This window comes from Enoplosus armatus, chromosome 20 (assembly GCF_043641665.1).
Source record: "Enoplosus armatus isolate fEnoArm2 chromosome 20, fEnoArm2.hap1, whole genome shotgun sequence".
NCBI classification, from domain to species: Eukaryota; Metazoa; Chordata; class Actinopteri; order Centrarchiformes; family Enoplosidae; genus Enoplosus; species Enoplosus armatus.
The window spans coordinates 3,253,648-3,325,736 of NC_092199.1; the positions used below are offsets into that span (position 1 = coordinate 3,253,648).

Genomic DNA, 72,089 nt, shown 5'->3' on the forward strand with positions numbered 1-72,089 from the left:
AAACTTTTTTTCTCAATGATCTCAAAATCATTTCCCTTTGCTAAAAATTACATGTCAGCGCCGACTGGGCAGACATCCATGCCTCTGCAAAAAAAAAAAAAAAAAAAAAACCCTTTTGAGTAAATTACAGTATATTGTTCATCCAGTATCTAAACCAAAGGAGGGAGGCAGTTCTCGGGTGCACCGACAAGAGTACAAGTTCATAAATCAGGCTTCTTAAAAACCTCAACTGTCCAACGGAGGGAAAATATGGAGAGAAGGAAGGGAGGATGTGAAAGCCAATCAGAACCTACTCTGCGCTCTGGTCTCCACATGTCGTCACATGTCCCCCTTTTTCTTTTTTCTTGTTTTTTTTTTTTTTTTTTTTTTTTTTTTACAGTGATAAAAGAAAGATTTTCTTCAGACAAAAGCCTCTAAGATGGACCTGATGAATGCATGACGTGTTAGATAAAAAGATTTCCCAATAATCACTTTGCTCATGAAACCAGAATTAATATTAAGCATGCTAAAGCTTGACTCGGGTTCGATGCATACATTTATAAATGAAACAGCCATAAATCATCTTCCGCTCGTATAATGTGAGCGCTTGTTGTTTTCACCACGACACTCCTTAGATTGAATAATGTATGACTGTGTTGCATCACACTTGTGGAAATCATGAGCAATTTACAGGTCGATCGTGCCCGAATGCAGGAACAAAGTCGTCATTCATAAGAGCTGCTAGCTTGCAACGAAGAGGAATTTGCTCGCATAAACAATGCTCAAATCTTTACCACCTGGAGTTTCTGTGTAACTGAATAGTGCATACATATACATGTGTAGGGTGGTTAGTTAGTGGAATGAGCATGCTTGTTCACACACATGCTGCATACCTCCAGTCCCAGCCCAATGGTAATATTTCAGAAATGCAGGGCTATAAAATCAGGCTGTAGCATATATCTTCCAGGCTTCCCGGCTGACTGGTGCAGTAGAGTCAGTCACTGAGGATTTCATCAGCTCAGTAGTTTACAAAAGACAGGACTGTGGCACCTCCAACACCTGCCTGATGTTTTCAGTTCAGTTCAGTAGTTACAAAGTGATGGTTTCCTGGGGCTGCCGACATGTTCACTGTCACTTACGACTAAGTGACGGTGTAGAGGTTGGTTTAGTTTAACAAAAAACAAAAAAAACAAAAGGTAAACCAGCCAGACCGGCCAGAGAAGTGAGGTGTTAATTAGAAGATGCTTTTTTTTTTTTATTCAAAAGCAAAGAGAGTCTGAAAGTTTTTTTTTTTTTTTACTGCATTAATCTCACAGGTAAAAAGTGTTACTGTACATGCCACAAACATTGTGTTGGCATGGAGGGGGGAAATAAATAAAGACAAGGGGGGTGGGAGGGGCCCAATGCTGCAGGGAGAGGAACCAGGGGAGAGTGGCACAACTTCTTCCCATGAGAGCGGACAAGATCACAGGTCAACACAGGACACTTCCTGGTCAGATATTATGGACATGGGTGTAGTGGTTTGGAAGACAGATTCTAGACCAGGGTTTTTACAAAGTACCCATTACTGATGTGCCATTACCCATTAGGGCCTGAGTGTGTGTGTGCTGATGAAGATGTTTGTGTGGGAAGCAGAGTGTGTGTCTAGGGAAGCAGGAAAGTCGTGCAGGAGGAGGGGAGTTGAAGGGGGGGTGGGCAGCACTTGTAGTCCAGCAGTCAGTTTGTCTGAAAGCACAGGCCTCTCTCACTTGCATGTGTGAACGTCGTAGACACGCACACACTCCTGACAGCTGACGTAGCAGCACCAGTGGAAGATGCAGTGACACTTCTCTTTGCGCTTCTCAGTCCGGGTGTTGTGGCCGCGGCCACAGCACAGCAGGTCGCAGCCCTCGATGCCGTGTGACGACACGTTGCAGGCCCGGTCGCGCGTCCCAAAGGAGCCGGTCTCCGGGTTGGGCTCGCAGAAGTTGGGTGAGCCCTCGTAGTAGACCAGGTCGCGCTCGGTGGGGTGCTTGAAGAAATTGTACTTGACTCGCAGCGTCTCCACCCAGCCTCGTGACTCGCGGTGCTTCTCCACCACCATCTCTGAGGCGCTGTCGTACTTGTCCTTCAGGTAGTCGCCCAGCATGCGGAAGTCCGGCTGCGCCCACCAACACGTCTTCACCTCGCAGCTTCCTGACAGGCCGTGACATTTACAGCGCAGGTGCATGTGGTCGAGGATGGTCTGAGGAACACAGGAGACACATTCAGGTTCACTTTGTAGGAATGTTTAAAGCCAATATCAGTTTTAAACTTGCTTTAGTATGTTCCTGCTTAAAAAACGAAAATATTATCTGCTAACCATTTGCACATTTCATGTCCTAAGAACCAGATCCAATACTCCAAAATACGACTTAATATAAACTTAAAAGTGGTTATTTATCATTTTTCCTGATGCCTCAAAGCAATACTCCACTAAAAATGCACCTTGTGAGTGTAAAGAGTCACTGCCTGTAGGCTTTGGAAGGTGGCTTCATCAGCAACACAACACATTAGAATGGCGATCCAGAGTCAAAAAGTGTCAAAATGTCTATTAAAACTTCATAAATGCAGTGGATCCACATGTTCAGTATGTGTTTTTGAGCTTTGGAGCTGTTGCCACCGGAATCCACTTTATTGCTGAGAATTCAAGCTGACTGCGCCCCCGCCATCCTCTGGGAAGAAGCAAGCTACAAACCTTTCAGAGCCACCTTTCAAGGTCTACAGGGGGTGAGAATGTGATGCGGAAAAGGTAGATTTTGGGTGGGGTATTCCTTTAAAGTGTAATTAACTGAAATGAGCTGGTCCTAATTTGATGCCTTATGGGGCAGAAAAGTTAGTCACCAACAAGAAAGATCTACTGGAATCTTATGGTCAGAAATGTACAGGAAATTCAGTAATACAGACTAACAAAACCACTAAAGACTCGCAGAGCAGGCCAAGAAAAACAATATGCCACTGGCTGCAATTGATTTAAGTGTCATGCAGCTGTGAAGTACAGAGGCTCTGCGCTGCTGCTAATTCCCTCTGAAGTCACTGGCTCACATCATGACTGTGCTGCCGCGGGGCATATTTTACCTTTGTGTTTTGATTTTGTTGTGCTTTAATTCAAACAGCTATATTTAGCTGCAGAATTCCCCCAGCTGGGGCGGAAGGCAGGTGGCTGGGGCACCTCTGGGTGAGGAAGGGGAGAGGAAGGGGGGGTTTTGAGGTAGGGATGGATGGACTAGTGACATCACACTGTGAGCTTGTCATGCCAACATCAAGTCCCAGAGGCCCTCGGGGCTAAATAATGGAGCGTGAGAGGGCCAGGTGGAGAGGAGAGGAGGCTCCTGACAGTCCTGCTCTTCAGTTAGCTCCTGTGGTCTCCCTGGCTGCTCCTGTGTGCTCAGATCAAAGGGCTGTCTTGTTGCCGTGTGGTCCCTCCATTTGCCCCTCAGCGAGCAGCCGGGGAGCCTATTTTCTCCGAGCGGTGACAGCAGCCAGTGATGTTTTAAGTCTGAGCTGATTTCCTTCTCTCTCCCCCCCCGCCCCCCCCCTCAACTCACTCGGGCTATTTGACTGGCAGGGAATTTTTCATTGGGATGCAAGGCATGAAAGGCGAGGTGTGGGGGCGCGGTGGGAGGGAGGGTGTTGCTTAGATGAGTAATTAACCAGTCATTCAAAGTCAAGTGCTCATTTTCAGGTGGAAACTCAGAAACTGTGCCGACAAGTCAAATACTAAATCCCCAGCCGTCACATGAACAATTAGTAATCCCAAACAGAAAGGTTTCCTGGATAAATCCTGCCCTTTTGCAAGACAGTCAGGTCATTGTCCATTGTTTACTGCATCTCCGTTTCACTTTCCGCTTGTGCTACAATGTATAGCACAATGTGTGCTGAGGTTTTCTAACTAACGTGATGTATTACAATGCTGTGGAGCAATAGAAGCTGCTCATGTCTTACAGATATTCAGTACATCTTGTAACTATTAAACCGCTGCTGTCTGATCTTGTGGTAATCAATTTGTACACTGTCTGGACAAACGTGTGTGGACTACCCCGTATTTTTCATGGTTTGTGATAGACCCCTTAGTTCCAGTGAAGAGAAATCTTAATGCTACAGCAGACATTAGTGTTCTTCCAATTTGCAGCAACAGTTTGGGGACGTGGTGTAGAAGAACTTGACCCACCCAGCCTCAGCGGCCGACCTCACTAATGCTCTTGTGGTTTTGCAATGGGAGCCAAACTCTTCCCAGAAGAGTGGAGGCTGTTGTAGCAGCAGATTAATGCCCATGAGTTAGGAATGAGAAGTTCAACAATCACATAAGGGTGTTATGTTCACGTCCCTGCATATTTCCCTAATATGTGTCTAATTATTTTTACCGTGCGTCCTGCCTCGTTGTTGTGTCTGTTCATCGCTGAGCGAGCATCTGGGCGATTCTCTCTGGCGTCCGCAAACTCCCTGGATACCAGCACCCCGAACTCTGCATCCTCACTGCAGCCGCCCCACTTCCAGCCCTCCCCAGGAGGCCCCTTGTGGTGGGAATCGCAGCCGCACATGGTGGATGTGCCCTCAGCGCAGGAGCGCGTCACTGCAAACGCCACTCCCGCTGAAGCTATAGCGTGGACGAACGCCGACTCTCTGGTTGCTGAGAGAGACAGGTGAAGACAGACAGAAAGAGAGAGAGTGTCAATCTTGTGTGAAACATGGACAAGGCAATCTTTACCACTGCCAACATCCAGACAGAGTTAGTGAAAGGGATACCTCCAGGCATTAACCTTTTAACACAACATTTCATCTTTCAGACGGCACATTTATGTTCCGGTATTTGCCACTGTGAAAAACAAGAAGCCTATAGAGAAAAACTTTCACCCTCTCTTATTTTAGAAGTAAACATGCTTCACCGTATTTACCATATGATCATCATCATCATCAGCGATAAGGAAGCACATACAACAGGACACATGAAGGCGCCTAAAAGCAGAGTCCCTGCAGTGACATCAGCCCATTGTGGTTGTGTCAGGAGAGCCTAACGCTCAGCGGGATCTCAGTGACCTCCTGTCATCCCTGAGGTGTGCTGCTTTGCATCTGGATAGTGTTTCAGGAATGTTGTCACCCCCCCTTCCTACCCGTCCCTGTTCAGAGCCCAAGGCCTTCTGGTGAAACCTAGCAGTGTGTCGGCCTGTTTCTTTTTTTACACCGAAAGGATGGAGTTACGCCTCCTTTGAAGGCAACAGCTTATTATGTAACCAGACACCATTGTTTCACAATCACAGCACACTTACCGTGGCTCACCCATTACACTCCACTAGCTCCGTAACAGACATAAAAACACACACACAGACAGGCGAGGTGTCTTTGACTCTTCAGGAGCGTTTAGGGGCCGGAGTTTCTGATGTACACAATTGCGTGATCTGAGTTTTGAAATTTGTATGAACACGACCAGAGAATTAAACCCGTATTTTGCAGACCACAGTGGCTACTACAGCCAGAAATTCCTCAGCAATTCCTCTGCCAATGAGACCCAATCAGACCACTTTACGAGCCACAGACAAAGTTTATTGATGTTTGGCTGGAAGCTAGTCATATGTTCCCACCCTGAATGTGTCTGCAAGCCCAGTTACAAGACAAACACACCTTTTTATGTTAATATGATGCCACAAGGGTCAATATTTGTGCTGTTTTATAAATATTACTAAAGCTACATTTCTGAGTGTATGCATGCTAATAATTTACAGGGTAAAAGGTCAGATACTGAAATACTGTAAATTTATATAATCAGTAATATTTGAAAAATAACGGTGCGAACTGTTGAAATACTAACTAGACTGTGTCTAGAAATCCTGTATTTTCACCATTCATTCCTAGTATAAGGATACAGTTTTGTCTAAATCCCCAGTGAATCCTTGCGTGATTGGATGACACACAGTCCTCAGGTTCAGCATCCCTGCTCGCCCTGGCAAGCCTAGCTGGGCCCTCCACAACAGGGGCCTGTGAGCCCTGGGCCCCTGGAGCTCTGGCTGTTAGCCAAGGCTAGCGCTGCTCCTGCTACCTGCTGGGCCCATCAATCCGCCTTTGTTTCCCTTGTGTCACACTGTATTATCCACACAAAGGGCCCAGCGACTCGCGCCCCCACAGCCCCGCTCTGCCCGGAGCTGGCATTCCCCCCCCCCCCCCCCCCCCCCCCGCCATCTCTCTCCAGCCACCCCTCTGCCAACACCCTGAGCTGAAATCCCATACACCACCACCCACCACAGGACCTCAACCCCCCACTTCCTCCAGGCATCCACCAACAGCACCACCATGGCCAACACGCAGCTTAAGGTGGCTGGGGCTGGTGGTTGGTAGCTCTCCCTTCCCTAGCTCTAACTTTTCCATTCATCACTCCCAAAGTGAGACACTCTTCTTCCTTCCCTCCTTCCTTCCTTCCTTCCTTCCTTCCTTCCCTCCTTCCTTTGCTTCCCTATCCCGAAGTGCACACCAGGGCTAGGTTGGGAGAGATCCCCTTTCAGCCTGTTTTCATGACAGAGTCAAAAGGGCGTGTGAATGGGGCGTCCGTGGGAGCTGGACTGTGTGAGGCGCGCACTGGTCTTCATGCACAGTAGGGGTTGAGCGGAGCCCCCCGGCCCTTTTCTATTGCCTGTAATCTCATTTGGCCTCCCCTCTCCCTTTTATTTGACTGAGAAGCTTGGACTGCTCACGTTGCCCATTTCTGCCCAGATTCCTTCCCCTCTGACATACAGGCTAATTCATTTCCAATCAGCAGCCTCATTCACAACACACAAACTTCTACCTTTATAATTACCGACTGCAAGGCCTCGAGCGGGACACCTGTGCCTATTGTTTCCCACTGTCAGGTTGAGTGGGATTGTTTAAAGGACACAGTTAGAGTGTAGATATCTTACAATTAGTATTCTGCGTGTGAAGCGCCTGATGGATGTCTCCAGTATATCAGCTGTACTTGTCAGGTTTCGCTGATAGATTTACCGCGCTGACCCGCTTTCATGTAAGAGAGTGTAAGCACGGTTTGGAAAACCGAAAAATCAGTCACTGACTCTGAGGACAAATGCAATACTGAAGGTAAAGATGGATGGAAGTTGAATAATGTGTCAGTGCTTGTACCTGCACTCATTTCTCACAGCAGCCAGGAAAGGTGTATATTATTGTAATTGCTGTAGTTAGTCTTTTGTCAGCAGAAGCCCAGAGAACAGGCAGTGCTAAGCCTTAGGGTGGAAACTGTTAAATGCTATGTTTTGTAACAGCTTGCAATAGCCTCAGCTATATAACCTACTTTTTACAGTTGGGTGTTGTTTTGGCTCATTTAAATCCTAATTTATTTTCATTTGTACATCGTTACAAAATACAGCAATAAAGATTCTTGGCAGGTTTTTATCCAAACAAGCACTTAATAGTTTACCTTTATCTAGCACAGGGCCGAAGATGGCCAGGTTGTCCTTGATGGTAGTACAGTTCCATCTGCGGCCCCTAAACTGGTGCTGGCACTCCTGGATCCCCAGCTTGACACCTTCTGCAACGCTAGGCATGATCTCTATGTAGTTGCGACAGAAACGCAGCTGCTTGGGCACCAGGCCGGGGATAGAGCCACACAGGATGGGTTGGGAGCCCAGAGACGAGTACTGCTGCCCAAGGGCCAGGGACCTGTGACACACAGAGGGGGACAGCATCATTAAGAGAGATCTGCTGGACATTAAAACATCTCTGCATCTGTGTTAAGGGTTAGGGTTACAGAGGACTAAGGATAAAAAGAGTTGTATCACCACAACCCAACATCAACACCTAACAGGCCATCGCTGCAAAAAAAATGGGATTTAGATCACATTGAACATAACATTTTTTAATCACATTTCTTATTCTTTGATTTTTAGGGTTTATATTGAACCTCAATACTTTTTTGGAACTGGTCGGAGTGACGATAGCTCAAAAAATGTCTCTTTAAAGGCACTGAAAGCTAACTTCGTTGTATGTCTGGTCAGATTAGTAATCATTTTATCGCCTTACACTTATTCTTTGGCCATATAGTTCCTGATTTATCTCAACATTTTGCCAATTTTGGACAATCTTAATTAGGGCAAAGTCTTGTACTGCTGCTTGTGTTCAGACAACATTTAACATATGAGAACTTTGGCTTCTTTTGTTACATGAACAAAAAGGTTTTGTAGAAAAACTTCAAAGGTATTGAAATAGTATGGTATTAGTATTGTATCTGCTCTGGTAAAGAACATTTTGAAATTTGAAAATGATACCCAGCCCTCGTGCTTTTACAGTTTTACAGGATGTTGGAAGTGAAACTGCTTGCCTCACAGTACAAATCTGTGCCCTCCCTGAACTCAACCCCACAACAGCAGTGATGGTGACCTGCCAGGGCGGCCTCTGAGAAAGGCAACCTGCTCTACGAGGGGAGGCCGCTTCTGTATTCATTAATCTCAGGTTTAACTCTAAGCATAGCTATGTGGCAGTACAGTGATTCATACTTGAGTGTTTTATTGACTTATCTTCTTAATGTAGTTTATACTAAGAGCTCCTGTTTATTTTGTCTCTTTTTTTCCACCATGAGGGGGGAGGCTAATAGGCCCACTTCAGGGCAGGGATACAAGCTATTAGCACTGACTTTTCAAAGTGTTCCCACTTGTTAGCATACACAGATCTGCTGATTTAACAGATAACACACAAGAACCTGTCTGCTTAGTTTGGGAAAAGCCCCCTTACACAATTTCAAATATATGAAAACACCTGCCTCTGCAGTTCCATCATTAATTTGTGGTTTTTCTTTGTAGCTGATTTTTTTAAAAGAATGACAGCGTATACAGCTGAGCTTGCTGGTGATGGATGAAAGCAGCATATCTGAAGCAATGTGCCTCATCAGAAGGCCCGTGCAGATGTGCCTAAGCAGGGATTAATCACCACAACGAGACAGCCAAGATCAGCTAGTGATGCCAGAAACCATTATAGTTTCATTCAGGTAATTAATTTTAATTGCTTTCTATTTCTCTTGAAATAAAAGAGAGAGAGAAAGAGAGAGAGAGAGAGAGAGAGAGAGAGAGAACATGTTTGCCATGCCCATGTTTTAACATGCTTTTTGTGATAACAAGCTCCAACAAAACTGTATAGTTTTACCCAGAAGCTCATGCAATTACTGCAGGATGTCAGACTCAGATTTCTTGTTTATTTATTTCTCAGTATTTCACCTGGAGGAACATACATGTTGCTGTACGGGTCTGCATTCTTAAGAGACGGATGCATTACAATAGATGTGTGTGATTTTTACAAGAGCAGACCTTTACCAGTGTCGAGCAGACTCTCCAGCACTTGGCTCAGTCTGGGCGGACAACGTGGCGCTGGAGGCCCTGAGAGGATCATGGAGGAACAATTGACGCTGATCAGATCAGAGCGCCCCTCATGATGACCTCAGGACCCCCGCAGGGCGCAACCCAATCATAGCAGCCACTGACTCTGACAGATGAGTGCAGTGCAGTGCCCCACCCCAACACAAAAGTCAAGCCATTGAAGTCACAGGGAAAAAATCCCCCCCTAGATAGGTTCACAGCTCATGTGCGCTTTTGCTTTCTACATATAGCTAAACCCTGCCCCCACCTCCCAACACCCTTCTCCCCTCCCATACATTGTTTTTCATCTCAGGTGAGCATTGTTACAGCAGGCTCCCAGGTATCAAGGTTTGCCAGTGGAGCTCGAGAGGCTGAGTTATTTTGCTTTTGTCTCAGCTTTACAGCTGGTCTGATGGATTATAAGATGATCACGCACAGTAATCAGCCACTTGTGTTGTTGGCAAGAGCTTCCTGACTGACACTGATACACAACAAACAAATCTTAAGTTTCAGAATGAAACCCTGTCTGATCAGAGTTCCAGTTATATAAACTATTCAAAACTTTCAAACACTACTATGCACAAGGAAAAATAATTCTCTTTTCTTTCATATCCAACTTAAATTCTGTTTTGCCCAATTTGATGTTCCCATGCAGAATTAGTAATTTGATAGTGCTCATCAATCTCTGTTCATGTTCTTGTCTTGAGTTTACCCAAGCGAAGGCAGCCACATTAGCTCATCTGCTAGTCCCAATTCCACCGACATCACTGAGTTCAAGTGTTGCTGACTTCACTCCGTCTGGTGACTGAGTGACTAAGGACCTTAATTACACTGTCTGCTAGCGTGGTTACTGCCCATTAATCTCTCAGTCATGGGATGGACCAGGGTGGATGATGCCCTGCACAGAGCTTGTATCTGAACTCTGGTGTCACATGCCCCCCAAGATCATCAGTCAATTAACTCAAAGGAAAAGCTCTCCTGTCCAAGTGAGATATCTCTGTATTAAGACCACTGTGCCAACCTCTGATACAACTGCTTGTCCACCACTCTGACATACTGGCTTAGCCAGTGAATTTGGGGTTTCTGATGGAATCAATTTGCTAACCACATGGGACTTAGTGGTGGACATAGCATGTTTAGACTACAGGCTGTGTATCTGCCAGCCTATTTGTCTTTGTTTGCAAAGGATGTGCCTCACTTGATCCGTATGGACAGATGAGATGAAAGGGATATCTTTTTGGCTAGGTGCTAATGAGAGTCTTAACCCTGAGGGGTTATGAGGCGTATCGTGCAAACAGACACACACGCAGACTCATGCATGCAGACCACATGTGTGCCATGCTGATCCTGCCTGCTTTGCCTCACTTCTCGGAAGCCACGAGCAACGTGTCTCAACCGAGTGAGGGAGCAGCAGACGCTGAGACCTCCACAGAGGCAGAATGCCGGGGGAATCTGCTGCAGGGTACGAGACAAGCAGCAGAGCAGCAGCGAATGGCAGGGCTTGGCAGGGGCATGCCCAGGCAGGTCCGTATGGGGCCTCTACTGGCCTGGGGGGTTTACGGCTTGGTTGGGGGTTTTCTCAGTATCTAAACTGGGCTGATGTGAAAGTATGACGGAAACCACATAAATGAAGCAGAGGAAACAAAGGGATTCCACCACACACCTCGCTGAAGAGTGGAAATTCACGCAATCAAGATTGTAACACTGTCAACAAAAACATTTGACTCAACCACTCCCAACGCAATAAAATCACTACTACAACCTCTGCTGCTTGGTTAGAAAAGTAAAGTGGCTGGGGTTACTCTATTGCATCTCTCAGTTTTTATTTTGTCTCAGCTTGAGACAAAAGGTGAGTCGAGGACTCTTGTACTGTCAAAAATATGTTGCAGCTGCTATTGTGGGAGGTCTGCATTACAGGGGTCAGCATGTAGCGCATGTCTGTGCACAGATGAGCTTTCTTTGTGTGACAGCCTCCTATGTCCAGAGGCACAAAAAGTACCAGGTGACCCTCTGAACTTGTTGAGCAGAACATGACATCTGACCTCACTGCCTTTGCCCTGATGGCCTACAAAAACGGTTTGAAGTTCATGACCAGGGTCCATATGCAGGTTTCTAAGTACAGGGGTGCTGATCTCCAGCTTGTTTACCTCATTAATCAAATAGAAGGTCATTATGATCAGGTGCCTGCTCATACGCTCAGATTCTACAGTGATGTGTACATGTAATCAAACACAACAGTTCTCAAAGTTATTCGGGGGAAAGTATGCACTGTTTTGGGTCCTGGCCCAAACCTTGGTGTATTACATTTTGGATACTGAAAAAGTAGCTTAAATTGAGCAAGCATAACTTGACAAAGGCTTGGGACCTCCACACCTGTGATGGTCACAAGAGCTTTTAAATTACTTCAGGGAATAATTAAATGCTTTTTATTTTCATAACTTTAAAAGTTTAGATGTAGTCAAGCTGCAACTTACTTACTCTTCTCCTCTTATCACCAAAATTTGAAATTTAAATGACTAGGTTCATCTATCTATAATAATATCATTCCTTTGATTGTATATTCTCACATACAGTGAATATTCATATTCTGGTGTTGCACAAAACAAGCGAGAAGACAATATGTCACTTCCGGCTGCCATCTTTGGTTCGCTTCTCTGTCACGCAGCAAACGGGAGTATTTTTTTGTTCTAATTGGATAAAGTTAGAAGAATCTTTGAAGGATCTGGAAATGTCTTCAAAACGGCGGTAAGTGCTCTCAAACCACCTGCTGTTTTTCTTTTATTTGACGTGTATGTATTCAGCAATCAGACAAACAAAAACAGAGCTAGCTTAAACGTTAACCTTAGCTGTTAACGCTAGCTGTTATGTGACGTCTTAAGTGTGAAAGATGATTTACAGCTAATAAATAATGTCTACTATACCTTTAATAATTCGGCCTTTTCCGTGTAGTTAGAGAAGGCCTGCTTTAGTTTAACAAGGTCTATTTTTTTTTTACTTTATAGCAAGTATCAACCTAAAAACACTGGCACCGGCTCATAAACTACAGTAAACGCTGCGCACTGACGTCGCTTCCGCTTCTCGCGCGCATCACTGCTAGCTAACAAAACTAAAGCAGCAGTTTCAGCCAGTGCTAGACACAGTATCCAGCCCCATTGCTTAAGTAGGCTACAAGTAGTAATACTGCAAAGTAGAAAGTACTTATTAGCGATATGTACTTATTGTACTTTACTAGTAAAAGCACTGTAGAGGCAGATTGGCCTCATAAAGTACAATATTCATGTAGTGGAGCAGAAGAAATTGCAAATACTGATGTACAAATACCTCAAAACTGGACTTAAGTACTTGAGTATATGATATGTATTATGTTAGTTTCCACCACTGGTTTAAGCTGATTTTATCTACCTTGAGCACCTGCTCCGAAAGGCAGACATTGAAGTATGTTTTGCGTTCAGGTTGTTTGGAGGTTTTTCGTAGTTTGTAGTTCAGAACAAACTGGAATGTTGAAGCAGCAACTAAAGTATGAAAGTGAGGCAGAAAGGAAAAGCGAGGGATTAGAGAGCCTGTCACAATCCATCCCTCCATGCATTATTCCTTAGGCACTGTTCAAAGACTCATGGAAACCTGCGTGCATGTGTGAAGGCAGAGTGAACTGCATGGTTGTGTTGTTACTTGTAAGGTCCTACTTCCAACAAGGTTATCACTAAGATGATGGCAAGAGGTGGGATGCCTTGATCGCATTGCCTGTCCTCTGCAAACACTGTAACTGCGTTAATTGGCTTGCACCCTTGTTGCAGGACATGCTGAAAAGTGCTGACACATGATGATATAATTTTCCGCTCTGTTTCATCACAAGCTGGGACACTCTCCAGACTATTGCTTTCAGGTCAAGAGGAGACTTAGCGTTGATGATGTATTCAACTACACCTCATTTGTGCAGAGCCACAATTAGGGTAGCAGTTTCTAAGTTAGTAAAATACCAGGATTTGTTCAGCTCTGAAGCTCTAATGAATCTCTCATCAACATGAACTTTATTATATTTTCTGTTGCTTGTACTTGTTCAAAGCTACAGCTAAATAGAGTCATTCAGGAATTTGGCCTTATTTAGCGTTTACAAGCAGTTTTGATGGCTTCAGATTTGATAAAATGCAACTGTGTTCCAATGTATTTTCCATGGTGGTTATTGACGATGGGTGCCAGTCGTTCTTATCCGTGTCTGAACAAGTTAACTTATTTCATTAAAGAGAAATTGTTAGCTTATGCTGGGTTTGTGCCCGAAGCGCTGAGTCCCAAGTATGTTCTGTCACTTCCTCTGTGAGAGCAAGGCTCCTGAAAAGGCTTCTGCAGTAACAGACTGCGAGAATATTGTTTGCATTAAACTCTAATCTACCTCTAATTTACCTCTATATGTTGACGCCGCAGCTCAACTTGTCAGATTTGCCTGGAGGACATTGTGTTGCTAAATGAGGCCCTAGCAGAGCAGTCAGAGACGTGCAGCTGAAAACATTGCCATCAGAATTTCATTTATAAATCCCACAACAGAGTCTGCAGAGAGATAAAGACACTCGAAAGAGAGGAAGTGGGCCAAGGAAAGTTGCCGGCTTTGCCCGAGGATGGGACTTTTCCTGGTGGAGGCTGGAATGCAAAGCTCCTGTCTGTGTTTTGTTGTCTTCTCTTTTTCTTTGGCACACTTTTGATTTGTAGTCCAACAGCTCCTGGCTGATCAGATAAAAAATGACAGGACCCCTGAAAAATGTTCCAACCTGTTCTTTCTTTCTACCTCCTTTGCCTCCCCTCCTTTCCCCTCTCTGCAGACTGTTGCAGAGAGTGTGGAGTTGGGACAAGGAGCCCCTGCAGTCACATGTATGGAGACGTGAAGAGGGAAACTGAACAGGGTGTAAACTTGTGAACCTGCCTGTCAGGAAGTGAATGAGAGCAGCGGTAGCTCTGCATAGAAGTGCACTGGAGAGTACAAGGCACTGACAAATGCATGTCAGACTGGGAGCTTGGTGTGTTGGTCTGTCTATAGGTGGACACAACAGAGTCTGAGCTGTCTTGAAAGGACAGAGCTTGTTTGAATGAGAGTCTTGAGGGACTGTGTGAATGAACCACAACTCAAACAGTGCATTGTTCCCTGCCTCTGCTCATTAGGGGCAGCTTGTTGGCACTGCTGCTTGAATTGTCAGCAGTAATGCATCCTATGCAAATCATAACTCGTAATGGATTGTCTGGAATCTGCCATTGTATGCCTGGAATTTCTTTGTGGAAATTTCAAACACCACACAGTGTCTTTAAAAGTAATTAAAAACCTAATTGCTGTTGACTTTCTCATGCTTGGTTGATTTGGAAAAAAACTCTGAAAAAAACTGGAATGTGAAACTACATTGTGGGGGATAAACCGGGTGAACAAAGCTTGCCAATCCGCAGATATTTCACTCTGAGTGCCGCCGATATCCCACACTGAGCCTAACCCCAATGCCACTTATCTGCAGGTCCTCATCTGTATGAAACCAACATCATCATGCATGTTTTTGCCTCTCCCTTTTACCTTTGTATGCCTCAGTAGGGCTGGGTGTTGTACGTCAACGTTCCTAAAGCTGGCATCCAACATCTGCCCAGACTCCCACTCTTGTTCACGTATTATTATTATTATTACATGATCATTCCTGATTTTTTTTACTATTTTATTTAGAAAAAGTTCTTCTTTTGCTAGATAAAAAAGGGTTTTGAACAAAAAAATGTCTATATTTCTCAATTTTCAGCAACAAAAAAAGGTATCATTTTGGTACCAGACAGTACAGAAACTCAGCTCTCATATCGCCAATAGTATTGAAAAACTACCCAGCCCTAACCTGAAGAGGATAATCGTGTCTCTCAATTTTGGAGACATGACACCTTCTATTCAAAATTATTGATAGCACCTTTTTTTTTTTTTTTTTTTAACAATATGTAAACTGCATCTCTTGTAATTTAGAGACATTGAACGATTTTCCCTCTCTGCCTTTCCACACTGCATCTATTAGTTGTTTGGTTGTTGACCTGGTTGTTGACCTGGTCAGTGACCCGAGGGCTTCGACTGAATATAGGCTGTGCAGGTGTGATCGGCACATCTTTGTCACTGACCTCTGTGTGTCAAAGAAATTGCTTTCTGCCAATAATTAACCTCTGCAACAAGCCATACAGGTGAGATCAGCCAGGTAATGAAGACTTTAAATATTGTGTGGTTGTGCCTCCACACGTGTCCCCTAATGATCTCTTTGCCCCTGGCCGCTGCCGTTTTCCCTTTGAGGAACTGTCCTGGCCTGTATTTTAGTGCAGCTAATAGCTGTCCACTGGGGGACTTTGTCATTTCGTACAAGAGCTCATTGCATGTCCTTTGATGGTGGGTGAAGATTAGGACTCGCCTTCGCTGCTTTGAAATGCCACTCTCCTTTGAACCTCTCACCTAGCTTTGGTTTGACTGGATAATGTCGTCCCACGCGCTTCTTTGGAAACAGTCCCATAAAGTAACGTGTTGGATCAGCACATGAAGGCTACTCTCATTGACAGTCAGTACAACAACATTCATTAAGATCAGTATACGTGTTTTTGAGGAATTTACTTCCATATTCCCTGTATCCCCGTGGATGTCACTCTCTGCGGAGACATTTCTCTTGGGCTTTAGCCCAAAATTGCCTTTGACCCTGGCCCTATGGCAGCTCTCAGCCATTCATAATGGAGCCCTAAAGTTTCTTATGAATGACATTCTTCTCGACTTTCCTGCTCTTTTCTCTACCTTCCACTGCCCTGTTGAGAATAATACCCAAACATCCTTGATCTTTTCACACAAGGCGGCAGACGGAGGATTTTCCCGCAGTAAGAATCATTTAAGTGATCCCTTTGCCAACGGTAGGGGTTTTGGGGTTGAAGATTGGATTGAAGATTGGAGGTGGGGGGTGTCACAGTCAGATAATGACATTCCTGAGACCCAGAGATGGACTCTAGAGCCCCATTTAAGCCGCTCAGGTTGAACTGGAAAGGTCTGTGTATAGACTGGGCAGTTTGGTAAACCTAGATAGCTTTGCGTGAGATCTTTCGAGAGGTATGCCGCTGACATTATTGAGGCCCCAGTGGTTCCCAAAACTTCCACAAGTAGTGCTTCAAGCAGCAAACACAGTCTTAGTCAGGAAGCTGTGTTTAGGCTTATATAAGCTCCGAAGTTTAATCACAACATGTTAAAATTTATTCACTGAAAGCTTTGAAAATGCATAGCCTAATTATAGAATAGTATTTATGTGTGTAATACCTTTTAAGATCTTTTTTTAAAAGAGCTATTAACAAATGGTATTTCTTGTTTTTTTCCTCTGATCATACAGAGTCATTTAACTCCTATGTCTGCATTTGTAGCAGTGACTGAATATTAACCAGTTGTGACTGCTTTATATTGCTTATGTTTCCCTGTCAGACTGCCATTAATGTTTCACCTGAGTGGAGGTTAAACAAAGCCCAGCCAGGTGCACTGATTCAAAGAGATATTGGTTGATCAGGACTGCACTGATTGCTCATTAAAGCTGATGATGATTTTAGCATTGGTGAAGTGTATGCTGACCCTTATCATAAAACAGACTAACACTTTAAAACAGATTTATTGTTTGGAACAATTACATGCAGCAGTTAACACTTGCACATTCTATTTATCTGTCTTTCTGTCTCAGTTTCCTCTATCGATTTCATAAAAACAACAATGTAAATCTTAAGTAATCTTAATTTTTTGGGGGGGGGGGGGGAGCGGAATCCAAATTACAATTAATAACCAAATAAATTTACATCAAGTATGGATGCCTCATGCAGATTTAACAGTAGTGATGATCACAGAGGATTAAGAGAATAACAGTTATTGGATTTAAACATGTCGTGGCCGTGCGGTGTGATATGACAGAGTTAAACCGATAATCACTGCTGATGCTCGATGGCAGGTATTGGAGTAAATTCAGAGGTAATTCCTCGCTGAAAGTGACTGTCATCGTTCACTTACAACCACCGCTGTTTATGCAAGGAACACAAACGCACTGTCTGGCTGACAGAGTGGCTTAAGCCGTTCTGAAAATAGTTGATGAGCTGAACCACACAGGCTTAATGACAGTACTGTCCATGACTCTCATTAACAATCATCTTTAATAAGAACAGAACATTATATCGTAGTCCCCCGGCTTCAAGCTCTTATATTTAGATTTTCCTCGATTATTAAACGTAGGTTAAAAGGTGAAACCAAAACACAGCAATAAGTCCAAGAACAGATATTTTTTCATTTTCAAACCACACAGATCTGGACGGCGTTGTCAGATAATTGGACAGAGCCACTGTGGGACCTGTGGATCATGTGTGGTCACAACATAGCTTTAAGCTGTCACAAATTCTCTCAAACTTTGATTTTTTCCCATTTTGTGCAAAACTACTGTTTCCCCAACATTCTTGCATTTCAAGAAGGCAATTTACTGCTCAGTCTCGCCTTTCCAAACCCACCTCATTAGTTTGCTATGCCTTTTTTCTTTCTACTACACCTCATCTTCGTCCATGCATATGTGCATATCACTGGAGTTATTTATGCTCTGTTTTGTTTTCAACACCCCATCTTGTAAAAGCAAGGCTGCCAGGCATAAAGCAGTCAAAACTCCTCTTCCCACCAACCCGTCCCACCTTGGCTGGAGAATTTATGGCCAAGTCATCGCCCCTGAGACAGAAGCTGAGAGGAGCCTGCCTGGGCCCTTGCTGAAACTCGGCACCCTCCTGTTTGACGCACCAACTCATTTTGTCTCCTTTTGGACATGTTCGACACCGCGGGGTGATGCCACTGACAGCGCTGTTTGGCACCCATTCCTCAGCACCTGCCCATTCACCTGGAGCTACGGCTCTGCTTTTCATCTTTCCACCCTCCCAGTAACCCCTCGCCCTGCCTACACTTCAAAATTTGTTACCCAAATCAAAGGTGGTGCGCATTGTTAAGGTTCGAACATTATACCAGTGTCATGTAAGCTCCTTGAACAGAACAGCTGCAGGTAATTCACAGAGAGAGAGAGAGAGAATCCCAGGCTCTTCTTTGTCACTGTTGTCTGATGGTTCTTGCTGAAGCCAGGAGTGGGTGTAAAGTCCTCTTTGCCATTAACACTTCAGCCCTGTGGCCTGTGTGCTTGGCAGCTGCCTGCTCTGTAAATGAAACCAGAAGATGCTCGCGGTTTGGACAGCACTATGGTGGGACCACATGCTAGTTGGGCTACTAAAAGTGCAGTAGCTCTGACAAGTATTGTGTTGTGAGCCAAAAGAGCTTTGTCATACGCCTACGCAAATATCTCCAAAATAGAAGCTTTATGTTACAAAAGAAGACCAGGAGCCATGAGGTCAGCTGCATGTAGCTGAATTTGTAATGAGATAAACCTCTAAATTTCAGTTGCTGGTGCCAAAAGCGATCTGGGATAATTTAACAAAGAATAAAACCCTGCGGCACCTAAACATATTGTCTCCTGACAAATCCGTTGTGGAGGGGGTGAATTGTGGTACAATTGAAAAGCAAAATGATATGCTTAACTGTTTTTCAAAAGATTCATTTAATTACAGCTGATACCCCATGGCAGACCGCAAATTTGTAATATTTATAAAATTGTGTACAACTTTGTCAGTGGCAAAGGTTTTGTGTTCAGTGCATGTCATGCATCTACCAGAAAAGCCCAAAACAATTCAGATTAAATTCACGGCATGTTTGGGGGCCGGCGGCCTGAATGTATAACAGTGACACACAATAGCAAACAAAACAAAATGACGCGGATCTTATAAGTCAGGATTGTTGTGCTTCCTGAGGTGCTCCTAAAATTATAAGGTTGTATTTCAAGAAATAAATTGATTGTGGTTGAGAAACAGGAGCCTTTTTTGAGGCTTTGTTGAGTTTTCATGAGCAACATCAGTGTTGTCATTGTCCTTGAGCGATATCCACAATTTATGTGATAATGAATGATCTCACTGACTTACACTGTTGTGTGGAAATGCCTCGCAAGTCCTTACAGTGCTGTTGACAATTCATATCAACATGGCAACCACGCGTATTTTGTCTTACATTCAAAATAGCACTCTACATTTTTAATCATTTCATGGTTCCCAAACTAAAAATTTATCTTCTTCACATCACAACATACTCCAATGTGATAAATGGACCTGAGTGTAGAGGGGAAAAGAACGGCGAGCCTTTTCCGTTACACTAGTATTTGAGGTTAAGATTCTTTGGACTGGGCCGGAGAACATTTTTCCACGCAGTCATCTGAAAGTGCACATTCTGCCCTCTCAGAAATGATCATTTGACCAAAAAGACTCTCTCTCTTTATGCGGCTATAGGGTCTGATGCTGAAACTGTGGATTTGTACTCACCACCAGATGGGATAGCCTCCAAGCACCCGTGAGCTGGACAACCACACACACATCAAATATCCAATCAGATACAAATCCATGAGGTAAGCCTTGTAGTGTGTGAGAGGGTAAATGGATCAATACATAGAACTTCCAGCAGGCAGTGAAGAAGAGTTTCCAGGAAGAGGAGCTTTAGGGCAGCTTGATTGTTGAATGAGGGGAAGATTAAAATGATATTGAAAAAAATCTTCCTCCTGTTTTCCCCCCTTCTTTGAGTCGGGCCAGGAAAGTGTGTCTGTCTCCTAGTAGTTAAGAGAATAAGTGTCTCTTACACACATGCACACACGCTCCTACCCGTCCTCTCCTTCCCTCCCTCTCTCTGAGGTTCTTCCCTAAGGTAGATATCTTTTTCTCTCTCTCTCTACTTTTTTCTCCCTCAGGATGCCTCATCCACAGGCCCAATATTAAAGGGGGGGGGGGGGCTGAGAGGCGGGGGGAATGAGGTTTGGAGATGTCAGCTGGCAAGCCAATCACAGAAGATGGCCTTAGGTTACGAAAAAAAAATTATTATTCGTTCCCATCTGTCAATCACACGCCACCCCCTGGTAATGTGGAAAAGAAAGGAAAGAGTGAAAAGAGGGAGGGAGGGAAATGAGAGAGGGAGGTATAGGGAGGGACACATGAAAAAAGGTAGAGTCGAGTTGTTACTCAACTTGTTTCATCCGTGATCATTGAAAAAAAAAAATGTATTCCCCAAAGTGGCTGGAGGGAGGTGAAGGGACCGGCGTCTGCGCAGAAGACTGCAGGGTTCACGCATGCTGACGTACATGTTGACACTTTGATTTTTAGGGGTTGTGCCCTGACTAATTGATCCGGATATAGGTGCATACAGTGTGCGCACACACACACACACACACACACGCGCATAATCTCTGTCCCATTCACGGGGACATATACAGTGAATTTTCTAAATTGTTGTCCGCCCACCCCAACAGGGGAGGTGATAAAAGGGGACACAATAAAGCCATAAAGTGTGGTGGTGGCTGGGCCAGGCATGCAGGGGTTATATGCTTCAGCGGCCCAAAGGCGACACATTTTACATCAATACTATTGTCATTCTGATGGGCTGTGGGACGAGCAGCCGTGGGACAGGGGGGGGAGGAGGAGGAGAAGGAGGAGGAGGAGGAGGAGGAGGAGGAGGGAGAGAGAGAGAGAGACTAGAGAGAGGTAGACAGAGAGTGAAGGAGGAGGGTGGGACACTTGTGATGGACTTAGCCTGAAGTAACCATGCATTTGATTCACACACAAGGAAACTGATCGGGCCGAATACAAACAAGATAGCCGGCAGAGATCAAACAAAGTCAGTTGTAGTGATGACAATCCAGTCAAGAGTTTTGTCTCAGAGGATTATCAGTCGGTCATCACCGAAAGAATGACCACCAAAGACGTGACCACTGCAGGAGACATTTTGAAAGCAGTAATGAAGGGCTTCATCAGTTTCTTACATACAACTTTTTAACAAAAGTGAGGCTCTGAAGTTTCTTTAACGTCAAGATTATTTTAATCTGCTGAGCGGTTTGCTGCTAGATTTTTGCCCCATGCCCTTTAGAGACTGATGCTGTCAGTGGTAACGTGTTATTATAGAAGTCTGTGTTAAGATTGTTCTTGAATTTCAGGACATTTCACTCTTTTGCGACATGATTCATAGTCCTCAACCGTAAGTGTAAGTAAGCACAAAAGGGTTTGTTTTTTTTACATTCTTCCTAGGTGAACTAGATTTTTGAAATGTGAGTTGACACTTATTAAAAATAAATGTACAAGTCATTAGACCAGATGGGTTTACATGATAGATTTCACAACAGATTGAGAGTGTGGAGCCATATGGAATCCAGCCTTTTGGAGATCTGTTTCCAAGTAAGAAAGGTCGTAATAGGTTCGATGACGCAGTAAGAGATGTTTTATTGATTTCATCCTGATTTAATATTGTAGCAGCAAAAAAAATAATGGACTTTGAAGGTGAAAAGTCGCCCATACAGACTTACATAAATATACATTTCATATCTGTGCTATTTGTTAGTAATAGATTAGACCATGTTGCAAAATATCACACTTTCACTGTTAAATACAACGTTCATCATGGACATGCTACTGCAGCTCAAATACGGCTGCTCTGAAGAGGTTTTAAATATACTGGTATTTATTCTTGAGCAAAGGATCTGCGTTGTCTCTCCCTCTGATGTGTGTTGCCAGTGGGCCGTGGTTTCTCTGCTGAGGACCTCCGGGGCATGAGTGAGCTCGGTGGACCGAGGGGGCTGGAAGGTCGCTCAGCAGGGGCTGGGAGTGCGCACTCTGCAGAGAGGAGGCTGAGTGCCCACCGCAGAGAGAGAGCCCAGTGACCACAGTCTGGAGGTCAGTAGTGGAGTGCCCCCCTTCACCCGCCCCTTCTGTTTTATTCCTCCATAACAAAGAAGATAGGGAAACAGGCAGTGACTGAGCAGCACTCGACCTACCGCCCTGTTTGGGGGGGGGGTTCCTCTGAGTCTCTAAATGTGACAATAATTGATAGATATCTTTGTGAAACTTGTATGAAGCCTGCTCTCCAGCCAGTCGTGGTGGGGAGTCTTCTACATTCTACCAATAAAGATGACTTTTCAATGCCTCAAGTCAAGATGCGGTATGTCACAGCGGTGCTGACAATGAGGCAGGTCTGTTTTCGATCATGAACATTGTCGTGTGTTACGGCACCGTCAGAAATGTGCCTAGCTCAGCTCTGGGATTTGGATGACAGTTGCTCTGTCGGAGCGATAGACGGTGTGTAGGGCCAGGGATGGATGTGGGGAATGTGACAGTGGTTTATGAGTGCAGGCAAAGGAATCAGTCTGTGGTCTGCATCTGAACAACATTGAAACCACGTTTCCCAGGTTGAGGCCACAAGTGCAACGCAAACCGTCTGGAAAGGCAACAGCGATTAAGGTCAGAAACATTGGAGCCCGATCGTGTTGTGAACTGTGACTCAACACCACTTGTGTTGGTGTTTTTGTACGAACCTCTGCAAGGGAAGGCCTCGGTCTGCGTGTCTGCATCAGTAGGTGCACGGGAGGGGGAGGCGCACACAGAGATCCCCTACCGGGCCGGTTTCTACGGTGACCTGAGAAAGGCCGTAACCAGGTCCGGCTCTTTCTCAGGCCTAATCAGCGCATTACCACAAAGAAGGACATGTGTTCGCGCCCCCCCGCCCCCCCCCTCCCCACCTCTCTACCCACCCTACTCAATCCGACCAGCATGGCTGGACACAGGCAGCCAATAAAACCAGGATTAGGAGGGTATCTACACACACAGGGCTGTAGCGAAAAAGTTTCTGAACACGCCCAATCCCGCCCTGCTCCCTTCACAAACTTCTTTTCAGCATTCTTCTCCGTCTCTCATTCCTTCCATCTTTCACTTTATTTCACTTGCTCCCATGTTTATATCCTTCCTTTGCCTCTTCCTTTCAGAGCCCTCACCCTGTAAGCTCTTTGCACAATGGGGCATCCAGAAATTACTCATTTTGCTGGAGCAGTTCAGCAAATTCCCAATGCCTCTTGCCCACCTCCCCTTTATACTCCGGATTCTGTGCTTCTTGCTGTTATGATAATGAAATGTGCTCCATCACAATGACAAAGCTGTGCATGTGTTTGGCTGAATTTATGTGAATTCACGCTCCTTTACATAATGTGCAAAATGGAAATCATTCAAATTTCATGACCACAAACCAGATTTTCTTTTGCTTCTATCTGTGAAATAATCGCCTGATTAATTAATACCAGATAATAATAATAAGAAAGTCCCGGTGTGCAGTGTGTCCTGTCTGTACAGGAAGTGGACCGTGTTTATTGTCGTGATTTGTCTGGAGGATTTTGGAAGTCATGTGCCTCTCGGTGGCTGAGAGACCGCTGCCTCACCTCAGCGTCCGTGCTAATGTGTCCTGGAAATGGGAGAGTGTTAAAGATAATATCAATGCCTTTGTCTGGACTTTTTAAGACGGGGGACAAAGACGACAAGAACTCTTCCCCCAAATAAACCTTTTTCATTAGAGCAGCAAACACTTCATCCATCGGCCGTGTGAGGGAAGCTCTATTGGTGTGTGTGTGTGTGTGTGTGTGTGTGTGTGTGTGTGTGTGTGTGTGTGTGTGTGTGTGTGTGTGTGTGTGTGTGTGTGTGTGTGTGTGTGTGTGTGTGAGCCGCTCAGCGAGGTCTCACAGGGAAGAGCCTAAACCCTCAGCGGTCTTCAGCCGGACACTGAGGCGGCCTAATTAAAGGGCACTTAAGCCCCACAATGTGCGGCGGTGCAGGTTGGAGTTGGTGGGGGTCCCCGCCGGGAGGGACAGAATTCATGGCACTCGTAAACAAGGGAGTCCAGGACAGAGGGACAGAGGAGGGCTATGTGCCAGAGACTTTGTTCACACAAGATGAAGAGTCAACAGCCTCCCCATCCCTCACCCCTCCTTAGCCATCCCCCCTAATAACCACCTTCTTCAGAGGAGCTGCAAACACAATGCCGTCCCACTCCCCTCCTCTTGCTCTCAATCACTGTTGGGACAATGAGGGGAACCCCCCCCCACCCCACCACCACCATCCTTCTGCCCCTCCCCGACCCCCAAACAGACACTTCTTTTATTGAAATTCTTTGGTGTTCTAATCCTCAGCTTCCTCCAGGGGCAATAATGGACTCCCTGCGTCAGCCTTTTCCAGCGAGGCTATCATCCAAGCCTGCCTGGGTCACAAGTCCACCTCTCCTATTGGAGAGAGCTGCTCCGGCAGTGTCATTCCTGTCACATCCTGCTCATCTACAGGCCGTACAAGCCCCAGTGCCACCGGCCTGAAGAACACATTCGTATTAATAGCCATGCTTATTTCTATATTTTCAAGTAACACTTTCTACAGTGCTTCCCAGCAACAGCAGTTAATGGGAACCAAAAATAAATCAGATGCCTTACTCTTCAGATTTACAGAACAAGTTGGGAATATTTCTATTGACATTTCTTCTTTTTTTTTTATCATATTCATCAGCTTTGTTGAATTTCAACTAATCCCACTTTTGGCTTCACTGCATGTTAGTTCATCTGTACACCACTCATGGAGTTCACTAAGCATATTCATGTTGCCTAACAGTTGGCGGGAAGTGTGGAAAGTATGAAATTCTGGTTGAAATAAATTGTCAGCAAATTTCAGAAGTGAAATGACATGAAGTGAATGCTGATTACAGATTATACTGTATATTTTGAGTGTTAAGTAGACAGATATTGCCTCGTCTAATCCTTTGTAATGGAGAGCATGTAACCCTCATTGACATGAATGGGGTTGACAAAATATTCGAAATACCTCTCAATATGAAACAACACCACCACAAACTGCAGCCTCCAAAGTGACCATGAAGTTGAATCAAAACCTCCTGAAAACATTTTCAACAAAAAGCTGCACAGTTTAACTTTCATGAAGGAAGGAGATATTGAATACGTGTTGGATTAGACTGCATTGACTTTAGCCAGGTGCACTTAATAACTGTGTACTGTACATATATAAGGACGTAAGCATACAAAAGTATTAAGCAAGTTATTCAGACCACGACCATACCATTTCATTTTGATGCTGAATTCTTATTATATATGCAAAGACACACTGTCACATGGTAAACGTTGACCTTACGCTATGCAGTTGTGCAGATATATGCAATTATAAAGAAGATGTACAAGATTGAAGCCGTCTGTGTTATTTCTTTGCTGGTAACAAGTTACAGTCACAGGTTGATTAGTGGTTACAGCAGAGAGAATGAGCTGGGCTTAATAGTTATTATACCTTGACTGCACCACTGTGCTTGTGTTAAAGCTGCGCCACTGGAAGGTGCATCACGGTTCAGACTCCAGCATGGCAGCAACCAGTTCAAAGTGTGTTGATGGTGACATCTGCTGGTCGCACATAACCAGAAACTCTTGATCGTCGAGTGCATTTATGAAACGTCTTGTGAGCATGAAGCCGTGAGCCTGTAATGTAACAAAACAACTGGAGCTGCAGCTAAATTACTACACTGACAGCAACATTACTGCATCACAATCTCTGGTACACAAAGGGATGCAACACCAAATTCCTTTGCAAAAAAACAATAAACAACTTAGTTTCTTCCAAATATTTATTTTAAAGCCGGCTGTTTTTATGACTAATGCAAGCTGCATTAGCCCAAGAGTTAAGTGTATGATTTCTCCCCAACAATCTTTAAATGCCAAAATAATATAAAGATTATACAAGTTTCAATCACTAGTAAACTGTTAGCTCCAATGAAGGGAAGATGGAGAATTCAATAAAGTGCTAACAGCACAAGATGATGTAAAAGTAATGCGCATTATAATAATCCTAAAAGTTTGAAATGTTTTTGGAATAATTAGTTATTATTAGTTCATCAAATTGAAACAAACATGCAGACAGAGCATAAAGGTACTGCGTTCAAATCTCAGTCCTGGTCCTTTCTGTGTTGGATTTGCACGTTTTCTCCAAAATACATGCATGTTAGGTACAGTATTATGGTTGTAAAGTCATAGTTGATGATTACATACAAATGTATGAATTGTCAGTTAAGCCTTAGGGGGGGAAAAAAAACATTATTTGCAAATGATATATAAAGTATGTGCACTAAGTTCACAGCCACTGAGGCCAGAGCAAAATACAACATGAAATGCATCTCATCATTAAAAGCTTTTATTACTGGCGTGAGTCCTATTAACGGGATCACGTTACGTCTGAAAGGCTTAGCTAATGTGTAGAGAAATGTAGTCTACAGAGGAACGCACCTGAACTATCTATTAAATATGTGGTTGTGAAGAAATGGATACGACTGCAGAAGCTTTCAAGCTTTGATTTTATCATCGTCAGTCGTTGTCAGACCCACGGCTGCTCGGCTGAGTGTAAATTTCAGATGTGTGTTGTGCAATAAAACATAAAAGCAACACCCAACACTACAGATCTCATATAAACGAATCATTTAAAAACAGCTTATATGTTATCAATCATCATATGTATACCGCTTAAACGTATTTATAGTTTAAGACAAACTTCAATTTTAAAATAATGACTTTTGTTTTCATAGCGTCCTGATTTTATTTAATTAGGATCTATGTATTCGTCTCAACACCATCATTTACACAACAGTCCCTTGAAGTGTAAGGACTGGAAAAGGTCTCCCTTCAAAATCTACCTTGAGCCTCTGAGTGTCAAATATATCCCGATGACGACTTGGTGATCTGACATTGCATCATTCGCCCCCCCCCTCCTGAGGTCTGTTTTTATCAATGTCGTGTATTTGGCCATTGTTCGAGTGCCAGCAATGATCTCACAGCACTGTCATCCATAGTTCGCATTTGAACAGAGCTCTAGGTTTACATGGCTAACACAGCTAACAGCACCCAAGGCTATGAGCACATGAGAGAGTCCGCTGTCGGTCGGCCAACAGGGGTACCCTTAGAAACAGCGGGTGTCACGTAACATCGCATGCAAGAAGAACACAGTTGACCCCTTTGGCCTCGGGCTACTGTGGGCCTAAATTAGTATTTGGGTTTATCTTGGGACCTAGAACATGACACTGTTGATCTTTGATTTTGGGACCAGAGTGTCAGCCCCGTCAGTCACTTTTTCGTTGCCTCTAGCAGGGTCTCCTCTCACCTTGGGTACATAAGTAGTCAAGGGCCTCCTTTTGTACTTGGGTATCAAGTGCTAACCAGAGAGGCGTCCGAGCCGGTGGCTGTTTTAATTAAACAGAAATTACTAACTTAATTTATATCTGAAGGACCGTGATACACACACCTAGCTGCCTGTTTAATGGCTATGTCGGTCTGTCATTCTGACTGGGACTTTGGCCCAGACTGAAATATTCCAACAATTATTGGATAGATTTCCATTACATTTGCATAAACATTCATGGCCCCCAGAGGATGAATCACGCTGACTTTGATGATCCCCTGACGTTTGCTGTAGCGCTAACATACAGTAAGGTGACATTTCTGAAATGTCTCAACAATGTCTCAACATGCCCCGCTCGGAATGAATTTTAAAAAACCTTACTGATCCTTACTTTATTTTAATCAAATACTTTATGACGAAATACGTGCAGAGCTAATTCCCATCATTCCCATCAGTCCATCAGCCTCAGCTGTATGTGGCTGTAAAATACGATGGTGAGCCTGGTAAACATTATACCTTAATGTTAAACATCAGCACGTTTGCATTGTCATTGTGATCATGTGAACATGTTGTCGTTAGCATTTAAGTCAAAGCACTGCTGTGCCTAAAGTCCATCCAGAGCTACTAGCATGGCTGTTTTTATTTAAGTTTATTTTGTTAGATTATTTACACTACAAAACGTTTGCATTCTTTTAATATTATATCAATTTGCAAGTAAAAGAATTCATTTTAAAAACGTCTGAACTACTTTTTTTTATACTTTATTTCAAGAGTGTACAAGACAAACTTCCAGTTGCTTATAAAAGAAAACAAATTACATATAATTTTTTTTTATAAAATACACTCTAAAGTATCGCCTAAATTATTGTTTTGTTACGAATTGATTATTATTTAAATAATTTTAAATAATTGTTTAAATTTTTCCGTTATCAAATAAGTGTCAATCATGCCCGTTTCCTCGGCTCCCTCCTCCGCTGTGACGTCGAAAGGGGGCGTAGTCCACGGTCCACCCCCACGCATTACACGGCGATAGGTCGGCCTCGGCCACGTGACGCACAGCAGCCAATCACAGCAGAGTGCGAAGAGTAAAAAAACTCACCCGAAGTAAAGCGAACAGCGATGACGTTGATCGCGAGCCGTGCTGTGTTGTCACCAGCTGTCGTCTGGAAGACGAAGGAAAAGTGGATTTGTGTCGGCCGATTGTGCGCCTTCGAGCGGACCGCAGCACCACGTTTGGAGCCGGAAGATGGTACCGGATGACTGATCGATCCGCTGGAGCCCCGCCGGTCTCCCAGCGATAGCATCAATCACACATCTGAAGGCATCGGTAAGACTCAAACTGTGATAACGGACTAATACAGGTCGGAGTTGAAGCCATTTTTCTCTGCAGTGAGTGAAATGATTTATCTACTCGGTTGTAACTGACATATATTAGTAATACGTGTGACCCCAGTAGTGCTAGCTAGTCCACTTGTAGATCTTTGTAGCCACGTTACGGATATTTCTGTAGCCAGTTACATTTTAGGCTCTGACAACTTACAGAACAGCATGCTGGAGTGACCAAGCGCCTGTGACTCTGTTTACTCCCGTCAGTCAGTTAGTGTTAGCAGGGCTCCTCAGGTCAAAGGTTACTCCTTATAAATAGCCGACTTGTGTCTTAATTTAGCCTCCGTTACACCGTTAGTTCCGTTAATACCGTGGCCACGGAAAATACTGGTTTCTGATTGGCTGGCAGGTGTCCGTTAAAGTCATCATCGGTTGTGTTTTATTGCGCAATATCTGCAGCTGAGTATATGTGGTCGGTGCGTTGGGGTTGAATTAAAAAAAAGCACGTATAACAAGTGGGACTGGGTCACGTGGTTCAAATCAATATCACTACTGTTAATCAGTGAGTGATACATCATGATATGCAAAGTCATGCATAGGAAATAAGTAAAGTGATGGTGAATGCAGTTAACTGCCATTCACTGTTATTAATTATGTCACAAAAAAGCTCAATGCTCTGTCATTTTCACTGAAATATTGTAAAAACCATTTATATGGACCCCAGGAGGAGTGGCTGTTGTTATATATTAGCTAACAGGGGTCTAATTAAGCAGCAAATAAAATGGTGCCACTGAAAGTTGGTAAATGATAATACTAAATTGTTGCCCAGCCCGACATAGAAGTGATGATTTTAATTGTACTACTTGAGTTGAGAGCGAGTAAGTCGTATAATTAAATTTACTGTTCAGGGACAGTTCAGGTAATTAAAGTCTTAATAGATTATGACTTGACAGATAACCTTTTGCAGATGCAGTCTGTGAATAATGAGGTGTAGACTTCTTTCTGCTTCTTTCTGTCACACCAGCTGGGTTCAAACTAAGATCATTTAGCCTCTGTACTTCGTACAGTACGTAGAGTGCTTTTGAAGTGGCACCACCGCCATCATGAATGTGGGCACGGCGCACAGCGAGGTGAACCCCAACACCCGAGTGATGAACAGCAGAGGGATGTGGCTGTCTTACATCCTGGGCATCGGCCTCCTGCACGTCATCCTGCTCAGCATTCCCTTCGCCAGCGTCCCCGTGGTCTGGACCCTCACCAACCTCATTCACAATCTGGTCAGTGGAGCAGACACACACACACACACACACATATATATATATATATATATATATATATAGTGCCGCCTGGTAAAAGGCGTTGGCATGTGGTGAATGAAAGTAATGAGTCAGCGGGTAACAAATCATTGCACGAAGGGGTTGTAAGAAGACAGGAAACTTGCTGCTTCACTGCTCTTAGTCATGTTCTTTGTTAATAAATTGGTGCCAGTAATGTTTCAACCAGCATTTATAATCACAAACTTTAACGCTGTCTGTCTGGTCCTCGGTTTCTGTACAGTATTAACTGCAATTTGATTTTGTTTCAGGAGTGTATTTAATAGTTGGTGTATTTCATCATGCAGTTTTAAAGCACCCCTAACACTGGGAATCCTGAGTCCACTTGTTGCTTGTAGGTTTTTAGGGTCTATACAGTAAATCATGACTCCATGAGTTTTTGTTTGAGACAAACTCTTTCATCCACCAGTGCAACATTTATTGTTATTTCTATGTTACAACAGTGCTTTTCTGTTTGTCTCTGACGATGTGTCCCTGGGCTGTTGCAGTGCATGTACCTCCTACTCCACACGGTCAAAGGGACGCCCTTTGAGACCCCAGATCAGGGCAAGGCTCGCCTCCTCACACACTGGGAGCAGATGGACTACGGTGTGCAGTTCACTGCTTCACGCAAGTTCCTCACCATCACACCCATTGTCCTGTAAGTGCCCCCCCCCCCCCAATCTATTGCTCGACCAATAGTTGTGTAACGGGGAGGGAACAGCTGATCATATTGATGGATCTATACTTGAGAAGAAGAAGACCGTGTAGACGGACCAACCAGAATAACACTCTAGCGCTCTGAAAAGGACATGATCCCGCACCAGTTTGTGTGTTTCTATGGAAATGGGTGAATGCTTTTTCCCCCCGTGCCAGCCAGGTGTCTTACTGTAATCAGTGTGCTACCTCTCCTGATTTTACCTTCAGATTTCAGACTGAACTGGTACAAAGTGGTACTTTTTGTTAATCTCTGTAAACAGATATTTGCATATAAATGCAGAATCTGTAGGCAAGGGACAAGATTTTGGTTTTTAGTCCCAGTCGTATTGACCAATCACGCTTGAGCAGGCTTTGGTTGCATGCAGGTAAACCGTCCCGGCCGAAATAAATGCGATCTCGGAATCCATCGTCTATCGTACCGTGTATACCTCCTATTTTTGAGTTTGCACTCACAAAGAGCTTTAATTGATTAGCGCCCCTGCTGCTTCCCTATTAGCCAAGCTCACAAATTGTGAAGGGGCTTAGTACTTGCAGCAGTACCTCTTGCTGCTTTCATGTCCTTTTCTGTCCTTATTAACCAGCAGAGTTCAGCTTACAGGAAGTACTCTGGTTCCCTGGGGTTGCTTTGCCAGCTCAGCCTGAACATTGTAGTGAGAGCAGTTTTGCAGGTGTACGCTTTTACACACTAGTTTCAGAGGCCTCTTAGTCATTTTGTTTTGCAACCAGTGCCTGCAGGAAGAGACAAGTGGTCAGTCTTCAGGCTCTAGATGGAAAAGCTACACATCTGTGAAGGTCTCTTGAGACATGTCCTCACGTGTTCAGCAGAGAACAGGATGTGCTATTCCTCATTCTAAGCTCACAAACGTCTCTTATTGGTGAGTGCAGTTACATCTAAAAAGGCTGTTTGTCTCACCAGGAATACCAAACCTGTGCGTCCTCTGCCAGCGTGTAGCCAGCAACACAGTCAGGGTTCATATAGGAAGTGCCAGGAACTCACTTTAGAGGCATATCTGAATGTTTGCTGTCTGGCCAGGTGAGCTCTATAGATCGTAGATTAGCTTTGCAGCATCACATGTGCACATTTTGGTTAATCACAGATGTTGCAATCCTGTCGATCGGCGTGTTGAAGCAGCCTCACACGTTCAAGTGTTGGCACTGTGTTTATGAGTTAGGAAACATCTTGCTGTAATTATCAGAAGAAAAATAAGCGAAAGGTTATTGCATGCTTAAAGTGATGTTTTGACAGTTTGAAGTTTAATCCAAGTTTTTCTTTCCTTGTTGTGTTCCTCAGGCGTGCTAATAAAACGACTCGTCTTTGACACTCTGGCTGTCGTCGCAGACTTCAGAGAAATGCCGACATGAATAAAGTTTATCTAGACTTCATTTGTTACTCATTTCCTCCCCTGTAATCATTACTTCTTCTTCTCTCGTTTATCCCTGATTCAGGTATATACTAACCAGCTTCTACACCAAATACGATCGGGCCCATTTTGTGGTCAACACTGTTTCCTTGCTCACTGTACTCATCCCAAAGCTGCCCCAGCTGCACGGTGTGAGGATCTTTGGGATTAATAAGTACTGACAAGGCGGAAGAGGACACCTCCTTCCTGAAGTCCCCATGGACTGCCCAGAGCACACAGAGTATCGGGCCTCTGATTTGGCTGCAGATCCACGAGGATCCGCGGCTCTCGACTCTGCTGAGCAGCACTCTAAATGAAGCCTACTGGGGATACTGCCATGGTACCAAACCCCAGGAAAGACACACAATACACTTTACAGATAGCACAAAGGGAAAGTGGACTGGAGTGATTGTTTGAGTCAGAGACACTTAAAAAAGGTTTGTAAAAAGGGAGTATTATGTCCATTTTTGTAGAAATGACGATTTTCTGATGTGACAGGTGTCGGGGGGGGGCAGAGGACAATGTAGTGGCACAAATATGTGCCATCTCGCACCCACTGGCACTCTGAGGCAGTAATCAAAGTTATTTTGTATGTAATGATACACTGCTGTATTTATTCAGCTTCACTCCCTCAAGAAGCTTCCTCTTCCTTGAGGTTAAAAGAGCTTAAAGAAGAGAAACAATACTTTAATGAAATGGTGAAGGACCTGTGAACTGCTGCAGAGGCGAGACACGAGAAACCACAAGGTTTTATATTTAGCCCTGGCTGTGGAAAGTTAAGCAACTCTTATTTTTATCTGACCATTTCCATATTTGGACTCCTCTTGTCCTGGTTTGCGTCACAGAAAGCCTCCTGTCTACAGGATGGTCTGGCCTATGTGCAAGAGCTGATCCAACATAGTCCTGCAATAGGAGAGAGTGGAGAGATAAGTATGTCTGTCCTTACTTTATTCATAGTTACACTACATACTGGGGACACATGCTTGTCACTAGCACTCAGGACCCATTTCATCAGCATCAGCATGAGCATGTCTGCATCTCAGTCTGGAGTTACCAGTTTATTAGGTACGCCTGTGCAATCGAATGCAATCCAATACGGTAGCCTTGCAGTAAATCCTGAAATACTCAAAGGTGTTTCTCATGTTTTGTTTACATGTAGGAAGAATATTAGAACAACAAAAATATGAAAAAGAGGAACAATTTAAAGCTGCATTTATTGATATATTTTCGCCAACAAACAATCAGTCTTTAACACTAACATATTATTACCGTATAATGTTTTTATAATAGTTTGTTTACCCTGGCATTCATTCAGAGTCTGATGAAAGTCCAATATTCACCCTGCTCTTAATGCTGCGTTCGGTCTCCACCCGTTTCTAAGAAAAATATCTGGCTCTTTAGCTGCTAAAGGCTCAACGTCTTCCCAGCTAAACTCCTCCTTATCTGCTGTTTGGTGCTGAGCAGGTTGCAGGTGGTTTTTGGAGCTTCTTGCTGAAAACAGCTGCTTGCTGTTTGTGAACCGTGAAACCAAAACGCTGCGCTAAAAGAGGCTAAAAAAGCTCCGTCGAGTGATGACTTCCTGTGAGTTGGTCACTCCCTCTCATTTTGCCTATTTGGTCAGTTAATTAAAAAAAAACATTGACTCTTCTGCAGCTTTTAAGATGTGTTCTTATTCCTAAATAAAACGATCGGAGAGAGATGGTTCACTGAAAGTTTAGCCACAGGTGATTTCTAAAAGTAGCTGCGTCCACAAAATGATGTCTGACCCAAATCCAGATCTTTCAAGAACACCAAGCGTTCCCTCGTCACCCTTTCAAAACCTGTTCATTTGAACTGTAGCAGCTCTACTGTAGTGTGTGCTGAAGGGACTCTGAGTTGTGTTACAAAGCTGCTTTGTATTAGAGTAAGAATGTCTAAAATGTCACAGTTCATTTAAATATGTTCGGGAACAAGTCGCACTGGTTAGTGGAAGGCTGAAATGTCCATGGACCACTCATCTTGAATTAGTTCCTTAATGTGAAGTAATAATTTTAAACTGTAGGGTGCGAATCGCAGCAGTGGTTCAGTCTGATTCCCCGTCGTGGGGATTTTTCTTCTTGATTCAACTTTAGAAACCTCGATTTGAGTTTGTGATAATTAGCCAAAACTGTATAGGAGTTAAATAAACATGTGGGATCTTAAATCTCCCACAAGGTGAGAAATAGATAATTGTGGAGTACACTATAATAACAGAATTGTGTTTAAAACATTATGCTGCAATAAGTAATATTTCCACTCTTTCACTAAATTGTATGATACCAAATGCTGTTCGGACTGATTCTATTAAACAGTGTTGTCAAACTGGAAGACGGCTTCTAAAGAGAGATCTGAAGATTGAATAAGTGAAGCAATTTCTCATATTTCTTTTAAGTATGTTTGCCCGAACAGTGTTGGCCACACATTTCACTCTCAGCAGTAGTAACAGCAGTAGCCTTAGTAGCATAAATATGGATTTTACTGACAGTAGCAGCAGTAATAATAATAATAATAATGATAATAATAGGCATTTTAAGGCATCGTAGACGAGGGACAAGTTTTGATTAAATCCATTTATTGTGATTCATTCGGTTTCATATGAATTCTAGCTGAACCCAAAACTATTCAGTGATTTCTTTCAGCAGATTGATGCATTGAATTGGCGCGATGTAGAACTGACGCATTGATCCGACCGATGACGAACACGGACCAAAGAACCAAAGAGTTGTGCATTTGTAAATTGTAAATAGATCGGCTGCAGCTTTCCTTTCTTCATCATCATGTTTCCGTAAAGGGCTTTCTTCAAGGACACGCTGTGATGTTTCATAGCACAAAGCGATTATGCATTTTTCACGTTTTTTGTTGTTGTTGTTGTTTTTTTACTGGACCGTTTAGGAGAACAGTTTTTAAAAGAAGGTTGAATTTGAGTGTTGATGTAAATGTGAAACAGTGTGCTAACGCCTTCTGTTTGTCGATCAATGTACTTGCTTTTTGAAGGAAATGTCAATGTGCTCGACCCAAAATACAGTATTTTTCAAGTATCATCTTAAAATTCTTTATTTGCATTTGTATCGTAGCTGAGGTCGTCTGTATTTACTTCAAATGGACAAGATACAGTATGTTGGATTTGCGTGCACATAAAGTTTGTTGTTTAATAGTTGGTACAGAGTGATGTTGAGCCTGTGAAGGTCTTTAATTATGAATGAGTCAGGAAGGTTGAGCATTAAATCTAGGAAGAGATTTAAAGATCAAATCACTGTTAATCTAAACTTCCAGACTTTATTTCAGATTCATAAACATTGTTTTCTCTTTTTAATGAATATATTGACGTGCCTCCAGTCGGTGGCATCTTTGGTTTGTAGGAGTTCAGAGTAAAGCCAGGCTTCAGTACTTACAGTGTACAGCTGACCTAATAAAAGCAGGATCCTCTTTCAAACTTTGTGAACTGATTAGTCCGCAGATAACTTCTCTTACATTTGAAAACAGGTACAAGATGTTCACAAAGCACGCTGGTTGCCTTTCTGTAGTTGCTTTGCTGCAGCACACCAGACTAATACATGACTGTTCTGGACCCGACAGCTGAAACCTTCCTCCTCCTGTCAGTTCCAGCTGGTAGCAAACTGGGGCTTCAAATCAGTTTGGAAAATGGTCTTAATGTCGACATCGCAAGCCGATACAGGTGCTGTTCAGCGCTTGCTGTGTCACACAACACCGGAGGCTTGTTAAACACTGATCAAGTGAAAGTAGTGATGAAGTATTAGAGTGACTATAACAGGCTGTTATCGTGTTAAATGCTGTGAACACAAAGATTTGGCACCTTGACATAAAAAAATCCAACGTGTGCGGAGAGTAGTGTTTCTGCATGATACTGACAATGAAGCACAGAGGTGTCACAACCTTTTTTTTTTTAGTTTCATATACAGTCCTGACTTCATGAGACATAAGATTCTTGAAGGTCTTCTTTTATATTCCTGGCAACATGAATCAATATCTAATCTCTCTATCTAATAGCTAATGACATACTGTGACATACATCACATACTGAAATGCAAACTGAGCCGATCAGTGTTTGTTGTTTTGTGTGTTTAAGATCATGTTAGACATACTGTAATATCAGCCTTGTTTATACAGAAAGTATATCGATTAATTCATCAGTATTAGTAATTACATTTCAGTATCGCCTCTTAATATAAAAATAGCTCCTCGTGGACTTGGATCAGTACCTCATAGTACCCTCTTTCAGGCTCCATAATGAGGTAAGCGCCATTAGCTGCTGTTAGACAAGCAGCAATTACTTCAAAAGGTCAACTTATCAAGGAGGAGGAAAAAGAGCCAGCATACCTCACATTAAAGCATTCAGGACGTACATACACATTCAGTTTGAACGTGAGAGTGCGAGTCCTGAACATGGAGACATTTTCCCACATTTCCACGCTGAATGTGTTTTATCTTCTGCAGAATCACAAACGTCTGTAAGCGTGAAGTTCATTTATTGTTTGATTTCCACCTTGAATGAAATGCAAAGTAATATCGCTTCTTTTCTCAGAAGCACTTCTCAGTATATCAATCTTTCCCCCCCGCAGATGCTTGTGCACAGGCTTGCATTTTCACATCCTTTTTATGCCATGCGAGCTATAAGAGAGCTATGCCTGGGGTGAATTTGTAAATGTGAATTCATGGTCCAATTAATTGAATTATATCGTGTGCCATGTGGTTGAGATTTGAGGCGCGTACCAAACAATAACAGATGAACTGCTCGCTGCTCATATTATTCTTGATGAAAGTTAGATATAAAGGATTACTGTAGTCTTTAAAAATAATATTACCACAATGACAAACTGTCTTTGTCCAGCAGAGGGCAGCAGACGGCTGTCATTGACCTTAATCTGAAGCGACATTCAATCCCTATAAATAGGAATGCCGCAAGGGAGAGATTATTGGTCTTTTTCTCTCCTCTTTTTGTCCAGAGGTTTTCTCTTCTCTGCTCATTCACTTATTCATGCACATCCAGATTTACAGTCTCGTGGAAATATGAGGATTTCTTTTCCTTCTCTCTCTTTTTTTTTTTTTTGCTGTTGCTTTCACTGAAATAGTCTTAAATTTGTTTGACATGACCCATAAAAACCAGGACTCATACAGAAATATGCCTCTATGCCTGCAAGTGTTCTGTTCACCCATAAAATACAAATCATGTTGGAAAAGCTGATTTATTGGTAATATTTGTGCAGAGACACAGCATCTCCGGTATGTTTTAAGCCGGGAAATATCCAATATGCAGTTAAGTGTTGAAGCTAACAGTATGTGTGCAGAGGAATGATGGCAAATATATTTATATCTGCAATGAGTGCAACAGTGTAATGAGTAGCAGAAACTTTAAAAAAAAACATCTGTTCTTGCTCATTACACCGTTACTCTCCCACATGACCTCGACATCCACTTGATTTACTGCACCGCCTGTCATGAACGCCCATACAGCCTCATTCGTACCCCCTCTTTGGTGGTGTTGGTGCTGCAGAATCATGTACTGTAGTCCCAGTCCATTAAATCAGGATTAAAAGTACGCAAAGAGCCTTATATGTTTATTCAATAATAATCTTTAATAATCTGTCCAACAATATGAATAGAAATGTGTGCAGCAGAACTTGTTATACTTCTACACTTTGGAGGTATTTGTGTTACCTCAAATACTTTTACTTTTGATACTTTCCTTGATATATCAGTATCGATCATGACACTTATGTGCTAAATGAATGTCCTTCCTTTCATTTTGTGAATAATACTTTTAGTGAAGTAACAATAAGGACAGTGGAGTATTTATACAGTGTGGTAATTATACTTTTAAGTAGGAATGTTTTATGTTTTCTACTTCAGTAGGGTTTTTAATTACTTGTACTTGTAGTGGAGTACTTCTACATTGTTTTATTGGTACCTTAAATACATGATGTTATTACTTCTCCCACCACTGGTCATGCAGCTGTCATCACAGCTGTGCGTGTTACAGCTGCATATGTTTAATCAAAGGAATCAGAGAGAATCTAATCCTCATATCACCCTCTGACAGTAAAGCACCCCCCCCCCCCCCCCCCCCCCGTGTCATCCCTCTACTGTAGAGACTCCTGAAGATACAAGAGGAATTATGAGAAAAATCATAACAACCCCTGACTCTGATCCCATATTTTATTGTCTTTCATGGCTGTAACTTCATGAAGCGTTTGTGCTGCCTCTGGGCGGGCAGCATGTCTGCTCTCTTGGGGGAAAACAAAGTCACATGGCGGCCACACAACCAGCAATCTCCTTCACTTTGAGTGACAACCCCAGCAGATAGACAGCGCCCCCCCCTCGCCCATCAAGCCCTTAGCAACCGAGAGAGGACGCGGCGATGCCATCTACTCAGATGGAGCATTTGAAATATGCGTACCCCCCCGTTGTGAGGCTCCCACTGTGTGCGCTCTGTTTTTCTGTGGATGTGACAGCAGCATGGATGAGATAAGACACAACAAGGCGTGGATTCGTTTTTCAGTTACCCTGCTGTGACACTGACACACTTCGACCTGATGATAATGTGCCTGATCATGAGTGTTGTGTGTTTGCAGGAGCGATACTGTACGGAAGCAGCCGGCTATAAATAGAACCAAACAAGAAGTGGATCAATTAGTTATGAGCTCTGGATGCCCCACAGGGTCTTTGAACTAACTGAGAAAGCCAAGGGCGGGTTTGACGACAGGAGACAGTGTCCCCTCGAAGCTGCTGTGCTGTCACTGAAATGCACTCTGGGGCGTTCGGAGAGGAGGTCCGCCTGCTGTTTAATGGATGTTATGCCGAACACAGTGAAATCATATGTGCTGTATAAAGTATAAACCCAGGAGGTGGTAAAAAAAAGTAGAAATAGATGTGGCACTATGTTGATTATATGTTATATATATATATATATATATATATATATATATATATATATATATATATATATATATATATATATATATATATATATATATATATATATATATATATATATATATATATATATATATATATATATATGTTTGCAGCACGGTATGGATGTCTAAATGTACATTTCATCATATTTTCTCTGCACGACTCTAAAACGTATATAGGAAGACTAAAATTAGCACTGTGTGGAACATTCCCTACTTTCCCAATTCACAAAAACAAATGATTCTCACAAGCTAAACTGCAAAATCATACCTTTATTCTACAAAACAAAAACAAAAAAATGAGTTCATGGAGTTTAGAAAGGATGTAGGTTTGACGTCAGAAGTGGAGGGGACACAAAGGTGGGGGTTCTTCAGCAAAACAAAACACATACATATGACACAAATAACATATTGTGCTTTCTATAGTCAAACCAAATAATTACAAAAATCCCTAAAAATCACATTTAGTTTCATTGAGAGACCTGGATCGACTTATTTTCACGACCATTAATACATTTGTGTAATAATAAACCAGTGATGTGCTAAATCAAGTTGAACCATTAGATCTGTCTTAGCTAGTTTAGACTTTAGTGCTGATACCACTACAGGTGTACTTTTACACAACTAATGTGGACTTAAGGATCCACATCAGTGAAGTTATACATTTAAAATCACGAGAAAACCTTCAACCCCAGTGAGGTTCCATATGAGCTAAAGATGCTTTTGGTTTAAAGCCCCTCGTGAGTCTTTATAGGTTCACAGACATATGTGACATCACCTCTTTCCAAAGGAGCCCACCCACTTCAAACCCTGAAGAAGAGCACAGACTAAACAAACAATACAGAAGTCTCTCATTTGAAATAACCAAAACTATTCAAACTTTGGCAGAGAACTGTGGGTCCATGTAGGATCCCCATCGCTCACAGTAAGCTGCTTTAATAATGTTTGTGTCACCTGAGCAGGAATGGACTTATCGTGCATGTGATTGTTGACTGTGTGTTTGTGGTAAGTTGATGCCAGTTTGTAAGGCAGTGCTAAATAGTTGAAACTACCTTTAATGAAATAGAAGGGGAAAAAAAACGTATTAAAGTGTGATAACAGTGTCGGATGCAGAGCTTTGAAGAGTCTGACGGAGCCGAAGCTGTTTGACTCGAGACTGAAAACCACTTTAGTGCTTTTACAGATGAGACAGTCCGTGGTGACACCTTCAAATGATGAATAGCTTTTAAGAATGAGCTGTGTGCCCAGGGCGGCGCTATAAGCCAACTCATAACGACATACCCAGATCTATCATAGGGCCTATGAATATTCATAAACTCCTCTTGTTTTACATTATTAACATACTCATTCCAGCCAATAATAAGATTTATGAATGCTCTGTGACATCCAGAGTTTAAAACCAGCGGCGTAAAAATTTGCCGGTCACCATGGTGGTGCCGCATAAATTGAGAAAACGTTCCAGAAATGCAGTCATAAATAAAACACATCACGACTTAAGAGGCAGGCCTAATTAGCTTTCACGTTGCTGCAATTTAGCACTGCACTGCTGGGTATTAAGCCATGACTAAATCTGAATTCACTCTTAATTAATTACCTAGGGCTTACTGAGCATTTTGCGCTGGCTTTGTGTTATTTTTTGTTTTATTTTCCCTCTTCAAGGACAGTCAGGCCTATTGTTTTCCAACAGAGCTTGTGTGTGTGTGTGTGGGGGGGGGGGGGGGGGGGGGTTGAGATCAAGTCAAGATAGAGTCCAAATAGGAGTCAAATTTGAGTCCAAATCCCCATCCGAAAAAACAGCGTTGTTCAAATGGAATATAACTTCAGTGAGTCAGTACTTTGCTTTGGATTTAGAAGCGTTTGTTGCCTCGATGTCGCATTATTTGCTAAAAAAAAGAAAGAAAATAAGCATGGTGTGCACTTATACATGGGTGCAGAGCAGCTTAGCAAACGGTCAGTTACAAATTACACATGGATTTTGAGTGATTTTGGTTTTTGTCTTTACACATGTCTTTAAATGTGATTGTTTTTAGACAAAAAGTAAAACAAAACAAGGTGTTTTGGTATTTCTCCTGGCAGACGTATATCCTGGCAGTGCGGTGAAGGAAACAACATTATCACACATCTTTCTATCTATTTCTTAGTACAGCCCTGGAATATGTGCATCATTAAAACTCTCGAGTGTTCCTCTTGCCATCACAATGCGCTCTCATCACGAGCACCTTCTGAAGGAGGCAGTCATTTCATCAGCCGTGCCACAATTACATTACTCACCATCCACTTTGAGCCCGCTCAAGGATGAAAGCTCACGCTGAACGCCTCTGTTCAGGCACAAAGACATATCTGAGGTGTCAGTGAGACACATGTGTCTCACTGACTGACATGCTTGTATCCACCTGACCTTAGTTTCTCTTTAATCTCCTTAAGTGGTCCGGGTCGAGCTCCTGTGGGAACAAAACATGCGACAAACCCCCTCCAGCGTGGCTGCACGCAACCCGCTGCTAATGCACATCTGACGCATAGATCTGAAGTCTTATTGATCACACTGATTCCATCTGATTGGATCACTGAACTTTTCTCTAGCTAATGTTGTTCAGTCACGTCAACATGCGTCTGCACCTGCATGAATCTGGAGTGCAAAGATAAAAGAAAAAGTTCAGCTGGTTCAGTCCACTACGAGGATTAACAGTAATTAATAATCAGCATTTATATGATATAGGACTGTGTGTGTCTGTCTTTGATCACCACACTGCACTGGATCTCTACAGCAGCTAGTTTCACTACATCTTATCACTGCACCAAATGTCAGTGTGTGATCTAACGGGTGGGATATATTCCCTGAAGAATAGACGAGACTGCAGCCTTGAATGTAAATCATTTAACTTAAATTATTCTTAATAATGCGCTATAAATTCGACCACTTTATTGGTATGCGACGTCAACCTCCTTTCCGCCTTCAGTGACAAATCTCCGCTGGTGAAGGGAGCCTCTCTGATGGCTGATTGTGTTGAATATTAATAATTTAATCTGTGTGATACTTTTTAAATAAAACCACCCAAGCTCTCGATCCATTTCATCAAATGTAATGCTTCTCTCCCCTGTGTTATTACCGAGTCTCATTGACAGCTACTGCCTGAGGCCATGTTAGTTCTAAAAAATAATTAGCTGGGATGTTTCTACTTTGAACTTTGGACAGTTGTTGCATTCAAAAAACTTTTTTTTAAAGAGGTTCCAGAAGGTTTGCTGAGCTTTTAAAATGTTATGCTTTTCTTTTCTTTTTTTTTTCTTAGCAAGATCATGAGAACAAGTGATCTCTGTAACAATAATACTTCTGGAAAAACCATACAGCCAGGTTCAGGCGGTCAGAGTCCTTCACAGTGTGTCAACATTACTTTTAAAAAGCTGTTTCCACTCAATCAAATAAACCTCATTTACTGGAAGGCAGAGTTGTTTGTGGGTTTTGCATTGATTTGAATAAGAGTATCCAAAAACCAAATAGGTAACTTTATAAACAGGCTCTGGAAGTACTTGTTCAGCCTTGACTAACTGTCCGTTTCGTGCGTAAGATAATGCTGCTCGTCCGCCGCTGAAGAGCTTTGTTCAGCTCCACTCTGAGCGAATGAGCAGAGCCTCAAGAGGAGACTGTAGCGTCCCTGAACGAGGCTTCACCTTTGCACAATCTGCTCTTTCTTTTAAAGCCTTTAAAGAATGGAATAAGCTCCCCGCCAACCTGGAAACCTGCTCAGATTCCTGTATTTTCTCCCCCTGAAGTCACAAAATGGATTTTATGGAACCAGTCTTGGATATGTATATTTTTGTGTTTATTTGTATGAAATGTGTTATGGTGTGTGTGTATGCATATGTCTGCATGAGTATCAATAAGTTGTTGGTTCATTTGTAGTGGAGAAGACCGATGGACAGGGACTACAGATGGAAATTAGCGAGTAGCTAAATCTCTGTACTTACTGTAAGAGCTAACATGACACCAGAATATTATAGCAGACTCTGCAAACCTCCTCTAATGTTTCACACCTGGATCTAGTTTCTAATAATGACTGTGTAACTATATCTTAATGAAATGTACTATATATGGCCCACAGTATAAGTAAATATAGAACAATGCTAACGTTACCTTGTGTGGACTGTTTGTAGTCCAGTGGTAGCCGGATTTCAGGCTGGACTGAACTCCTGCTTTTCTCTGGCTGGTGCGATGACCCGGGTGGACACTCAGTGCCAGCGCTCTTCTCTAAAAGCATGAGCACGTGAAGTGGAAAAACTCCTGCATAAAAGAAAACAATATAGAAATAAGTGGATATTATGATTATAGCCAATTTGTACAAGATTTTCTTGATAATATTGTTGGAGATACCAAATATTAGGCCAACAGGCATTGTTGTTAACGTTCATTAGTGCCAATATGACACCGACACCAGCGTTATGGTGACTACGTTAACTGTTACATCAGAGTTCATTAAGCACATGGTGCATCTTCAGGTTTATTTGATCGGAAATAAACATTTTCTGTGGTAAATAATCATCTTTTCTAATAATGTGAGACTAGTTTCATGTGTCGCTGTGACATTTCTTTGTTTTTAGGTTTTTGGGGAGTGTTTAATGTCTTTATATGATACCACCAGTAGAGAGATGACGGGAAAACAAGGGAGATAGACCTGCAACAACGGTCCCCGGTCAGATTTACATGTTTGTACATGTATGTCAGTAAGAGAAAGTAACTGGTGCCTCAGCAGGACACGCGAGGCTGAGATCTGCAGCACGTTGTTATAGTGAGATAATTGCTGCACCTTATTAAAAAGCTCTTACTGTATAACCGTGTGCTCCAGATCTCATCAGTCTTTCCCTCCTTATCAAGCCTGGATCTTGCAAAGATAATATCAGAATCAGAATCAGAATCAGAAATATCAGATATATATATATTGTCCATGGCTCCGTGATGTCTTGTCTGTCTGACACCACAAAATTAGGTTTTGATCCAACACTTAATCCCAGTAATACCTGTGCCTTTGTTGTTATTACGTGATGCTCCTTGTGCATTCAGCCATCGGTGGTATTGACCCCCCTACCACAGACTTAATATGCACACTCGGACGTGTGTCACAGGCTGCATTACTTCTCCAGCAGCTGTTTTCTGGTGGAGACGGCTGCTGCATTCATGAAAAATTGAATGAAAGAATGACAGAAGAGATTCTTCCTCTGGTCTTTTAGTGTGAACACTCAGGGTCTAGCTTCTTGACTGACCTCCAAGTCAACGTTTCCCTTCAGGGACGTCCCCCCTACACTTTATGGATCATCAGACCCACAACTCATTATTTTAATAACTCATGAGCTGATAGCATGTAAATGATGAGCGATGTGAGTCACCCCGGATGAATCTGCTTCTGCGATGAATAATGGAGACTGCAGCAGGATCCCAGGACACTGGACACAGCCCCCCCCTTTAACGCCCCCCCCCCCTCATCCATTCCTTCTTTATACTCTGACTTTATGTATCATCACGCTCCTCTTCCTCTCCCCTTTCTCTTTGTCACCAGTTCTTATTTGTTCTCTGTCTCGCTATCATCCATTTCAACTTTTCTCTCTCAGTCTCTGTCCTCCTCCTCTTCTGGCTGCCCCCCCCCCCCCCCCCCCCCCCTCCCCGACCCCTTTCTTTCACCCTCCCTCTTTGTTCCTCTGTGAAAGCATTAAGAAATTATTCACAGTGATTTTTCCCCTGCCTGGGCTTGAGCTGAGTGCTTGGCTGATTCGTGAGGAGCACTAAGGTCAGCCACAGTGGCTGCTGCTGGGAGTACATCTCCCCATTACCTCCTGCATACATCCATGTAGGAAAATTGCCTGCCTCCATGGCCTGGAGAAAGCACGCTGCAACGCAGGCATCAAACTTTGAAACGTTGAACCCATTTCACTTGTTTGCTCGTTGTCTTTGTCACTCACTATTCTTTTGCCAGCGTTAGCATAGCTTTAGCTCCCGCTCCTCTGTGAGGATATGGTGGGTTAGTTGGTTAGGCCTCAGTCACAGGCAGAAAATTGGCAAAAGCGAGCGTGAATGAATGTGCATTTGCGAATATTAGGAGTCGGGTGCATCGAGGTGAACGGTTGGCGGTGCTCATTCTCCAGTTGGGAGCCAGAAGAGGACCTTTGCAGAAGAGGAGGGGGCGTCATTGAAAGAGCAGATGATGGAGATATGGCGTTTATAATTGTTTCATGTACTCATTTGAGGAACGTTACAGCCTCGTTGGTCCACACAGACCTGACGTTTTCGTCCGCTGCTGTTTTTAGTCTCTTCAGTCGAGCGGAAGCTTCAGTGGACATTTAAGTTACATGCTTCATGTACGTCATTGATTCAAGTCAAGTCTGTTTCCATGGCACTTTGTTGCATTTAGCTTGTTTCCATTAGTGTTTGGTGGATAGAAATGTTATTTATTTCCGTATATCCTGACCTAAACAGAGATTCCCACCCGAATATTGATTGTGATCACCTGTACAAACTGTGAGATTTGGTTTCTTATAACCTTAACCACGATCGTTCCTTAAGCATAATCAAGGAGTTTTAGTTGCTTTGATTTTAGACTCTAACTATAGAGATGGAAGATCATAAAAAGCTCATATGAATCATTTTTGACAAACTACGTATTTTGTTGTTTAGGTACGAGGATTTGGTGGTAATATTAGCACTTATAAAGAGACACTAGTAGCATCGCAGGACGGCGAGTATCTACAGTGTTACTGAGTCGGGTGAAAGAAGCTTTATCTAGTTGAGTTAAATGAACTTTTTGTAAGCTCGTCGTGCAACAGAACCGACAGGACAACGTGCAACATCAAAAATTCATCCCAAAAAAAAAGATCTGAGCTGTGAGAAAACATTTTCCTACAAATGAACACTATGTTACCCACATAGTGGATAGATTATCTGGAGTGTGGATTACTCACCTCACTGAGATATGGAATATTCAATGGACAGAGCGTCTCGCGCTCGTGTCTCTGACTCAGAAAGGTAACACTTCTGAATCAGTGAGGATGAACAACCCAGTTGTAAGATCAATAACTCCCAGAGAGGTATGTGATAAATGAACGCCTCATTTAATCATGGCTGGAAGTTAATCTTTAAGCCTACTGTGCAACAAATGTCCATTGTTCTGTTAAGACGTTTTCTTATTTATCTAAAACAGATGGAGGGACACGATTGATGTTAAGATTTCTTGTGTCCTAAAACTGTAACCGGAGAGATTTGATGTGATATTGGCAACGTATTGGGACTCAGCTGGTCTTAAAAGAGAGGGGAGATCAGTAAGGTCACCCTGTCATGTGTAATTATGATGATCGCTGAGGATACAGAGAGGCTGACTCTGGATTCTCTGATGTAGTTCGAGCTGCACTTTCTTATAAGCGTTTAAGTACAGCCGTGGAATAAGCTTAATTCCATAAACCCAGAGTGTTACAAGCAACCAGCTCCTGTCGTAGGACACATATGGGTCAGTGGTTCCCAACGTAGGGGTCGGGAGTCCTTACAGCCTTACAAGACTACAAGACTTTGATAATCTCTGAGTTGCTGTGCTGCTCACACCACAAGATATGTTTTGTTCCAGACCAGATGTACTAATTACAACATTATTCCCCCGTGGAGAGAGACTGGATTAAATTGCAATTGAACAGATTGCAGCAGTTTTCCAGGTGCAAATGTGATGCCTTCTTCCTCAGGTGTGAAAACAACAGACTGGATATGCAGAAGGGTTTGGCTGAGTAAAGAAACTTTTGCCAGGCGCTCTCAGACAGGCCCATCGTGGCCCTGAGGGGGATACAAAATAAATCTGACGGGTCACAAGATGATTAACAGGATAGGAAACTATAATTTTGTTATACTGCACAAATTTTGTTCAGATGTTCCTCGAATCTTTGTTTGTTTTCATATGAGTTGCTGGATAATTTTACCTCTTCAGGCCTTTAAAAATGATTCTCTCTCTCTGGTCGTAGTTTGAAGACTTTGAAGACTCACAAGCAGAGCTTTGTTCGAAGTGGTCACAAGCCAAACCAGTAGTGTGCAGAGAAAAGATCCAGTGTTGGGTATCATTTTAAGATGTTTAATACTGGTGCTGTTAAAACACCGAAATGAGACTTAAAAGTTTGTTTTAAAGGAATGAACAAACAAGAATCTGACCGGACATTCACTTCCAGCTGTTGGCACTTACAGATACAGTTTTAAATACTTCTACGTTACAGACACATTTCAGCTGGTTCATAGTTGTCTTTTTTTCCAATAATCCCTTTTCTTATGTAGGTTGACTTTAATAACTCAGCTTTAATATAGTTTCTCTGATTTGATCCCAAGATTAACTGATGCTGTGTTTGTGTCTGGGGGGAAAAAATATTACCCTTTGAAATGATTGATTGGAGTGATCTTATCAGCCACCTTTCCAATATTGTGGAGCGATACCATCAGCAGACTGACGGAGCGGGGCTTCTCTCTTTAGTTACTTTCTGTATTTTACTTCAACTGAGTCGAATATGGCCTCGACTATTCAATTCTAAAAGCCTGTTCAAATGCAGATAATCTATAGCTGTGGGCGGTTATGTGCCTGCACACGGACTGCGGCGCTGCACCAAAGACGCTGGTGCCTTAAAGTGGCCATACCTTCAATTATAAATGCACGTGCATCACCATAAATGCAACACTTAGTCATAACCGCAGCACTCGCCCTGTCCCCTATGGGAAGGTGGATGGACAGAGTGGAGAGGGGTGAGGGGGAAATGCATGTACGCATGTATGTATGACATTGATCTGAAGCAGGATGGGGGATGGGCTATTATCCACGGCCCGACACGAGGCGATTAGCTGACAATGAGAAGACGAGTGGCCGGCATACATCATGCAGACAGGCCGCGGCCCTACTGCTTGCATTTGCGGGCCCCATTAGGGAATCAGCTCTCAGTCATATTTCTTAGATCCGGACTGAGCAGATCAATGAGATGAGATGGACTCTCTGCCAGCAGGCCACTTGCGTCTGAGTGGGGCCATCACGTCTCTCCTTGTCCGTCCTGGAGCGGTCGCTGGGAGAGTGTTGCCTCAGCACTTTGCCTGAGGGGTGAGGAGGGCGAGCGCACTGGCGATGAGTCACTTCCACAAGTTGTTTATTGATCGGCTCTGGGGCATTATATCTCAGTGCTCGTTAAGTGCGCTGTCTGCCCGTCTGCTCGGCTTATTTGCATGGAAATGATGATCTTTGAGTCTTCCTGTTGTTCAATCGGTTATCTCGGTGTCAAAGGAAAGAAATGAAGCGTGTAACGAGGGATCAGAGGTTTCGGCGTCCGTCAATTGGGCAGGTATATAATTTATTCTATTCCAAATTGGTTTTGGTTCGCTGGAGATAACATTTTCCTCTGGCTGATGTGGGAAAGTGAATTCGTTTCAGGCAGAGCATAGAGAGGTTTTGTTCCAAGAAATATGTGTCTGTCTTTCTGTCTGTCTGTGTGTGTGTGTGTGTGTGCGTGTGTGTGTGTGTGTGTGTGTGCATACAGAATTGTGTGCTGCCTATTAATATTCCACATGAACAGCCACACACTGCACCACTATCACAATCTGCTCAGTCCCATTTTGTGCCATTTTCACATTTCCTCGGAGATTTGCCATTTGTTTAAAAAGGCAAATCTCTGGAGGAGAGTCGGGTGGGGGGGGGGGGGGGGGGGTCCTCATGAACCAAACAACACCAAACGAAGATTATTCAATAAGATGAAACCTGAGATTTGACAGACATTTTACTAGTGTCTAAATAAAATGGTTTTCAGTAAATAAAAAGTGTTTGAGGTCCGTCGGGTAAGACTTGTCAGGGTTCAACTCTCTCTCATGTTCTCTCTGACGCCGAAAAGACCATTTATCGTCCCTCTGCATCGGACTCATGTGACGTCATGGTAAGGCTGGCAGGCAGTGGGTGATGTTCAGTCATCTGCACCAGGGTGCAACGTCTCAACACGTGCCCTCTTTTTAACGCTTCGCTTCCCGCTGATCTTTTGCCTTCAGTCATTTCTGTAGACTTTGCCTTAATGTGCGGCCTCCCTGAGGAACACGGACAACATCCGCAGCCACTGACTGCGACTGTGGGTTGACGGTGCATGTGTCCTGCAGCTAATCATCACTGGGGTCCCTGTTGGCAGAACTCACATGTTATTTTCCAAAATTAATACAGCAAAGACGTGGAGATTATGATGCCAGAGCTGGGGGGGGGTTACAGTATAAATAGAAAACTGTATATTTACACTGCGAAAGTCTGCTTATAGCTCAAACACTCATTTATGTTCATCTGAGGAGAAATGGAGTGATAAGTACTGAAAGGTCTGATGTATTACAGTGTGAGTGTGCTGCTTTGCCAAGTCTTATTATCTTAACCACAATATTAAATGTTTTATTGGCCGTATAGGTCGAGACAGTGCGTTCTGAAATCCCACATCCTCCTTCGTTGGCTCCGTTTCAGAGACGCCTCTGAAATGCAGTGTTATGTTCTATTTCCAGCCGAGGCCGATGCATACACACAACGTGCTGAAGCCGTTAGCAAAGTAATCCCTAGGACAGCTTTCTGCGATTCATGTCAGTTTAATTAAGCATTAATACAAGTTCTGAACTAGAATTCTGGCTGAATAAAATATCAGTTTCAACACCACGAAGCAGCAGAAGAGGAAGAGATAAGGCGGAGAGACGGACAAGTCTGGAAGTAAAGAGGGAGGAGGAGAAGGAGATGTGACCTGTAGTATGCATCCTCTCCACAACGTCAGCCGGGATACGTGATGTGTGACCGTAAACAACAGCCGGTGACCGGTGTCACCCTCTCCTCCCTGTGTGACGGAAAATTTATCAGAAACAATCTTTTATCAAACAAAAAATGTCAAATATTCTCGGTTCCAGCCTCCTAAGCGTGAAGGTTTGCTGCTCTCTTCTGTTTTTTTATATACTTGTAAATAGAATATAGAATCAAAGTTCCTTCCATTGTACACAGACTTCAGTTTACAGGTGTCTTCTGTGGCTCTGCAGGAGCTTGCATCATGGGAAATGTAGGATGCATTGGGGTCTAAAAGTGAGGACGTCTTTGTCTCTTCTGATTCTATTTTGACCCTTCGTTGTTTAATCTTTCTCAAGCGCCCAACTTTAGCCCTTTAATGAAAAGACTACAATACAGGACCCAATAGACCCAATAGATAGATAGCTAGAACTGGAGGCCATGTCCCCACCCCCCTCGCTCCCTGTCCTCCAGGCTTTCCTCTCTTTCCTCCAACATCTCCTCTGTCGTGCTGTCCTCTCAGACCTATCATGTTATTTTTTCATGCGCCGCCGTAGTCGCCATCTTTCATATTAAAGGCTTTTAACTCCGAGCGCCGACACTAACGGAGAGAGGCAGCCTGGCAGCTGGGCGGAGCCAAACCCCCCCCCACACACCTTGTAAAGCATGCTCCAAGCTCCAAGCCCTGTCTGTGTGTGTGTGCATGTGTGATTTAGTGCGAATATGTGCATGTTTGATTTAGTGTGTCTGGGGGAGGAAAATGTGTGGTCAGACGTACAGTAATGGGTTTTTTTGTGTGTGTATGAGTCATCGCTGCATGAGTGTGAGGCATTGGAGGGAAAACATACAGTAGGATACAGACGTGTGTATACATAATATAATAAATAAATAAATAATGTTTGTGTCCTGTACAGCATGAAAAAAGTGTGTCGCTGTTAATAAATAAAATATCCATGTGCATGACCTCGACAGTGTGCAGAACAGGTCGCCTCTGAAACGTTTGAAAGCTTCTGTTGTCAAAGGAAGCCGACAACACGTCAGGGCGTATTAACTGTTTGTCACGGGACAGCTTCTTCTGGGTCACAGTTATTTGTATTTGTATGCATCACAACAAGGGCTGCAACATGTTTCTGGGGCCTTCAATGATTAATCGATAATCAAAACAGTTTCTGTCCGTTGACTAATCAATTAATCGATGACGTATGATGATCACAGAAAACTGACGAGAGGTCCCAAGTGTGGGAATCGTGCAAACAAAGATCCAGTTATACTGAAACACAGAATATTTCATTAAGTTACATCAGTCATGTGCCATTGTAATAAAAAACACCCAACTGTCTTTATTAGCTCAACATCAGTGTGTGAGGTTTCCACATGCCAGCTCAGTATCACGCCAAAGTGTGTAATAGACCCGTACAGGAGGACATGTACCTAACTTAACTTACTAAACTTAAGCAAGTAGTTTTGCAACTATTAACTGGACATTGCATATTTATTATTATTCACTATTGCCACCTTGAGGCAAAACGTGACACTGATATGGTGGACCGTGGCGGACCGTGGCGGACTGTCTGCAGACTTTGGTGTGATGCCGGACTCCTGCACCTGTCACACTGCTGGTGGTATGAGCTGTTTACTTCCCCCACTGCCAACTTCCTCCTTTCTGGTTCCTTATTAATTCATGTACAGTACCTGTGAAGATGTCTCTTGGCTCCTCACTTGAAGTTCTGTATATTTTATGTGACTTTCTGCCCGCTTTGTTCTGTTCCCTGCTGAATTTTCAGTATACTGCTTATACAGCTCGCAGCACCGCGGAGAGCTGAGCAGCACCTGGGCCAACAAACCCAACTGTAACTGTTCAGATAATAACGGCTTTGACTTCACAGCAAGTTTTCCTGACTGAAGGAAGATTCAAGCTCACTAGCTAGGCAGCCAATTAGGCTGGTTCCATCACTTTTTCTTTTTTTTTACAGCACACATTGCTGTTTGCAAAGTGCTGAAAAAGTTCCATAAATTTATAGTGAAGGTTTTTGGGAGTGCAATATTCAAAATATCCAACTGAAGCAGTGTGTATACCTGTGTATAACACTGTTTGCCTCTGGCTTGTAAGCTTCAGGATCCCGCCGCTGTGAACGTAGTTTACAATGTCAGCATTTCACTTTCACATAAATGTGTTGATAAACTTAATTTTTTTACAGCAGTAGCTTGTTTACAATCAGTTGTTTATATTAATGATGTAAGTGATTAATAGCAGACACATGTTTTCATAATATTCATAACTGCTAATGAGAATTTATGAGGCGGATTTGAATGTCAAATTTCAACTCAAAGTCACTGCTCCATTCGCTGTCATTGAAGCTGCTCCAGAATACGCACCGCTCTGTGAATTATAGTTGAAGCCCGATCTCACTGAAATATGGTCTATAATATCACTGATGTATTCGCTTTATTACAGATATTTATAATAGAGCACCTTCTCTGGCATTTTAGTATGAACTCTGTAGTTCTGATAGATACGCTCCAGAATGACCAAATAAATGATATATTACATAATGTAAGTTAGTAATGAGGACAATAAACAGAGAATAAGAACATAAAGTTCAACGAAAACATACATCTCCATTACACAGACAAATATGTTTGAGGAAATGGTTCAAGCAAAGCATTTTTTTTTTTTTTTCTAAGAATGGGAAGAGCTTATAATAATCGAAACCCAGAGGGTTTACATCAAGGCCAGAGAAGAAAGAAGCAAAAAAAGCTTCAGCGGGAGCCAGCTGCATCTTCATATGGATTCAGAGTGAGGCTCTTTGATGGGGTTTGCATTTTTTAAGATGTTCTCAATCAGAGGGCTTCTGAATTCCTCCCAAGGTTTTAGTTTGGCGCTGTATAAAATATCAGCCCAGAAGAGTTAGCCAGCCGAGTTTCACAAGAAACACTTCCTTTAAAGTTAAAGAGGCAGAGGGCGGGTGGGTGCTGAGCTGTGTATGAATATATACATGGAAACACACACACACACACATGCACACACAGTCGTTGACATGCTCCTCCTTTATTACGTAGATTGCATTTCTTATTCCCTTTCTGCGGCTGTCCTCGTGTGTCTCGGCGTAGCCTTTTCCTCCAGCTGTTGCTTTGATATTAGCTTCATGAAATCTGTGTGAACACCACGGACGTCAGTAATCTGCCCCGCTGCAAGGGCTCGTTCACATAGTCTCTCTCATTCTCTTCTCATCTTCTCTCGCGCTTTAATCCTCCCACCTTCGACAGAATACAAGAACTGTCAGTCGTCGCTCTCTTTTTTTTTTTTATAACTTGGAGCAAGTTGGGTGAAAGGATGTAATGTTTTTCATCATTTTCTGTGGACATCTGGCTGTGGAGCTTTGATAAGATTTCCTCCAGGTGTCCTGATAGTCAGGTTCAGTGTTTTGTCCTCTGCTCACCTAAGGCAAGCTGTGAGGAACATTCTTAGAAAAAAAAAGCATGATGGAGGAAGGATCCTAAACTGACCTTGAGCGAATCAGCATTAAATAAAAATATTATATTAACTTAAATAATGTGAAAGTAAATCAGCCCAAGGGCATCTGTTTAATGTAGTTTACAATTTCAGCCTTCTCTTGCTTGTCTTACATAGTTTAATTGAATATTTTTTTTAATCATTTAATTATTAGGTGTGCTCTGTAAATTGATGTCTCATCTCCCGGCCTGAGTTTTTAACCTCAATGATCTTTTGATACTTAAAGAAATGTGCCCATAGCTCCAATAATCAAACTGCCAAGTACTGAAAGGTGGCATTGAATGTCTGGTCGGATTAGTTTTCTAGTTTACTTTAATACTAATTTGATCTGCTATTTCCTGATTTATTTGCTTTTTCAGACTGTATTTTACCTGTTTTGTTGTTGTTTTTTTGCAATGTTTTTGTGTTCTTATAGGTATCATTTTAGTATCGGTACTCAAACTCAGATATTGCTTCAGCACCAATATCACAAATTGTCAAATGATTCCTCTAAATCTAAATAATGTTTGTATACTTGCAGTAATTGACATTGAAACATACACGCATATGTTTCAAACACTGCAGCAAACCTCTGCAAGGCTGTATAGGAACTGCAGTGCTTTGAGCTAAATGCTAACATTAGCATGCAAACATGCTCACAAGGACAATTTTAACCTGCTGATCCAAAGTGGGTAGAATGTTTATCATGTTCACCGTGTTAGCATGCTAACGTTTGCTTATTAGCACTAAACAAAAAGTACAGCTGAGGCTCACAGGAACGTCATTAGTGTTAAATATTGGACAAAGTCAAAACTCAATTTAATGTCAGCCCTACATGAAATGTCAGAGGGTCACCAAAGTTTATACAATTCATCTTGTGGGAAACATGAACGTCTGAATCAAATTTCACGTAAATCCATGAATGGGACCATGAATGTTTGTACATCATGTCAGAGCAAACCATCCAGAAGTTGTCGAGACATTTCAGTCTGGACTAACGTGGCAGACCCGCCAGACAGACAGACATTGTCATCCCCGGAGCTACGCCGCTAAACGTGGCTAAAAACAAACCACCGCCGGCTGTTTTTAGAACAGCTGAGATGATGTAATCAATGTTTGTGATTGATGGTTTATATCTTAATGGTTGCTGATTTGATGTTTGGTCAAACAACTCGTGTTGGAGCAAGCGGTATTGATTTAATGGAAAACACCATAAGCCTGCCCCCCCCCCCCCCCCCCCCCCAAGGTTGTTTACAAATAAGAAAGCCCTCGCGGGTCAGGAGACTTCTCTTAGACGTGTCGGAATTGAAATATTGATGTTTCCTATTGATGTCCGAGTGCGACTGCTTTCAGATTGGAGCGTTAAATGTGATAATGAATGGGACGCTTCAGACCTCATTATGGTATTGAACACTAGTTAGGAGTCTATTCTGCTCGGCTGAAGGAGAGATGATGAAGCTGAGCCCGAGCAGTCTTCACTCAATAAGCTGAGGCAAATAGAGTGTGTTAACGGAGTCTTTAGGGACTACAGATCATTGTCATTGATTTGGTCTTGGTCTCCTTATGGTGTCCAATTGATTTCAATTCATTTAACTTAAGATATGAATTAAAGCCACTGTTGATATAATAATAGAGCCTTCACTTTCGCTGATTAAACGAACTGGACCGAAATATCTTTCGGTTTTGCATTAAGAATTTCAAACTGCTGACGTGACTGAGATGAAAGTGAACTGATTTAAAACCCAGAGAGACGCGTCGTGTCTAGACACACATTTCATTTAAGACAAGGCTTAATAAGGAACGTGAAAAATCTGATTAAAGCCGAGGAGGACGCGTTGCAGCGACGTCCACCTTAAAGATAAAACGTACAGTAGTTGGCCAAGAAGGAAAGATTAATCCAAAGGGATGAGTCACGTTGTTCTTGTGAATATATTGACGTCTATGTGCTGCAATAAGACCAGCAAAAATGATGCTCAAGCTGTCGAGGATGATTACTGGCCATCATCAGTATTATCATAATTGATATTACAGTCATTATCATCAGTGTGAAAATTATATTTTTTTGTATTCGAAGGTCTGTTCCAGATAAAAACTACAATTCTTATTTTACTTTCTTGCTTCTTTCAACAATTCATTCCCACAACTTGGAATCACTCACTTCTGTACTGTTTAGAAATAACGATTAAGCTGAATTATTACGCGAGAATACTGTATTTATTTCTGACCTTGTCACTTTGTCACTGTTGTGAGTGAGGAGTGACGACAATAACTCGGTGACGTGGACTCGGAGCCCACAGGTGGATCCTGGGGTTGATGGCCTGAGTACACTGCCATGATTTTAAAGGAGTGTGTAGGATATATGTCGCAGCGGGGGGAGTGTGTCGTGTTAGCTCAGCAGTGACAAGGTGTAGCATGAGTGTAGCGGCGAACTCAAGTTGATTGCTGGAACTAGCTTACAGGCTTCATTTAGAAAGGTGGCACAACAACATACTAGCAGTTTTTGACTTGTAAGACTTACAGGACGGCATATCTTTGTTGCCTCTGTATCTGGCAGCCATTGCTGTGGTGGCAGAGTGGAACTGAACTCACTTACACTGAGAGGGGGAGCAGATGAAGGTATTCTGTGTGAATGTGGAAGTTATTCAATCTCGAGCACTTAAATTGGTTATGGGGAAAAGAAAATAGCATTAACTGATGTGAAAGTGCTGTGTGGAGTTGATTAAACCCAGTAGGAACGACTTGCTAGCTTATGATTTGAGGAATCAAACTCCATTTCTTGACATTCATTTGACAAAAATAAAAAAAACATGATATTGTAAAAGTGGAATTTCAGCCAGGAAATGCAAGTTAGCAAGAGATATGGAGGGTGGAGGCTCACCAACAGCCCCGTGAAGGAAGGTCCATCAGTATGTAGCGGCTCCTGGTCGTCCCTTCGTCTGCAGGCCAATCAAAATGCGAAAAAAAATAAGATTTTATGGAGATTTATGAAACATGAAAAATGTATTTCATGGAGCAGAGGCTTGTGGCTTTCTCTCAGTTTGTTGAGCAGCTGATAAAAGCGCAGCCCAGAAAAGACATCCAGCTGTCTGTTAAACTGGACTAAATGCTAACTAAAAAGTTTTGCAGATTTTAACCTACCAGTTCCACAGGAGGACAGATTTCTTGGCAAAGGCAGAGAGTAAAACGTTCCAGTCATCCGAGGTTACTGCGACACAGAGTTGATGTTCTGCATACAGCGTCTTTTCAATGTTGCACTTCGAGAGAAATAATTAATCAACTCATCTGAAACTGGGTGCATATAAAGACATGAGAAGAGGACGAGGTGCTCCAGGTGTCAATTTCGCTGAATATCAGACATAAAATCTGCTGCTGACAACATGTTGCCGGGTGAGTTAAAAGACTCTGAAAGGAAAAGTATGATAATAATAAAAAATCATCCAAGATTAATAATTTTAATAAGCTATTCTGATAAAAATTAATGCATAAAGGGAAGTTAAGAAATGCAGTAGAATAATAGATCGTTTGACAATAAAATGGAAGAGAATACTGATGAACGATTAACCTTTAAGACCATTTTAAGACTAATCAGCTGGTACGTGAGGCTCAGTGTACTGAGCGTCTTTCTCGAGCTGCTTGTAATGGCAAGATCAACACAAGGCACGTGTGTCAAAATCACCGGCATTTCTCTTTGAAGCTGCTTTCTTCTGGCTGCTTTCATCTCTTTGCGTTCATGTGCTTTTGGTTCCCCGTCTGTATGTTCTCCCGTGTTTCAACACACGGCATTTGATGTAAGAGCTCCCTGCGATACATGGAGACTTGTGTAGAAGTGCAGCTCTGATTAAAAGAGCGTGTTGTTTGAAGGTGGTTGTGTGGAGACCCGAAGACCACAGTGTTCTGTTGAAGTACATCTGAGTCAGACAGGCAATTTTTAACACCGCATGTAAACCCAATCTGCCTGGAAATATCTTCCAGGAAACTGCACTCAAACCGAAGACAAAGCGGTAAACACCACAGCCGGACACGGGCAAGTTCCATGACTTCAGCTTCGACACGTCATCCACAGCAATGTACCAGATAATTAAACAGGTAAAGCGGCTACACCTGTGGTTCCCAACCTTTTTCTTACATTTACAAATAAAAAAAAGGGGGAAATATATTATATAATATAATAATAATATATTCTGAAATGTCTTTATGAATATTTCATTATAATCACTGCATAAAAAACAATAACACAGAACAATTAACTGTACAATTAACCTAAATAGTAAACGTAATACCTGCAGGACGTTTGTGTAAAAATAGCAATTAGTAGCAGACTATTTCCTGAGGATACTGGAGGAAAATAACCCTTAAATTTAGTTGTCATCTTCACAGAAATGAATTAAATGCATATATATTATATTCTACACATATAAAATGTCTTACACCCTTCAATCAAGAGGGCTTCACGACCCCCCGCGGAGTCTTGGCGACCCATGAAGGGGGTCATTGTCTTTGGGGCTCAGAGCTCTGCTGGTTGTCACGCCCGCTGTTGCAACGCCAGCTGAATACATATAATTAGATAGCAGAACAGAAAACCAGCAGCAGCCCGGGTCAATTACCCAACACTAAACCCTCCGGAGCAGCTCATCACTCTCTGAGAGGAAGGACAGAGTCGATGATTCGCAGGTTAATTGGGTGCAGGTAAACGTCGCTGTCCCGATGGACCTCAGCGGACGCCGTCTACGTCTTGACTGACACCTGATACCGTACCCACCTGCCTGCAGGGCGTACGCACCGCCGTATGTCAAATAGTGCACGTCCTCATGTGTGCTGTATTCATTTGCACCTTAACAATATTGCAATATGTAAACAGAGTTGACCTCTCGCTGTCAAGTGCTGCACCGCGGCATAATGCCAAGTGCTTATACATTCACAAGAATCCCACCACAGAGTGAAGGACACAGATTTCACATTGTAAGCCTCGGCAACTAGGAAAGGACAAAGCAGTATCCTCATCGCGTGTACTCGCATGCGTACTGGGGTCTGTTTTCTTTGTCTGAATCTGTTTCTTCTTGTTACCTTCACCCATTTAGATTCTGTCGGTGTCCTGCTGTCCTCAGTTCATCCTTCCTACAAAAGGAATTAACACCACAAATTGAGAAGAAACTAATTGGCTCAACAAAGGCAATGTAATCAGCTGGCTAACCGGCTAATGTAATCAAGCCAGTTTGAGGCTTATTTCAATATGATTCCTCTCCCATCCAGAGGCAAATATAGAGTTCCTCTAATGAACAAAGACAGAAAAACAATTCACGAGCTCAGAGGAGATATGAAACTCTTTTCCCTGCGAGAGGGAGAACTTGAAATTGTGTTATTAATGAATTGATAGTACAGGTTATAAAGGTTAAATAAGAAAGAGGACTTCTCTATATTACCTTCCATTGTTACTGGCAGAGTCCGCTTCTCCGTGTGATATTCAAATTATTTCAAATGCACGAGGCGTTCACAGGAAAACGTTACCTGCAGGTACTCTGGCGTCATTGTTCGTAATTTCATCTACGTGATAGAAGTCTCCCTGGTTACTGAGTCTGCTCCTGCACTTGTATCAGAGTTTTTACTGCTCATGCAAACTGAACAAGAGGTAAAAACATACAAAACTAAAAAGCCAAACAAGATATAGAAATGTTTCAGCTGCAGGGAGCTGCAGGATTAAAAGTACAGACAAAAGGCTCTCACTGTGTTTTGTAAGAGGCAACACTCCATCATCAAGGTAAACTGCTCCTTTAACCTTGCCGTCCTGTTGTCTGGGAGAGCTGCTCGAGCTGTGAGCACAGCATGAGGTCTGATCGCAGGTGCTGCATTGATACACAGCTGTAGGACTTCTGCCTTTTCTGACTGAGAAGCTGCTCAAGGCTGTTTTCGTTTGGTCCCCAGTGGCCGACACAAGTGTCATTTTGAATAAAACTCAATGAAACCGCTTTGGTTTTTGTACAGATTGAGCAATCGAGATATAGATTTAGAGGCGTTGGTAGGAGCTGATGTTGTTACCTTTACACTGCGGCAAGCTAGCCGTTTCCCCCTGCTTCCAGTCTTTGCGCTAAGCTAACTCGCGGTGTCTGTCTCTTCTGATTCTCAGCAAGAAAGCTTCTACGTGTCAAACTAAAAAAACAGGGAATGTCACTAATGTAAAATAATCTTCAATAACGAAGATTGAGAGGTTGCTAAACATAGATCACGTTGATTCACATCGTAAAAAGACATAATGATACAGTATATGATGGTGTGTGTGTGTGTGTGCGACCCTCAATCTGTTCATAGAAATCCTGTTTTCTTAGTGGTTCATATTATTAGTACTTTATGATTAAAGTGGTTTGTATATTAGGCTTCTGCTTCATATTTTCCATCCACCCATCGCTCCATCTCTGATTATTCAGTTCAAACAGAGGGGTTTGATGTGGTCTTCCAGTGATTTCTCAGTGTGGAGTAGCTTTGCAGCAGCACTCGAGCAGTGCTGTGTGAAAAATCGAAATCTTGAACCGATGATGGAGATAGGGGAGGAAAATGAAGAGTGGAGTGTGCAAAATCAGCGACCTCTGAGATAGCTGGTAATGATCCGTCAGTCAATCAGCAAGTCTATTTCAAAGTGGAGCTGATGGCTCAAACCATCACACGAAGAGTGTTTTTAAGATTCACATTAATTCAAGGAACGTCAACTGCAACGCATCATCACCGAGGGACTAACATCCGTCATCAAATATGTCATTAAATACCAAATCCTACAGGTGGCAGCTTTAAGAGCAGATGGAGGAAATCCTGTTTGCATCTAGAGGGCGTGTGGATGGTCATTTTTTTCAGATCAGCTCTTGAATTTCAGTCTTCTCTGTCCCTGTTTTGGTTTCCAAAGATAAAGAGACGGGTGAAAAACAGACGGGGAGTTTGTGGAAGAGAAGTACTGAATCTAAATATGGTCATGCCAATAAAGCTTTTTGAATCACACCAAGCCAGCAGATGGTAGCTGCTTTATATACATTTATATGTGGGATTTATGGGTTATCACATGTCAGCTTTCAGCCTTTTAATGTCTTGAGGGCAACTAAAGCCGGGATGCATCTTTTCATTTGTCTTGTCTCGCAGGCATCCTTATCTGAGCTTTGTGTCTGTTACTATCAGCACACAGACACACACTGTGTGCTGATAGTCTGTCACTAATCGATTAATAAGGAACTTCAACCCCGTTTACACCTTTCGTTAACGAGCATGCTGGGCTATCAGATTTTAATGAAAGTAAAACCACATTAAATCTCGATGACAAGATCTGATCCTGCGCTGCACATCCACAGGTGGTCTGGGTTGCGTTAGAGGTGGTTTATCGACATCAAAGTATAAATGCAATCAGCATTTCAACTTTGGTGAACAAATTTGCACCACAGATCAAACGCTGTCTTGACAGTGCTAACCTCGGAGGGACCGCAGAGCCGGACAGTTCAAAACAGACCTGTAACCCTGCATAAACCAGTATAAAGTGGTCCACCAAGGAGCAATGCTTATTATACAGGAGTCATACAAATACGTCTTTTGAATAAACTGTAAGAAGGTTCACCAACTAGCCATGTGAGTAGTCACTACGTCACCAAGTTTCTACACACAAATCATTTCGTGTGGATGAATTTATATGAATTTTTCTCATTGAACGCCTGTAGAAGGCAGCGAGTCACATTTCTGATCTGGTGTTCGTTATTCTCCCACATGTGTGATTTATATAGAAACCTATTTACTCATCCTTTAATAAAATCACGCTCTTAAGACATTTATTACGATGTGCTGAAATGATTATGGGTGTGAATGAAATGTCACCCCAAATCCTGTGTTTGATGTTATTCTCCTTTTCTCTCTCGGATGTGGAGGTTCACATCTTGTCACAGTATAAATACACAGTTTCTCTGTGTAATGCGGCACATGCATCCTTTTTCTGCACATGTATTATTTACACGTGTGTCTCCGGAGCATTGTGAGGAGTTATCATATGGCACAAATACAGCGTAATGACAGCCACACACACACACACACACACACACATAAACCCTGCCTTGTAACCCAGCCTCCATCTTCCTTCTTCAGTCAGAGTGATCTCAGAGAGGGTGCCTCACAGATCTCAGCCAAGCTATGACTCAAAGCTGCGATCATCGCTGAGAGGCCAGGGATCAGAGCACGAGCGCTCTTCCTCTTTGGCATCATTTTGGAACTCATTCAATCCTCAGTTTCATGACGTTAAAGAAGTATTTTCCGTATTTGTTCGTCTGTTTTGGCTGATCCTGATATATATATATATATATATATATACATATAATATATTCCTGGTGCTGCTTGCTGATGCTGGAGGTTGACATGCTGAGGTTCAAGGTTCAACCAAAATACAATATTCCCTGAAAGTGACCTTGTGTTAATATCATAACAGAGGTTATCTACCTCTTTCTATGTTGTGTTGAATGAATAAATAATAAAAGATATCCAGAAAGTTGGGTCAATAGATGCTGTGACGTTTTCTGTTTGAGATCTGTGAACACTTGCTGCTCGGCCTCCTAAAAATAACACTCACATACAACTAAGTTACACATTTCATAGGAAAGGTAATAATGAGGAAAGCATATATTTAAAACATATCTGCAAACTTTTCACAGCCAGCATATTTCATTAATGTTGTTATGGTTATATTTAGGCCACTCAAAGCAGCTTGTTTAACGTCAGGGACTTGGTCTTGGTTAAATATTGAAAAACCCCTGATTCAAAGCATGAGATGGAACATGTTTCCTTTTTAAATATTGAACTAAAACCACAATCTTTTCCCAACTTGAACCAAGTAGTTTATAAGTCTAGACCTAACACACGAGTAGCAGGATGCAGAGCGTCGTCTCTGGAGTCTTGGTGTTATTGCTCTTGCTTAACGTGATGTTATAATCAATCTAATAGTCAGGGTTTCGGGCTAGTTAAAGTACTTTTTTTCTAATTCTTTGACTCCTGGACAGTGTGGAGTTGTCATATGGATGTTGGTTCTGTATGATGATACAGAAATATTGATGCCATTATTTATCTTTTGTGTCTTTCATAGTCCTTCGATGTAATTTATGTATGCGTGTTCATATGCCTTATCAAAGTCACCGAGGTTTATCATGAATATACACGCCAGCTGTAAACAGGACAGTGTGCAGGAGTTTTTAACTTTTAAAAACGTAATCCAGGCAGCTGTCACGTTTCCTCCAAGACGTCTTCGGCGGAACAAATGAGCAGATACATCTGGTGTGTTTTAGCACCATGAAATATTTAAAAACTGTATAACGTTAGAAATTGCAAGCATTAAAACTGTCGAGCTGCATATCTATAATTCATCTTTCAGATTAAAATGTGCCTGTTTCAGTTTAACTTTCTTAGGTGACGCTGGTTAACTGGCTTTTTACTCTCCTTTTTGTTAGCGTGTCAACATTCGCCACACGCAGTCTGACGACCTGCTTCATGTCATAGAGCTAGAGTCCATCAGGACGTCACATACCTGTGTACACGGACGCCGTGCGAGGCAGGCTAAAAATATGCCCGCCTTTGATCTTACACAGATCTTCCAGTATATATTATTAATAGTGAGCAGACCAGCCGCAAAGACATGACCCTGTATATCTCCCACTCCTTCTCCTCATTACTGCTTGATGAGAGCTGAAACATCCCTTCAGGGCTTAGGCGATGCACTAATAGCTGCTGTCTGGTGACTTAGATGTCTGGTGCAGAGCGCAGTCACCCATACGAAGCTCTAACCGCTCATTCATTCAGCCCGAACAAATTGACCCCACTTGCGGCGGCACCTCACTTCAGCACAAGTGGCTGTGATGCAGGAAACACAAAGTGCATAAATAAAAATATGTCCTCTAGTATAAGAAAGTAGAGAAGAAGATGCTCCCAGAACGTCAAGGCTCTGCACACCCACACAGGTGTGTTTAGTTATTCGGGCTGATTAGACCTCCGCTCGTGTGGAAGTTAGGTGGAGCTACAGTATGCGGAGAATTTGGTGACTTCCTCAAACTGTATAAAGTCTACAGATAGAATCAACACACGCTGCTGCCAATCAAGCACGGTCTGTTCATGCAAGTATTTAGATCTACTCTCTTTTTGCTGAACCTGTTGCAGCTGGAAATGGTGTCGATGAGAGCGTTGAGAATAAACCAGAACTGTGAAGTTACAGCCGTAAATCCAAAACAATGGACAGTTACTCAGTTATTCTCCACCACTGACAAGAGGTGTAAATCAGGTAGATTTACTGCAGTATTTGTACTGTGTTACAGCAGATCGTACAGGTGCAGCCTGCCCAATAAACAGGTCTATCTTCATCTCCTTGTCTGCTGTGTTGAGAGCAGTAAATTATGATTCAGCAGCTACTGTGTGAACATATAAAGAGAGCTCCGGACAGAACAACATATTTATGGTCACAGACTGTGTGAACATGTGGGTCAGGCATGACTTGGACTGCTTGTTGAAGCATGTTGAGAGAGATTCCCTCATTTGTTGGTCGCTTAGCACTATTTTAATGTTTTAATAGCTCATCTGCCCTGGTTTAAAAAAGGGTTATAAAGTCTTTCTACCATTTGTTATCATGTTTATTCAGCCACACGACATGCTGATAGCTGAAGAACAGTTGCCAAGTTCCCACAATGCAGTGTGCCGCCTATACATTTTCCTGCATTTGTTGACACTGCAAATAAATGGCTCTTATTTCCAAGTAATCATTTCCTGATATTTACTTTGCCGCTGTGAAAGGAGCAGACAGCAGTAGATTTACCGCGGCTCTTTGTTGCTGCATGTAATGGGAACGTAGAGGAAAGGAGTTATATGTTATTCGTGTTGGACACAAACAGAAGCTCTCACTCGCGTCGCTCCTCTGCAGAACATTAAGTGTTCGTTCCTCGACCTGTTTGATTAACTGAACGTGCGAAGGACGCAGGAAGTAGGAGACACGAAATAAGACAAGTAAGATACGGTGTGTCACTCAACCACACATTGAGACACTTGGCTGGCTTTTCTTCCGGCCATCTCTGCCTCTTCGCTGGGCCTAGCATCATTTAGCACAGGTTAATTGAAATGTTTAAAAAAGCTGTTGCCTAGTTACAATCAATACTGGTCCGGTGTATAATTACCTCCAGGTTCTGCACGGGCTTCATCAAAGACTTGTTTAATTTAGCAGCCCACTGTGGAAATAAATAGGCTCAAATAAAACCATGACACCGGCTTAATTGCAGCATCGCGGGGTCTGTGAAAGCGTCGTGCCCGTCAGGTGTCACTGTGACGGTGAAATGAGTGTGATCTTCATTATAAGAGTTCAGGGGCAAAATGCAGTTTAATACGAGGCGTAAATCAGGTCTAGAGAAATATTTTACATACATTACAATGTAAATTAGCTGAGCGTTAAGCGGATCAGCCTTCCACGCTGTTGGTCACTCAAAATTGATGACAGTTTGGTTTTGTTCCACCAAATCTGGGCACATTTGTATGCATTACTGTCGCAGCGATTCACAAATTATTGATGTGAAGAACGCATGCGTGGCATCTTAATCAGCTGTTATGAGGAAAGAAGTCTCCCCCAAAAAGTTTACTTACTTTTACTTCTTACTTTTTGTTGTTTTGTTGTTGTTTTTTTTGAGCTGCTTGGTATTGAATCTGTGTTTGTTTTCAGGAATCTGAGCCATTATCTGTGTTTGACCTTTTAGATGCTGAATTTCAGAGTGAGTGGGCGGACATGAAGGATGCACTACATAAGTATACATCAGCCGTCTAATCGATGCTCACTCAGAATGCTGCACGCAGTGTTCGGTCGGAGGCTCTGGTTGTAAAACTGTTGAGGGATTTCCCTCACTTTTATGTGATATTAGATATTCATGAGAAACAGATGCATCTAATGCCACATTAAAATGGATGTCGGCAAACAGGAAACTATAAGGAACAGAAATTATAGCGATTCCTGGAGGTAATTCAGCATGTCTGATAAGCAGACATAGTGTTATTGTGTCATGACAACATGAATTCTCCCTATCTGCCTCGGTGAGTTGATGAAATGATCATTTTCAAAGTGGGCATTGACGCCGTTCATAATACGCTCTCTCTGCTACACAACACAGGGATGATGGATTATATTGATCTGACATCGGCTGCCTGATCCATCGTCCATTCCTGTAATTTGTCCACATTTTTGTCCTCAGTTGACAATAATGTGGATGGATGTTTAATATTTAATATGCAGGAGGGAGGTAATGTAGCCGCTGGCCCCCCCAGAGTCAAAGCTCTTTCCTCTTCCTGTGCTGCTGCTGACTTGGCAGGATGTCCTCAGCCACTTAGCCACTCAATTATCGCTAAACAGCAACCGAGGCCCGTTTCTTTCAAAGGATGCGCACAAACACGGCGGCCAAGTTCACATATGTACACACAACATGTTTAAAATTGGACAGATGGGGAGATAGACGCACGTTCAGCCGTCAACGCGACCCTCCAGCAGACGTAAAGCAACACATATTCAAATTCCTCTTTAATTTATTTTTCTTTACGAAGACACCTTTGATGATAAACACTTATTGGTGTGATCTTTATCGACCCCACAACCTTTTGTTGGCAAAAGAGTTACGATGAGCATGAGTGTCTCTAGAACATCATGTCATTTGACGCCCATAACACACACCGGAGGCGTCATGCAGACTGAACTGCTGCTTTCCTGAAGAGCTGACACTCATTGATGCTTGGTAACAGGACCGCGGCGTATCCCATAAGTTGTCAACCTGCCTCATTCACGTCTTTGACTATATTCTTCACCATAGCAACGACGGCTGAGGCTCATGGGTAACATTTAGAGCAGGTACGAGGTTGGATAATTAAAACTGGCGACCATAACACGAACACGTGGTTCACTCATTCAGGAGATCCTGTGTTTCATGTGGAGGAACATTATATCATATTTGTTTGTTTCAGCGATGTTGGCTTCTCCACTATTTTTTAAAATGCTCTTCTTTCTGGTCTGAGATCCTTCCTCTCAGCCTTCACACACACACAGAATACCTGACCCTGATATCTAACAAGGGCCACTTTGGGATATTAGGCAATAAAAAAACCCAAGGCTTCTGTGTGGAACTGCAGATCAGTGAAGCTTTGATTTTCTCATGTTGCCCTCTCTGGAATCATCTGTCGAGCTTGTAGTGCCAACAAAACCAATAAAAGGAGGCTGGAAATATCAGTGCGGGCTTTGCTCAGGAAAGACGAGATATTGAAGACGGAGGGTGGGGAGAACAACATCAGATTCTTTCTTCTTGAGCGACAGAGTTGAAGCCTTTGAGTAAAAAAAGTCTTTGATTGCGGACCAGCTGGCGTTTTCCATAGCTGTGTCTGTTTTGGGGGATTGCTGTTATTTGGTGTTTGAAGGACTTTATTTTTTGGGCTATAGCAGCGAGCGTGCATACAAATGTCAATTTTCACACGTACACAAAAACACATGCACAGCTGGGCATGAAAGGCATTTTATTTGTGAGAACAAACTCACAAAAAATAGAGGAATATTTACTAAAGACTTGCAGCTTTTTAAGGCTCTAAACAGTCAAATGATGTATTTACTAAAGAACAGCACGGACGAACAGATGTTTTGCACTGGTAACATGGAAGAAAAGCTGCTTTGGCTCATAAAATATGTGTTTTGTATGAGCTTGCAGGTGCAACAAGGCACACTGCTGACCACGCCTAATCACAGCCATCAGTGACGTCGGGCGTGGTCAGACCAGACCGGACACCGACCAGAGGGGGCAGCGAAGCACTGTCCAGCCTGGTAATAAGTTAGTCCTTCAAGAGACAGCGTTGGTCTGTCTTTAGGAGGCTAATAGTTCAGACAAAGAAAACACTTCAGTGTCGATAGCAAATTGAAAGATGCCTCCTTGTACAGGAGCTCTGTGTTCAGCGCAACACGAGTCAGAAGAGCAGCAATGCAACAGTCATTTTTAATTAGCTGTTTTCCTCCGTGGCCTCCTGCTCAAATATGTATCTTTCCTCCACATCAGTGTAGCTGTCCTCTTGCAGGACTAATGCACGATTATAGCCGCAAAACTGTCTTCTCTTTACGTAATATTCCCCCCTCTTTGTTTTCCAGACATAACGTCTTTAACAGCCCAACATCAGGTCTTATTTTGCTGCACTTCATGTAAATGAGATGAACTGCTGCAGGGCTCATTTGCACGTGTAGTCTTAGTCAGTACGCAGCTAAACTGTAATTTAATCTAGTAAATATTTACCTGTCTTCTGATTCTCTTCCCACGCAGCCTCATCTGCTCCTTGTTGTTGACCTTCTCTCTCCCTTTCTGTCTTCCCCTGTCTTTCTCTTCAAGATGATTTACACTTGGACATCAGTCAGCCACAGGGATGCTCTCAGTCCCTCGTCTAATCACTTACTGGACCTGCTCCAGAGCAATGGGCCTGCATGCTGCCAGCCTCTTCAAATCTCTGCATTTCAGGAGAGACAGCGTTGGTGAAAGAGAAAAAATGGAGAGACGTGAGGGAGGTGAATTTACAGTATGTGTGAGAGGAAAAAGGCTTTTTTTTTTTTCTTTCCCTTTGGCAGACTGACATTTCATTGGTGTGATGGGAGAGAGATGAAGCAGCGAGGGTTAGGATGCACGCCAAGAGTGGAAGCTTTAGACAGCGTGTGATGGAGGCTCAGTCTGCGCCAAGAGTCTGCAGCAGTGCCGCTAAAGAGCCACATCCACAGCATATGCAGCATACTGTATATATATATATATATATATATATATATATATATATATATATTCCTCTGTGATGGAAACAGAGAGTGGGAGAAAATCTTACCTTTGTCAAATGTCAGAGAGTCTTCCATGTTATTGGATTTATATGCACTGAAGTTTATCATCCAACAAAAATGTGATTATTTCTCATCCTAGAACCACATAGTTTTAGAAACGCATAGTTACATCTGAAAATGGGACATTTTATTTTGAAGGGGAAAAAAAGTGGGAAGGAGCAGGGCAAGAAGAAGGAGAAGAAAGTGAGCTTTGGGTTTTTCGGATCAGTGGGTAAAAAAAGAAGAAAAAAGAGAAACGCTTGAGTGAGCAAAAGGGGGTTAGAGCACAACAGGGCCTGACTGCGCCACACTGTGCACAGGCACGACCTGTTAACACACTGGGCCCTCTATCTGCTCTGAGTTGCTGATCCTTTATTTCTCGGGGGGTACCGCACACCGGGGGCGCACTCAGAGGACAATTCAATGTCAGTGAAGACTACATACTGCCTGGGTTTCCTTGGTTCCTGGTACAAAAAACAAACCCGGATTTAATCAGTTGCGACAACAATTTGGTCTCCCCGTTGTTTCATTAATAACTAAGGAAGAAGCGTGTGCAGATATTAAAAGCCGCTATGTTGTCCTCGCACTGTGTACATTCTGGCAGGCGTAAAAATAAGGCGGGTACCCGCTGAGTATTGCATGCCTTTGTGGTGTAGAGTTCTTGTGTTTGGCATTTACCCTACTATATGTTTATTTTTACCCAAAGTGTTCATTACATGGTATATTTGATGATAATAAATGAAATCTCAGTTGGAATCACTGAGAGCTAAACAAGGGAACACTTCCCAACAACAAAGACATTTGGTTTGGCAGCAGCAAACATGAGAAATTAGAGCTTGCACTCGCATACCTCTACTGCTTCTCCTCCTCGCCTCTCAGCGTCTTGTTTTCTCAGGCTTGTGTGGAATAAGAGACATCTGGGGAGAAATGGGGTGCACGGCAAACCTGATAAGGCATCTTATGAGTTCCAGGTCACATCAATGGCAGACGAAGTCAAGAAGAGGAGGAGGGGAGGAGTGGACAGAGTTTGCCTGCATGGTCTTAGATGCGTTGTGCGTTCACGTCCTTTGTTGCATCACATCTCCCGACTTTATCTTTGTGATAAGGGTTCCCTGTTAGATTCCAACCAAGGACATTGTAGTCACAGAATATGGCACAGTACACGTCTCGGAGCACTTTCCCATCTTTTCGGTCATCCTACAGTGCACGCCCGAAACTCCCCAAAGATAACAAAAAGAGTCAAAGCATTAGTGGCTACTGTAGCTGGCAATACCAGGAACATGCTAGCCATAGCCAGCTACAACTGTCAAAGTTCACAAAAATGGAACTTTCTTGGTGAGGTCCAGCGTAACCTGTACTGTAATTACTTGACTACCTTGTCAACATCACACTTTGTACCGAAGGAGGAATAATGCTTTCAGCTTCAGAAATCACTTTTCCATCAAGGCCACTCCGGTAAACTAACCCGTCTCTCCCAGGCCTCTTTTATGTCCAACACACAGATCCTCAGCAATCACCAAGCCGGCAGAGTTTCCATTATCGTCCACATAAAGGCCCGTCGAGGTCTCAGTGAGAGAGAGACGGCCATGAGAGTAACACAACAGTTTCATCAATTTGTTGAGCGCTCCGACTTTCTCTGAGAAATCAGGTGATTATGTTGCAGCGTTCTTGTTATGGTGTTTACTTGTGTGTGTGTGTGTGTGTGTGTGTGTGTGTGGAAGGAGATATTAAAAGCAGTGCAAAGCGATGTTTAGAGCTCATAGCAGATGTTCTTTGCAAGATTTCTTCGCTTTCCTCTGGCCAAATCATTTAAGGTGATTTAAGGTTGCAGGAAAAAAGAGTGCTAGTTAGGGCGGCTGTAGATCAGTTGGCGGAACAGGTCGGCCATTAATTCCAAGGCTGGTTGATCGATTCTCATGTCAAAGTGTCCTTGAGAAAAACTCTGGTTGCTCAAATTGCTCCCAATGTGGGTTTAAGCCAAAAGCCTTATTTTTTTGGATAAAGCCAAATGAATGTAATGTAATGTACCAGGACGGGCGTTGTTTCCAGCACTCTCGCTATGACGAGAAGCCGAAACCAGAGCGACGCTTGTTTTCACCTGGTACTGACACTAAATCACCTGTGTGAAGTAGAAAAAGAAATTCTGCTTGTATTCATGTCTGTTAATAATGTACAGTTGTGTTCAAAATAATAGCAGTGTGATTAAAAAGGTGAGTAAACGTCAAAATCCCTCAAATAAATTGTATTTTAATGAACACAAATGCATTGGGGACACAGCACTTTCTATTTCAAAGCAAGAAAATTGATAATATTTTACAGAAAGTCAAGAAATATAATGTTAAAAGAAATAGCAGTGTTGACGTCTGTCTTTACAAACTCAAATGTACTGTATAAACTAAGAAATGCTTGAAGATTCAACTTTCCTGAGAATCATAAACTAATATTTAGTTGCATAACCACGGTTTCTGATAACTGCTTCACATCTGTGGTGCATGGAGTCGACCAACTTCTGGCACCGGTCAACAGGTATTGCAGCCCAGGACAATTGTACTACGTTCCACAATTCCTCTGAATTTCTTGGTTTTGCCTCATGAACAGCATTTTTCATGTCAGCCCACAAGTCTTCTATGGGATTAAGGTCCGGGGATTGTGCTGGCCACTCCATTACTTGAATGCGGTTTTTAAAGTGTTTGATATCATTTTAGCTGAACAGTCTATCATTTTCTGCACTTCTTTATAGGTTTTCCCTTCTTTGATTAATTCCTTAATCAAAGAACGCTCTTCTTCTGAACAGTGTGTTGAACGACCCATTTTACTCTGTTTTTCAAGGACAAATGCACAGCCAGCATATGCAGCGTCAGTTGCCTTGATCCTTAAATGAGGGCCACCTGTTTAACACCTGTTTTTTTTCACATTATCAATGACCTCACTTATTGAACTCAGCACTGCTATTTTTTTGAACACGCCCCTTTCAGTTAATGATTCAGTTTCACAGAATCAGCAGCATGCACGCCATGCCTGTTGGGTCTGTTGGTTTTCTATACCTTTACTAAACCTTCGAGAAACTTACTTGCAGTGTAGAAGTTGAAATTTTAACAAAAACAGTGATTTATCTTGCTAGTGATGTGGGACTGCTATTATTTTGAACACAACTGTATATCACCATTTCTAATGTTACATTTTGTTGGATTGCATAAGGCCGCCTTAGTTGACGCTATAAATACAAAACTGAAAGTGAAGCACAGACAGAAACTGGAATCAAATTAAGTCAATAAAGATTATTATTATTATTATTATGGGGACACATGTTTACAGTGTGCACTGCATTGTGTTCTGTATTAGTTGAAAAGCACATAAATATTAACACACATTATAAACTGCATCCTGACGCAGGAGTGGATATTTTAATGGAAATATCAATGAAAACATTGTCTGTGTTAATTAGCCTGTTTCCTTGAAACAAGCAGCTGTTTCAAAAGCAGTTACACAGTCAATAGAAGTGACTTTGGCAACACGTTCTGTCAGGGGAACATCTGGTTCCACTCGAAGTGTCCTTTAAGTTCTTCCAAGTGATATTGTTCTTCACAGCAACATTTCCTCATGTCATCATTTCCACTTGTACTTATTATTTCCATTTCATGCCACTTTATACTTTTACATTTCTGAGGGAAATGTTGTACTTTGACTCCCCAATACAAGCCTCTAATCTGAAATTGAGTTACTTCAGTACAGAATATTAATACTTAATGACATGTATATAAACTACTTACCTGCTAACCTGGTGAAAACCAAAGAGACAAAGGCGTACTTCGCTTGAAGGAAGGAAGTCTCGGACAGATTATAAAAAAACTGCCTTCGTAACTCTAATG

The 72,089-nt window shown here is 42.7% G+C and overlaps 2 protein-coding genes across 2 annotated transcripts; one reads left to right on the forward strand and one right to left on the reverse strand.

Moving 5' to 3' along the window:
- Positions 1–1,723: 1,723 nt before the first annotated feature.
- wnt3 (wingless-type MMTV integration site family, member 3) lies at positions 1,724–19,792 on the reverse strand. The gene is made up of 4 exons (XM_070926473.1): positions 19,713–19,792; positions 7,397–7,638; positions 4,362–4,627; positions 1,724–2,203 (listed from the first exon to the last, which is right to left on the reverse strand). Exons 1-4 carry the CDS (start codon positions 19,790–19,792, stop codon positions 1,724–1,726), a joined length of 1,068 nt encoding a protein of 355 aa, XP_070782574.1.
- Positions 19,793–29,827: 10,035 nt separating this feature from the next.
- Positions 29,828–32,339, forward strand: ormdl3 (ORMDL sphingolipid biosynthesis regulator 3). Its single transcript, XM_070927300.1, has 3 exons — positions 29,828–30,001; positions 30,547–30,698; positions 32,204–32,339. The coding sequence occupies exons 1-3, from the start codon at positions 29,828–29,830 to the stop codon at positions 32,337–32,339; spliced, it is 462 nt and encodes a 153-aa protein (XP_070783401.1).
- The last annotated feature ends 39,750 nt before the right edge of the window (positions 32,340–72,089 follow it).

Excerpts from the sequence above, each read along its gene's own strand:
- wnt3 (XM_070926473.1), bottom strand. The coding sequence starts at position 19,792 with ATGGATTTGTATCTGATTGGATATTTGATGTGTGTGTGGTTGTCCAGC. Across the intron at positions 4,628-7,396 it reads CGGCCCTGTGCTAGATAAAG|CAACCAGAGAGTCGGCGTTC; the intron begins GTAAACTATTAA and ends TGTCTCTCTCAG. Across the intron at positions 2,204-4,361 it reads ACAACGAGGCAGGACGCACG|ACCATCCTCGACCACATGCA; the intron begins GTAAAAATAATT and ends TGTGTTCCTCAG.
- ormdl3 (XM_070927300.1), top strand. The coding sequence starts at position 29,828 with ATGAATGTGGGCACGGCGCACAGCGAGGTGAACCCCAACACCCGAGTG. Across the intron at positions 30,002-30,546 it reads CCAACCTCATTCACAATCTG|TGCATGTACCTCCTACTCCA; the intron begins GTCAGTGGAGCA and ends GGGCTGTTGCAG. Across the intron at positions 30,699-32,203 it reads ACCATCACACCCATTGTCCT|GTATATACTAACCAGCTTCT; the intron begins GTAAGTGCCCCC and ends TCCCTGATTCAG.